General features: G+C 38.9%; 1 protein-coding gene across 6 annotated transcripts; it reads left to right on the top strand.

Moving 5' to 3' along the window:
- Window positions 1-13,353: 13,353 nt before the first annotated feature.
- Window positions 13,354-42,025, top strand: TFAP2B (transcription factor AP-2 beta). Of its 6 annotated transcripts, XM_079147021.1 has the most exons (10): window positions 13,354-13,596; window positions 16,685-16,711; window positions 17,884-18,342; window positions 22,988-23,048; window positions 30,453-30,672; window positions 32,512-32,630; window positions 34,661-34,802; window positions 37,634-37,893; window positions 38,947-39,009; window positions 40,220-42,025. In XM_079147021.1, the coding sequence occupies exons 1-9, from the start codon at window positions 13,516-13,518 to the stop codon at window positions 39,006-39,008; spliced, it is 1,431 nt and encodes a 476-aa protein (XP_079003147.1). In that variant the 5' UTR covers window positions 13,354-13,515; the 3' UTR covers window position 39,009; window positions 40,220-42,025. The 6 variants fall into 6 exon arrangements, with proteins under 6 accessions (XP_079003147.1, XP_079003150.1, XP_079003152.1 ...); XM_079147024.1 differs by lacking the exon at window positions 38,947-39,009; XM_079147026.1 differs by lacking the exons at window positions 16,685-16,711; window positions 38,947-39,009.
- The last annotated feature ends 30,064 nt before the right edge of the window (window positions 42,026-72,089 follow it).

Here is a 72,089-nt window from a genome sequence, read left to right as displayed (position 1 = left end):
TGCTTCTTTTGTAGAATTTCTGATTAAGGCTTGGTAGGTAGTTCATTGATTGAGCACAGACTTAATATGCATGAGGCCCTAAGTTCAATTCCCAGCAACACACACACACACGCACACATACACACACACACACACAATGTGAAGATTAAATTAATCAAGATATAGTACTTACTGTGCTTGGCTTAGGGCACAGGACAAGGTGAAGTCTCAAAAGGTGGTATTAGGTTACTATTAATGGTGTTAGGTTACTATTTAATGGTGTTAGGTTACTGGAGAGAAGGAAGTTATTCATTAATCACAGTGAAGAGATTTTAAGGGTAGAATAAATCATAATAGAAATTAGAACATTGTTATTATTTGTTAAAACAGTCTAAAGAAAATAAACATGAAATAAAAGGAGATAATGCTATTAATACTTTGTGTCTGTTGACCTAATTAATCCACAAATTGATAGTTTACAGAAGTGTCTGTTAACTATTTTACATAGGAGCAAATATATTTTTTCAAGTGTGAATTGGTGGTACGAAAGTGTATTAAAATAAGAATCACTCCAAAAGAAATTACTCCCTTTTTCTTTTGGAGATAATACTACAACTCACCAGGTGATAATAGCTGTATAAAATTATTTTTTTCATTTCAAGTTGCTTGGGAGCAACTTCAGATTGGGGTCAACATCATCAGACTGTCCAAAATTAAGTTTCTTGTTTTCTAGTACTGTCCCCATCTCTGAAATTAAAATAAAAAGTACTTACAAAAATAATATCAAGGTCATTGATCAAAAGACCCATTGTCCAAAGATACAAGGTTAAAAATTAGCCATTGTCAGGCTTTTATTACAGGTTTGTAACAATCAGACAAGTTTCTAGAGTTAAGCTGTAAGTCCTGGGACATCTCCAGTTAGCTAATAGTTTGCTGCCTGACCCAGATCTCTCTGTGAGTTCTATTTCTTCAGAAAGAGGACTTAGAAAAGCTGTCATTCAATGTGAAGAAACACTCAATCTCAGAATCTGGCTAGTAGAATCTAAGAACCAAAGAGGTAAAAAAAAAAAAAAAAAAAATCAGCCAAGGTTAAGATAGTACATTTGAGTCCAGGACAAGGTACGCCTCCTTATCAGTTCACAATCCAATGTCCTTTACATTCCCTGGACCAAAAGCCAAAAGCTAAGAAGGTATTAAGATATGTGGCCCTGGAGATAGGGACCAACCAGCAAGTGGTATCAAGACTCGAAAATGCTCAGAGTGAGAATTCATGGGAGAAAGTCACCACTAGCAGAATATACAACAAGGCAACCTAAAATATAAAGAATCTGGAATCTCTGAATTTATTATGGAACAGGAGGCCCTCCATCTCCCACACATATACATACATATCATTTACTAGTTGCTAATTCTAATTTTTATTAAAAGGAAAAAATTCTAAACAAAATAGTAAAATTTGTGAGAACTAGAGCCTCTAAGCACTAGATAGAATGTGGTAAATTATTTAAGACTTTAAGTTGGAAACTAAAATACCACTTAATGTAGTTTCATGGTCAAAGTCCAAAACACTTCTCATCCTATAATGTTTCATTTCTTGATGAAGACAGCATATTCCTTATGAAAATCTTTCCTTTTCTAATTTATCTTTCTATATGTGTAATAATTGCAGAAAAAGTTAGGCACTTAAGAAATACGCTAAAAGAACGGGGCTAATGTGTGATGTCACATGTCTATAATCCCAGCTACTCTGGCAATTCATGAGTTGGAGGTCAGTCTAAGCAATTTAGTGAGAACCTGTCACAACAATAAAAAGAAGTAGGGATGAAGTTTAAGATAGAGCACTTAGCCTAGCATGACCTAGATCCTGGGCTCCATTCACAGCACCACAAAAAAAAAAAAAAAGGGTGGGGAACAAAGGAAAGAAAAAGAAACAGGAATGGACCCCATGTAGGCATCAGAAGCTGGAAATATGACCTAATTCAAATTTCAATTTCATCTCATTGGAAACTTTCAGAAAGCTTTCATGCTGAAAACTTCATATTTCACATATTGACTCAAATTCTCAAGGCAACCAGTAGGAGAGAACAAAAAATGGACTGCCCATGCTTAGTGAGGTCTTAAAAATGTTTTTTACACTTTGTTTAGGTTGTGATGGTGGGATTAATAAAATATTTTATAATACAGCAGGAAAAGAACATTTTCATAATTTCTTTATATGAATTATTTCTTTAATTTCTTTTTATGAAGAACCTTCACATTCCTCCACAATTAAGGACAGACTTGGAAAGGATTCCTATTCTGTTAGTCATGTGCTTATTTAAATCACTTAAACATTTTTTAATCTCTCTCAAAGAAGTCTGGTTTTGAATGTGATCATTGGATAAATCTTCTGCAAAGGATTTATGTCTCTTTTTTTTGTACTCAGTTTATTTTTTTAATGTAATTATTTATGTATTTTTTAATTTTTTACAGACTGAATTTTGATTCATTGTACGCAAATGGGATACATCATTTCATTTCTATGGGTGTACATGGTATAGATTCACACTATTTGTGTAATCATGCATGTACATAGGGTAATGATGTCTGTCTCATTCTACCATTTTTCATACCCCTCTCCCTCTCATTTCCTTCTACATAATTTAAAGTTCCTCCATTCTTCTCTCACTCCCCACACACCCCACTACCATTATATGTTATTCTCCACTTATCATGGAAAACACTTGGCCTTTGTTTTTTGGGGATTGGCTTATTTCACTTGGCATGATATTCTCCAATTCCATCCATTTATTTGCAAATGCCATAATATTATTATTCTTTATGGCTGAATAATATTCCATTGTGTATATATACCAGTTTCTTTATTCATTCATCTGTTGAAGGGCATCTAGGTTCCACAGTCTAGCTACTGTGAACTGAGCTGCTATAAACATTGATGTGGCTGTGTTACTCTAGTATGCTGATTTTAAGTCCTTTGGGTATAAACTGAGGAGTGGGAAAACTGGGTCAAAAGGTGGGTCCATTGCAAGTTTTCTGAGGATTCTCCACACTGCTTTCCAGAGTGGCTGCACCAATTTTCAACTCCACCAGCAATGTACAAGTGTGATTTTTCCCCACATCCATGCCAACATCTGTTATTGTTTGTGTTCTTGATAATAGCCATTCTAATTGGAGTAAGATGAAATCTTAGAGTTGTTTTAATTTGCATTTATCTAATTACTAGAGATGTTGAGCACTTTTTCATATATTTATTAATTGCATGTATGTCTTCTCCATTTCCTTGGCCCATTTATTGATTGGGTTCTTTGTATTTTTGGTGAAAAGTTTTATGTCTTTCACAGATCAAACAAATGTCCCTCAAGAATCTCCCTTGAAAATGAAAACATTAAAGATCTTTCATCCATGTCCTACCTAAATAAATTTCCTTTCCTTCATTCTATACAGTCATCTACAGGAATATTATTAAATATGGAAAAAAGTGATAATGACAAAAGCAAAACAAACAGAAACTGACAAACCAGCAAAGCTATTGAGTATATTTGTTTCTACAAATAGGAATCAGATAACCTGTCTTACATGGAAACATGGACTCAGTAAATGTGTACAATTCCCCAGTCAGAAGTAGAAATAATGAACTCTTCCACATATATTGCTCAATGCCAGTTTGTACAATAATTAATCTGAGGTATTCACAATGCAATATCAAGCTGAGCACCTCTAGTAGAATCCCAATGTCTTAGTGTGGGAAGGACCACCAGCCCACCCTAGACAGGTAGACTTCCTGCCAGCATTACCCCATCCTTTATGGAGGTTGTCTAGGTTCTGCTTTTATCCTCCATGGTCCTGGCTCTTTACCACAATCAAGTCTGCTTTTCCAATACTTCAAAATTTTATTCTCATACTGAGTTAAATCTGCCTCCTGGTAACATCTCTCTTATCTTGTATCTTTGAAAAAGAGAATTATTTCATCTAAAGACTTTGAGCACATTTAGGTCAGCTATTTCAGTATGTGTTGACAATTTAGTAGTGAACAAGACTGATAACATTTTACTCAGTTTACTCCTCCTTCCTCAAGACACCCCTCAAGTATTAGCAAATAGCATTCACATGCTCAAGTTCCCATTCCAATTTCTTCAGCTCTCTCCCCTGGAATGCCTTTCAGGACTTTGCTTAATCTGGCTACTATCTTCTAAAGACTCGTTTTTATCAATGATAGGCTTAAATTAAAACACCCTGACTAGACAAAATGTCTGAAGTATAGTTTAACTGGCATAGAAAAATGTGGGATTACAACTTCCATGTATCTGACTGAACCAGGTTTACTAATTGAACCTGGAATTTCACTCAATATAAGGGTTTATTGGTCTCAATAATTTATTGTGCATTATGCTATGTGGTTATTATGTTTTAGAAATCATAAGGACAATGATTCATTGAAAACTAGGCGCTTTTTTTGTACCAAGGATTGAACCAAGGGGCGCTTAACCACTGAGTCACACTCACAGCCCCTTTTTATAGTTTAATTTGAGATAGGCTCTCAGTAAGTTGCTCAGGGTCTCACTAAGTTGCCAAGGCTGGCTTTAAATTCATGATCTTCTTGCCTCAGTTTCCTGAGCCATGGGAATTACAGCTGTGCCTCACTGTGCCCAGCAAAACCAGGCATTTTCATGTCTTCCTTTGTCAGTCTATGAGCCACCTTGCTCATATTTTTGTGACTTTTAGTTTTGTTATATTATAGATTTTAGGATTTGTCCTTGAGTGTTAGTTGGTTGGAATATTTTTTTAATCTTCATATTGCAACCCAACATAGAGATAGTTCTCCTTAATGTTCAGCACCTAAAAAGTAATGAACATGTCTTTTAATTCTTTCTCCAAGTCAATAATTTTGTAAGCAATATTAGAGAGAATAAGACCAAGACAAAGTCCTGTGACCAACAAACTATTGAAACTACTGACTCAAATTGGTTTTACTTCATTGTTAAACTCATTGGGAGAGAATTATTCAAATAGTTCCAAATCTGAGATAGAAATAGTATATACAACTGGGCATGGTGACCCTTGCCTGTAATCCAGCAACTTGGAAAGTTGAGGCAGAAGGATCATAAATTAGAGACCAGCCTCAGCAACTTAGTGAGACCCTGTTTCAAATTTTTAAAAAAGATCTGGGGATATAGCTCAGCAGTAAACTGAGCAGTAAACTCAGCAGTATAGGGTTCAATTCCCTATAAAACTCCCCCCCAAAAAATATAAGAAAAAAAGAAAAGATAGTATATACAACATTCTGAGTGCCTCATTTATACTGAAGACAATGTATTCATAAAAGGAATATGCTTCATATAAATAAATTGTGACTCAGGAAATTTAACTATTATCCTGTGACCAAGAGTTAGTAAGTGGCAGATTTGGAATTCACGCACATCTGTCCTCTTCCAAATTTCATGTCCTTCATAAAAAGGAGAATCAAAATACCACAGTACCAAACAAACCTAGATAAGAGGGCCAATAAAAAACCTTCAAAATGTCTCTATGAGTCCAGAGACTTAGCATATAAATAAATTTTAAAAAAGGAAAGGAGAACAAGTGGAATGGTTCCTACAGATCTCTTTTTTTTCTCTGGAAGGGAAAAAACTCCCTTCCAGAGTTAATGATTAGTGACACGTTGACAACCTAAGCTACCATTTTTCTGGGGAAGACCCTATCCAAAATTTCTAATATCTATTATCTATTTCTCCCTTTCTGAAAAATGAAGCATTTTCCTGTCTTTCTAGTCTTAGTGTTGAACATTCCTTATATTCTGCACACTTCATCAAATATTACTGCCCATAATTTCAAGATCATAAGCACAAATTTTTAGTACGCTGATAAAAAAATATTCTAGATTAAGATGTTTGAGTTTTTTTCAAAGTACCTGTGAACTACTATTTTTTTAAATTCATTTTTATTGTAAACAAATGGGATACATCTTGTTTCTCTGTTTGTACATGAAGTAGAGGCATACCATTTGTGTAATCACACATTTACCTAGGGTAATAGTTTTTGATTCATTCTGTTATTTTTCCCTCACCCCCACCCCTCCCACCCCTCTTATCCCGCTATAGAGTCCCTCCTTCCTCCATTCTTGCCCCCTTCCTACCCACTATATGTGTCGTCATCCGTTTATCAGTGAGATCACTCGTCCTTTGGTTTTTTGAGATTGGCTTATCTCACTTAGCATGATATTCTCCAACTGCATCCATTTGCCTGCAAATGCCATAATTTTATTATTCTTTATGGCTGAGTAATATTCCATTGTATATATATACCACAGTTTCTTTATCCATTCATCAATTGAGGGGCATCTAGGTTGGTTCGACAATCTGGCTATTGTGAATTGAGCAACTATGAACATTGTTGTGGCTGTATCTCTGTAGTATGCTGATTTTAAGTCCTTTGGGTATAGGCCAAGGAGCGGGATGCTGGGTCAAATGGTGATTCCATTCCAAGTTTTCTAAGGAATCTCCACACTGCTTTCCAGAGTGGCTGCACTAATTTGCAACCCCACCAGCAATGTATGAGTGTACCTTTTTCCCCACATCCTCGCCAACACCTGTTGTTGCTTGTGTTCTTGATAATCGCCATTCTAATTGGGGTGAGATGGAATCTTAGTGTAGTTTCGATTTTCATTTCTCTTATTACTAAAGATGGTGAACATTTTTTCATGTGTTTGCTGATTGCTTGTAGATATTCTTCTGTGAAGTGTCTGTTCATTTCCTTAGCCCATTTGTTGATTGACTTATTTGTATTCTTGGTGTAGAGTTTTTTGAGTTCTTTATATATTCTGGAAATTAGTGCTCTATCTGAAGTATGAGTGGCAAAGATTTTCTCCCACTCTGTAGGCTCTCTCTTTGCATTGCTGATAGTTTCCTTTGCTGAGAGAAAGCTATTTAGTTTGACTCTATCCCATGAACTACTAACTACTAAAATAATATCTTCTTCCTTCAAGCTATATGCTTTGGTCTGGATGTTTGTGTACTCCCAAAATTCTTATGCTAAAATATAAACCTCAACATATTGGTATTAAGAGGTGAGACTTTTGGGTGGCACCTAGGTCCCAAGGGATTAGAACCCTTAAAAAAGAGACTTAAGGGATCTTATTTGCCCTCTTTGCCTTTCTACCATCTGAGGAAATCTAGAAGGTGCCATCTATGAGGAAGGAGATCTCACCAAGCAGTAAATCTGCTGGCATCATGTTCTTGAACTTTGTAGCACCTGGAACTGTTGTTTATAAATTTAAGGTATTTTTGTGTTGGGGTAGGTTGACTGTGCATAAGAACTTACAGTAACTGCATATTAAAAAAAATAAGTGGGAGAAAAGGGAAAGAGAAAATGGTTCAAAGTTTAACATAAAATTCTTTTTGAATTTGAAGCCCTGGGTTCAATCTCCAGTATCCAAAAACTAAATAAAATTTTAAAAAAACATTTAAAAGTTTCTGACATTCTGCCCTAATAGCAGCATAATTCAAAGGAATTAATGGCCATCTTGCTTCTAACTAAGCTACAAGGTATTTTTTGCAGACCTGTAAGGTATTTGGTTAAAGCAGTACAAACAGAGTGAGACACTATGTTCTTATCATTTCTTTGTTTACTATATTCTAAAGTCATATTTCTAACAACTCTTTTGTGATCAGTATTTATCAAAAGATTGGGGTCAATTCTTTTAAACTCCTACACCGCAGGTTCTCAGAGAGCTGAGATTTTGCTGCCACAACTTCAGAAAGGAACATTTTTATTTAAAACATTCCATTGATTACCAACTGATACTTTTTTTTTTTTTTTTTTTTTTTTTTTTTTTTTTTTTTTTTTGGTGCGATGCTGGGGATTGAACCCAGGGCCTTGTGCTTACCAGGCAGGCACTCTACCAACTGAGCCATATTCCCAGCCCCCAACTGATACTTTCATAAGTGTGGTTTATATTAAAAAATGTCAGTTTTTAAGGATGAGATTTGGTTACCACCGAGTAAATTCTCCTCATTTTATAAACAAGAAAACTGTTATCCAGAAAGGTCAAATGACTTACCCAAGGAAACATAGCTCATAACTGGAAAAAAAAAAAAAAAAAACCTGTTTTACATGAAAACAATAATAAAGTCATCAAATAAGCATTATTCTCTATTGTGTCAAAGTACATAAGAGTGAATTTTAGGAAGTAGTTTCAATGTAATGCTAATTTTTCCCAAATGTCCCTGTACTTATAAGATAAGCTATGATGTTATACATTCTGTAAAGGTGATATTTCTGCTCTGCATCTTTCCAAGACTTTATTTGCAAATTTTTTTTTTACTCACAGATATGCATTGGTCTATTGGTTGCCTTTTGAAACAAAATTGTTTAGTGTTCTCACCCTTCGAGATCACTCCTTCTTAAAGCAATAACATGGAAAATGTCCACAATGATGAAAGCACCTATCCTCTTGCATTAGTCATGGCAGAGGAGACACACCTCTCCCACATTTTGTATGTGAAATATCCTTGATACCAGAACCATTGTTCTATGGCTGTTCGCATCATTTATTCCAGCACTCCATCTTACATTCTTTAACCCCTTTATCTCTAGGAGATAAAAATTGGAAAACTGTCCCATGGGCCACTTCACACTCCCACAATTAATCAGAAAAGTCATTCAAACTATTAACTGAAATTTTAGCTGCACCTCATAAGTTTAAGAGAAAGGAGTTTTCACAATTACAGTTATTTTCATACTTACAGATGATTTCAACTCAATATCACTTTGAAAATTCACAAATATAGCATTGATTAAATATCATGATTAAAATATGAAAATTTTATTTTGGGTGTTTGCCTCAATCTGCATAATCATGAAGAATTAATCTGGAGATAATCTCACCTGTATTTAATTTATAAAACACTGTTATGCAAATATCAACTGCTCCTATATTGTTTCAAAATCACTCAAACCTATTGGTATCAAAGCCCTATAGAGCCGAGGGCAGGGTGCTTGTAGTTTAACCCACTCAACAGCAATTTTTTGAAACTGATGTTAAAATATGTAACAGCCAGGTGTAGTGATGCACACCTGTAATCCCAGCAGCCTGGGAGTCTGAGGCAGGAGAATCACAAATTCAAGGTCAGCCTCAGCAACTTAGGAAGGCCTTAAGTGACCTAGCAAGACCCTGTTTCAAAGTTTAAAAACAAAAAGTTAAAAGGGCTGTGGGTGTGGCTTGGTGGTCAAACACCTCTAGGTTCAACAATCTCTGGTACCAAAGTATATATATTACAAAACTTCCCAAAAAATAGAATCATGAGAAAGTTTCAAGTCAGCATGATGGCCAAATAGGAGTCAGACTGTCACTATAAAAGGTAGAGTAGTAACATCTTATTGACTAACCCCATGAACAATAATGTTCCTGATGGGTAAGGGTAGGACAGTGTTGGAGTTAAGTTGAAATGAATCAGTGCTTTCTTCTCCCTTTTTTCTTTTTACCTATTTATAAATCCAGGGCCAAAATGACCCTGGAAAATCATAATAATCTTAAATTATTTTTTCTAATTTCAGAAGCAAGGAAGGAAGGCAGCGTCATGACACTGTGGGAAAAATACTGAGTACATGTTTAGAAGACCTAAGTTGGGACTCCTACCACCAGTTTCTAACCAGAAACAAATGCAATTTCCTAGCCTAGAAGCTTCCACTTTCCTTACACCCAACTCAGTGTTTTCAGAATATGACAATAAATCACATTGCTTACAAAGCTGTTTACAAAGAAATTGCATTGCGTATTTCTTTCACAAGTGTTATTTAATCACAGTTCTTCCTGTTTCATATATAAGTACACTGAGCTTCAGTGTATTAAGTAACTTTTCCCCCATTACCTAGAATGAAAAGGATCAGGGCCCAAGGTTGGTACAATAATCCTACTTCTAAGTTGTAGCTTTTCTTACTTTGTTATTTTTGCTTTGGGGAAGATGGAAAAGGGAAGCCCAGGAGACTATGCAATAAAGAAAAAGAAAAAGTGGTCCATCAGTATTTACAAAGGGAAATAGCTTTAAACCATAGGTGCCAAGACAAGGAATAGTGATTGGAAGTTAAAGAGATTCAGGTAGTTCATAATTATATTTTTAGAAGAAAGAAGGCGTGAGAGTGCTAAAAATTGACTTGATTTAATGCAATCACATTTTTACTAACATTATAGAAAATCATAAACCGAGTCCGAAAGCTGCCAGCAGAGGGCTCCATGCCAGGTGCATTTGCTTTCGCTTTTTGGCACCTACATTTATTGTACAATATTCCTTCTGAGACTGAAAAAAAAAATTTTTTAAAGGAGGGTATTATTAACTCTCTGCTGTTATTAACGGAAATAAACATGGGCAAAAGGGGTAAATACCTAAGATGTCTCAAGTGCTCTTCTACCCAGGTGAGCGAGCCTTTGCGCGCCCTGAAAAAGAAATAGCATAAGGCAAGAAGAAATGATGGTGAAGATGCATATCGTCGTCTTTAACTTTTTCTGGAAATCCAGAGTTGCTTCGCCTTTGCGTTTGCATTTATTGTGAGCTTGCAGGAATTTTTTCCTATGTGACGTGAATGAGTGTTAAAGAGAAATGTTAATAGAATGCAGAGCAAGAGAGACCTGTTCAAGATAGGAGAAATTACCTCAGTAGAGACGAGCTTTACTTGTAAATTTTTGAGACTTTTGAACTTTTCACATGTTGAAACAATCGTTTCTAAAATTAGTAGGTACAATAGGAAATGAACTTTTTGAAATGCTCGTGGCAATAACGAGTTTTCAAGAACCGGAAAAAAAAAAAAAAAAAAAATCACAGAAAAAGAAATTAGCAATCTTTGCGTCTACAAAATCCCGACAGAGGGCGATGTTGCCCGTTCAATGACTTAGGGAACGCACCCTGGGAACGGTTTTCCTTGAAATTTCTAGGATTTTTCGAATAATGCCCACGTGAAAAAATTATCTAGGACTTGTATTATTGATATTTATTTCATCGAGTAATTCTCTATATATGTGCATTAGTGCATATAATTTTAGGTTTGTGTTTCATTTTTAGTAAAATCGGATTTAGTTTTTAAAATTGCCTAAGATTTAAAATAAATGCTAGTCAAATATTTCAAGACTTTTTGGCATTTTAAAATACTTAATATTAACAAAAAATAAAATACATACTAAATTTTTAAACTATACATATATAAGGCTATAAATAGCCATACTAAGACATTATATTATATTTTTAAAGTTTTTTATATAAAATTATCCCTAGAGGTTGTTTTGTTTTATTAAACTTTACTGTTTATTTCATATTAATCAATGATATATAAAAAGTGATTAAAATGTGTTAAAGGTATTTAGAAAGAAATGAGATTTTTTCAAATACTTTTTATTTGGGTTGAGATGATCTTTAGATAATATAAGAGAATTGTTGGTTTGAAAAGGAGAAGACAATTTTTCCCATTAAGAAGTTTGTGACTGGAGGATTGGAATTTTCAAGTCTATAGACTATCTTTCAAAATATTGATCTGGGACTGACTTCAGTTCTAGAAAGGGATGCGGAACCCATTTTAAGTCTCACCACACAATGAAATTAGGAAGAATGCTTTCCCATCTCCTAACTAGCTTCAAGGCAAAAAGGAAAGTCATTGGCTGATGTTCTTTGTGGAAAACCTGTGCAGATTCTGTGTAGTGTAAGGTGTTAATATTTAATGAAGAGGGAAGGAAGGAAAAAAGGAAAAAAGAGGGAGGGAAAGAAGAAGAAAGGGGCATGAAGGAAAGAAAAGGAGGGAGGGCAGAAGGAAAGAGAAAAAAGAAAAAGAAAGGAAAGAATAGGATGGATGAGGGAAAGGAAGAAGAGAGAAGGAAGAAGGAAAGACAAAACATGAAAATTAGAACTGGAAATAAAGAAAGGGTTTATTAAGTTCCTATTGAGGCACCTTTATGCTCCTCTTCTTTGACTTATGGCAAAAATAATCAAGATCTGAAGAATTGTTCATTTTGCCCTACATGAAGCATCTCCTAGGTTTTTATCGAACCGGTATCCACTGCGGTCGTCAGGAGCCCTCTGTCTGAGAAGCATTGGTCTGTGTTGGACCACAGCAGCGCCTAGCAGGCAGGGATTTAAAGACAATCGCCTTTTGCAGATTCACTCTTATCAGATTTAATAACTTCCACCTCCAATTGCCCCAACACTCTTTCCCTCCTGTCATTTATTTTCTGCCCCAGGGGCAAAAATCTTCCCCAATGCTACCCTTCTGGCTGTAGGGAGTCTTCCTTCCGCACCCTGAAAGGCAGTAGAAAAACAGAGGGGGTGGGAAAAAAGGGGAATAAGTGAGTATCCACTTCCTGATGAAATTCAGAAACCAACTGTCTGAAAGAGCAACTATTTATCAGGTTCGTTTAACTTTGTTCTTGTTGTTATTTATGCTTTCCTTAAAAAAAAAAAAAAAACTGTATGAGTCACTTTATTAAGAAAAATATCTTTAAAAAATAAAAACACTGAAACCTCTTGACAGGCTAAATTGTTTTTTCACTGTTTCTTTGAAAAACATACAGCTTAAATCTTCTCAAAAATTTAGGTGACCATTTCTTAAGTCTTCATGATTAAAAACCATTTACAAGCGATAGAAAAGAGATGTAAATATAAGTGGTCTTACACTTCTGTGAAGAAGGCTCAAAATTAACATTATCTGAGCATGTGGATTTACTTCCAACATCTGAAAAAAAAAAATTCATAAAATGGAGATTCCAGTCATAAGGAATGGTGCATGAAATACATTGAACCCTGAATCAACAAGCAGTATAGACTAAGGTGTCCAGAGAATACTGAAGTTTCCAAATATGTTGGGCAAAATGACCAAAAATACTTGAAATGATCCCTGTGGTAGCTAGCTTTTTTGTTCTACAGTGACAGAGACAAAGTTAAAAAAAAAAAAAAAAAAAAAGTTGTATAATGATCAATACAGAGAGCCTTTTTAAAAATCACCAAATCCAATTTTCAAACACTCTCCTTCTGTACACACACGGATAGGAGATTTGTGTTTAAAAAACTCAGTAGTGGTCCCCTCCTCTTTAAAAATCTACATAGAAAATTAGAGGACTAATGGCCCTGGTTTCTCATTATGAATTGTTGAAGATTTTAGTCAGTGGCTACAATGATTCATCATTTTCAATATAGAGGTTTTAAAATGTATGTATTTATCAATCACCCTGAACAACTATCTCTTTTAAATGCACGTTTAGAGTCTGTAGACTCTGTGTGACCCAGAGGTGCTTATATAACTAAATGTGGGTATCTGAGTGTAAATGCGTGTTTATGATTTTTTATAATATATATGTCTGTGGGTTGCATCTAACTCCTGTGTGTGCAATACTGTTTTTCTTTCTGCTGAGGCTTACTTCTCCAGCCTATTGTTTGAGACAACAGATATAAGTTGCGATGGGAGAGGAGCGTCGGATTTGGTGTGTATCCCCCATTTCCAATTATAGATGGATCATTACAGACAGCGGAGTCCTGAGAAGCCAGACATCTGCTCCTCACATGAATGCACTCACCTCCTAGAGACCAGGCTGCCATCATGCTCTGGAAGCTCGTGGAGAATGTCAAGTACGAGGATATCTATGAGGTGAGCCGACACCCCCAGATGCATTTTAGAGCTTTGCAGATAGAGAATTTGAGCTTCTTGACACCCCAACTGATATATATTTTTAAGCGATTTACTCGTAGATTTCCGGTTGGTTTTCTCAGCTTTCTTTAACTTTGAAAGGCTGACTCCGGGAGACTTCGCTATTCTGAAAAAGGACTTTAAGTTTGAAATCTGGCAACTTTATTTGAGGAACTATTTTTTTTTTTTTTTTCTTTTTCTTTCTCTCTTCTCCTCCTTCCCCTAGGTTATGATGGGGAATGTGGCGCTACTTGATGTGGTAAACTGTCAGAGAAAAATAGATTCAGATAAAGGCAGGAGCTCTTCTCGTTTTCAGTATGGGAGAGAATTGGGTTTTCAAGCCTCTTTCATAACAGATTCGGGCTTTTAATTTTATTTTCAATAAAATTTCTGAAACTGTAACAAGCAGATCCAAGTGGAGGTCTGAAAATTAGAGGGAAGAGGTAAAACAGACAAATATATGGATGGATGAGCACAGTATAAGGAGCTGTATCCGACCATTTATTTTATTTTTATTTTTATTTTTATTTTTGTTTTCTTGTGTTTTGCTCCTTTGCGGGTCAGTAGGTCCAAAGAGAGATCGCAGCCTCACTATGTTCGGGCACTTTTAACGAAATCTCCTGCCCAGGTTCAGTGCACGCGGTTATCTCCTCCGAGGCTAGCGCAGCGCCTCTCGGGCTGGAGAAGTTGCGCGCGGCAGAGCGGGAGCCTGACGCCCCGGCGGGGCCCGACCGCGATAACCCGTGCCCTTTTCCGTCTCCGGCGAGGACTGACGCGGCGGCCGGGAGGCTCCGCGGCTAACCCGAGAGGCGGGCGTCCGGGCGGGGCGCAGGGCTCGAGGCGGGACGGGGAGGGACGACAGGTCGGGCCCGCGGAACCTCGCTCTCCTCTCGGCAGGAATAGCCCGGGAGACCTCCAGTTGGGAGCAAGGGGAAGGGCCTTAGCGAAAGCTCCGAGGAGACGTCGAATGAGGGCAGAAGAAAGGCAGTAAAGCCTCGAAAAGGGCATTTAAAAAACGGCGAACGGGAGTTAGGAAAGGGGGTGGGGGTCGAAGCGGATGGGCAAGGCAGCAGAGTTGTAAAGAGAAAAAGTTGGAGAGAAGAGGGAAGAAGAGAAGCACATTCCCGGGCGACAGGCACAGGCAAAGCCCGGTTGGACCAAGCGTTCGTGTTGGGACGCAAAGGCTCTTCAAAGGGCCGGGCAAGAAACCTGCGGCTCCGGGATGACTTTGGAAAGACCGGCGGGGAGTCGCCTTGCGGATATTAAAAGTGGGCGACTCGCCCAAACGGCCGGCCAGCTTCTTACCGAAGCCGCTGGCCCAGTGCTACAAGACAGAAAAGGGCTCCGACGAGCGTCTCTTAAGCAGCGCCCAGCGCCCGCGCCCAGTGTCCTTCAGCTCCCACCATCCCTAAATCCTAATTTTGATTGTGTTTGTGAGAGAGAGCGAGGGAGAAGAGAGAGAAAGAAAAAGATTCTTCTTTCTGCTGAATAATGATTGGGGTTTCCCTTTCCTCGTTGTGGTTGTGTATTGACTGTAACGAAGAGCCGCGCCTCCGCGCCTGGTGGGGTTTGTTTCGGTTCTGCCTCCTTTTCTTTCCTTAACAGGCGGGATAATAGTAAAGTCGAGGGCATTAGAACTATGAACACCCAAAGTAGACGTGACACTGGCAGGGCTGGGGCCACGGTGTAAATAGCTGTGGGTATAGGCAGAGGGATTAAAGTAATCAGAGTAACACTCGTTCTTTGATTATGAAAAATAAACGGGCTAAATGGGAAAGGAGGGAGGGAGAGAAGAAAAAAGGGAGGGAGAGAGGAAGAGGGAGGGGTGGAGTGGAAGGGGGAAGAGAGGAAAGAGAAAGGGGGAGGGTGAAAAGAGAGGAGGAGAGAAAAAATATCGAAGGTGTTCCTGAGTGCCTAAATTTTATGCTCAAAAACCAGGAGAACCCTCCGTTTGTTGGAAGGAGCCTATTTAAGTCTGGACTAAAGTTGAACTTTAACAGAAATGGCAGTCCGGCCAGTTGAACGGGTTCTTGAAACATCCAAAAAGGTTTTCTGTTGCCCCTGGCTTTGCCTGGAAAGGATAAGTTTAGTATACTTGAAGATTGATCGTGTACATTTAAAGTGGAAGTAAAAATTGCAGTCTATGTGAACACTAAAGAGGAAAATTCTGTACATGGATGAAAAGCCCCCATTCTCACCTCTATTTTTTTTTTTAAATCAGTGTAATCTTTCGAATTCAGTGAGTCTCCAAATGTCACTGTAAATAAGTGTGCCCACCAATTTACTTTTTCTCCCCTCCAAATGATGAGTCGATGCCTTCTTATTTTGGTTTTTAATCTGCTTTACACAAAGAATCCAGGGTGATCACTTCTTCCCATTAGGAAAGTCTCGTACAAGAATACCTACATTCCGTACAAGCCCCCAGTGCTGCTTTCCTTCACTGACTTGTCCAAAGGAGCAGAGGCTGCCTTACGCGTGTCCCGGCTCAGTTAATTGAAGTTCTGCCTCTTTCCTGCTAAACTTTTTCCCCAGTCTGCCTTTGCCAGCCCCCTCGTCTGATTACATCTAGTAATTCTCCACTGAATGAACGTCATTTACAATAGTAGGGGAGCTCTGCGCTCACTGCTGCTTCACGCTCCATTTGTCCTCCATTCTCCCTTTAAAGTACTCGTGTAATATTAATAGTCATGAATATCAATTATTATGAGGCGGTGTAGGCAAGCGGAGGGAGGAAGGGGCGCCCGAGCAGTCTGAGCCCAGCTTCGGGTGGAAGAGGACTGCATCCGGAGCCCCGAAGAACGGCAGAAGAAAAGAGGCCAAAAAGACAGCAAGAGACAGATGAACGATTCTATGTGTGTGTGACAGGCATCGCCAATCTTGTTGGAGGGGGGGTATTTTTTTTTTTTTTTTTTTTTTTTTTTTTTTTGATGGCTTGTCCTGGAAACACCTCAAGCTCAGCTCCTGTGTCCAGTTTGCTTCTCTGCCGGACTCCTTGATTTTTAAAAAATCATTGTTTGATTTTGAGCAGTAACCAGGCTTTTTTTTCCAGATGTTAGTCCACACCTATTCATCCATGGTGAGTTTGGATTCACGTTGTACCAGCATTGCATGCTCTCTCCTCTCCCTGTCTCTCTGTCTCTGCATCTCTGTGTGTGTGTGTCTCACTCTCTATCCCTCTGTCTTCCTTTGAGCGCCTTTGGCTTGGTAATTTAGCACCATAATTGGACGAGGCTGCAGCTGCTTCTCTCTGCATTGTGTGTTCTCCGTCTGAGCTCCATGAGTCAGCTGGGAGGGGGGGAGGCTGAACCAAAAACTTTTTATTTGCCGTTGCAGTTTGAAAATTTAGGTGGCTATTTCTGCAAAAAGAACCATGGGAACTTTACCATGGTATTACCACAAAGAAGAGGGAGAATCTTAGAGTACCCCCAATACACCTCCCCCTTCTCTTTTCACTTGGTTTACACTCCAAAGAGGACCAAGAATAAGTTGTCTGGGTTTTTCCCCCCTCCCAAATTCAGGTCCTTCATTTTAACACCCTGAAGTATAATAGCATTCAATATAGAAAAGCAAGCTTAGAAATAACTCCTGCAAACCACAACTCAACTTAATTTAACATGGGCTTAGGATATGATTTCAAATGAGATCCAATTCAATCAAACACTATTTAAGTTATTTAATTCCTCCTGGGGAGGGAGGGGTGATTGGGAACTCAGATCTGGCAAATTCCTGGGAGCTCCTGGAATTACCAGGTTGTGTAAGGGGCTCCAGATCAGCCAGCTGCATTGCCAGTGAAGGCAGAAGTTGCTTTTTAAACAGGGGAGCAGCAGTCAGTTTGAAGTTCTGTTTTGTTATGCTTTGGATCTCTGGGAGTAAGGAAAAAATAGCTTAAAACATGCTGAAGAGAAAATACCATATATGTAAATCTCCTACTTTTTTAATTAAGACATTTAATTAATGTTCACACAGTTCCTTTACTCTCACCCCACTGCCTGCTTTGCACTCCCAAAAGAAGGCTCAAATGTTGGTTAGCGGGTGATCCTCCTTTTCTTTCCTCCCAAAGCCTCCCATTTGGAATTGCTGAAATCATGTGGCCCAGAGTCAACTTAGGGTCTAAGTTTCAGACTCTTGCTTCCCCTGTCCCAGGAAGGCTTACAGAAGTAGCCAGGCTTCTCCATTTGTCCCTTGTATTTTTTTTTCCCTCCCTTTCTCTCTCTTTCTCTCTCTCTCTCTTCCTCTCTCCGCTCCCAGGACCGGCACGATGGCGTCCCGAGCCACAGCTCGAGGCTCTCTCAGCTGGGCTCGGTGTCCCAAGGACCTTACTCAAGCGCCCCGCCGCTGTCCCACACCCCGTCATCGGACTTCCAGCCCCCCTACTTTCCGCCTCCCTACCAGCCGCTCCCCTACCACCAGAGCCAGGATCCTTACTCCCACGTCAACGACCCCTACTCCCTGAACCCATTGCATCAACCCCAGCAGCACCCCTGGGGGCAACGACAGCGGCAAGAAGTGGGTTCGGAAGCCGGCTCTCTCCTGCCTCAGCCTCGGGCCGCCTTGCCCCAGCTCTCGGGCCTTGACCCTCGGAGGGACTACCACTCGGTCCGCCGGCCGGACGTGCTGCTTCATTCGGCTCACCACGGCCTGGATGCGGGCATGGGTGACAGCCTCTCCTTGCACGGCCTCGGCCATCCCGGCATGGAAGACGTCCAGGTAATTACAAACAAGACAATAAATAACGATGCCCCGGGACGGGGTAAGGACAGGGGAGGGGCAGCTTTGTCTCCTTTGAGGGAAGTTATTCTCATCTTTAGAGCAGGACAAGCTGGACAGGACATACATAACCGTGCACGTGTATGTGTATATATACAGACAGCAGCAATTTCTGGAGGGCTAATTGCCAACGCCAGAACCCCTGGAAATTAAATCATGAAAGAAAAGAAATGTATTTTCATAGTTTAGGATCATTAGAATCAAAACTAATGTTTTTGTCTTGCCTCAGCTACCTAACTCCTGCATATTCTCTTCTTGCTTTGTGTGAACAAGCCTGGCACACTACTCATCCACCCCCATAATGCACAACCCATAGTGGGACAGTCCACTGATTTAGCAGGTGAAGACCTGGCTGCCTAGAAGACATGAGTCTAGCATGAAAGTGCAAGGATCTCTGTAGGTTCCAGAGGTTCCTGCTGAATTTGCAAAGATTTAACTAAGTATGACAATGCACATTGGAAGAAAGTCATGAGCTGTTTGTTTAAACCAGGTCTTGCTTTGAATGTCCCACAAAGTGTAAAGTCTTTCCCAAGATAGGATTCCAGATCCCCATCCAAAGATGGAATATTTGTAGGGGACACAGAAATTCACAAATTTCCATGAGGACAGATACCATTTTGGAGATTCTTTGCACTTCTTGGTCCATTAAATGACTGTGGTGAAATATTATCCACCTTCCTCTTGGGTCTCATTCTCCCATTAATACTCTCCTCTCCCAAATGCCGATATCCCAGTTGAAAGGGCATCACGTGTTTATTTCTTAAAACAAAAGGCTCAAAACACTCCCTCACCCACCCACTATCCCATATGCAACCTACACAATGGAACCTAATTTGGTTGAGAATACTTGTTAAACTAAACAAAGAAACATCAAAGAAATGATTCCTAAAAACTGTGATTCTGAGAAGGTTTCCTTCCCACCCCACAATTTAAATAATCTACAGAAAAGATAAATATAGTTGAAGGGTATTTAATTGACATTTGGATCTCCTTTGGCATCATTGTATTTATTATATATCATTTTATACTTACCTCTGAAGTAAAACAAAATGAAAAGGGAAAAAGAAAAGGGTGCTCCAATCCTTCTTCACCTTGCTGAAAAAAATATATATAAAATGTGACAGCAACAAATGCTGTCTCTTTGTGGTCTATGATGGTTTATTGTTTTAAAAGAAACTCGGTTACTTATTATTTTTTTAAAAAAAGACAAGATTACCTGCTTTGTGATTTGTGGCTGGATTTACCCACTGTAATAAGAGTGATGGTTTGTGGATTTAACCAAGCTTGACTGTCTCTGTTTGGAGATATTGCTCATTTTGGAATATCACATGAGAAAGGAAACATTTCATAGGTTTTTTTTTTTTTTTTTTTTTTTTTTTTTAATGCTTTGGGGTAATGTGTGTCTCAGGGGGAAAAGTTTTTAAATTAACCTTTCTGAGTATGGTTCAAAGTGCTGGATAATGAAAGTGGATCAACTCATCACTGTTACTCTTGGTGGTGCGAACACCAGCCATGTTACTTCCACCCTGCTGGCCAAGGGGCTTGGGCTCAGGCAACTGAGTTGTTTTCTCCAAAGAGGGAACAGATTTCTTTTAGTTTTTTAAAAGCCAGAATTTTGAGGGGTTTTGAGTATTTTTTGAAATGCAAAGAGTGAAGGCAAAACAGGGTCAGATCCATGAGTATTTTGGAGAATATCCTTATGAAAGCATGGGAAAGGATATAGTGTTTGTGTGAACAGATTATTGTTGCTGTCTAGAATGGAGACTGCAGAGATGGAGAGAGCTTAGAAATGAGCCCTCTCCTGACTCCCTACCTTTTCCTTCTCCAGCTTCATCCTAGCCCATGGCCTGCAAGGTACCTGCAGGACCTTCTCAGGACAGCCTTCAGTGCAATCTGCAGGGAATATACCCAGTGCTTCTTCTAGCATATAAATAGTCTGTGCAGGGACAGTCCCTATCTCATTCTCCATGACAGACCTTCTGGTGCCAGAGTTAGATTGACAGGACACAGGAAAGGTGACAAAGACAGGGGAAGATGGGTACCTAGGATCAGATACCCAAATCTTAAGACTGCAATTTGTCTACTCCACTTCCAAGTTAGGGATCTGGAGTTCTGGTGCTAAAGTTCCACAGTCCTATCTGGATTTCAATATTCCTTGAAGCTGCCTTCAGAATGGGTTGACTGCACCAGACTGGTCTGTACTACTTAGTACTTAAAAGGGGCAAGAGAGTTGCTTGGCCTGAATCTCAGTCACTTGTTCTATCTCAAAAGCCTGATGTGTATGTGCTTGCATGCCTGTGTGTGTGTGTGTGTGTGTGTGTGTGTGTGTGTGTGTGTGTGTGTTTGTTTCTGGATACTTCCAGCCACAGACCAGACAGACCCCAAGGGTATTGCCCAGGCCTGTGGGTCGAGGGTTGGGGGATGTTGCGCGACCCAGAGGCACACACGCAGGGCCACCGCCCTGTGAGAGAAGAGAAGGAGAGCTAATTAACCAAATGCTTCTAATATTTTTTTAAATGAAACTATAAAACCCTGTCAATTTCTATTTCAATTTACTCACTGGGGCTATTAAACTAGCAAATCACTGTTTGGGTTCTGGGTATGCTACATTTCACCCATTGTGTGTGGGGAGGGTAGTGTTAAAAACTAAAGAAAAATGGCTACAGAAAGACTGAAAAGGGAAACTAGATGACACTTAGTTTTTGATTTGTTCGGTTGCCATGTACACCCCTTCATCTTCACATCTTTGCTCTCTAACTTTCCATCACCTCTACCACCCATGAATATAAACATAAAAAGATGTTAAGTCAATCCCCCCAAACACACACACACACACACACACACACACACACACACACACACACACACACACACACCCTTGTGTCTTAAAGCAACCCCTGGTATCACTTTTAACTAAAGAAGTCTAGTAATTACGAGTCTGAGTTGTTTTTCTGCGCTTCCGCATGCAGTCCTAATTAAATCTTTACGATCCTCCCTGTGACGATTAAGCGCCAGCATGCTGCGTGAATATCCTGTACAAAAACCCAGCAGGCGGCCGTAATTAGATAGAAAATCAGACAAGAGCCTTCTCATTAACTACCACAACTACCCCACGTCGCTGATGAGGCGTATATACATATTTACGTACTAACGTGAGGGTGAGGTGTGGGGCTCACGGGTCCAGGCCCGTGAAAGCGAGGGTCTGATCCTGTGTGATCTCATCCATAGTGTAGACACTGCGCGTAGAAAGCGGTGAAACGGGTGTGGGTGCGTGTCTGCGTGGCCAGGTCGCCTGCGGAGCTATGAACAAGTTATGCTAAAATTTTAAACAGTATTCTATTTCTTAAGTTGCACATGGCATATTGCAACACGGAAAACAATTCTTATGGAAAAATAACAATTTTTCTCACCTTCCTGAGAGCAGAAGGGTGACCATTAAAAATGGAAAGAAACAAATTAAACATGACCCCCCGATGATGAGATCATCCCAGTTCCCAAGTGCTGCTTGTTTGGGGTAGACAGTCTTTCTTATGATGAACACACACCCTGTCTGGGGATGCAGCATGGGTGGGTGGGAAGTGCTTTGTAAACAACACCTCACTCCCAAGCCCTTTTCTTTATACTTCTCTATTGAGCGGGTGACAAATTGGTCCAAACTTAGTTGAACATTTCAGAAAGATCAAGCATTTATTTTCATTGGTATGGGGGTTGAGAGGAAATGTACTTTTGGACACTGGGATGCACAGCCAGACTCAGTTGCTCCAGTAAGAAACTTGCTCCAACAACTATTTTCCCTCAGAAGTGCTGCCAATCCTCAGAGTTGAAACTTTCCTTTTCTGGGCACAGAAGATGAATGTTCCTTGTGATTACTTAGGTACTGACTGGGAGGATCCTGAACTTTATGTGTGTCTGTACTGTCTTCCTACCAGGTGTGCTTCTTGCTGGGAAGCAGCATCAGCAGAGCTGGTAGGGGCAGTACATTGTGCAGGTTCCTCCAGGGATTGTCATTGTGAAGCAAGAATCTCACAGCTCACAGGAACATGTATGGACTGCCGTGGGTGTGCGGTCCTGGAGACTTGCAAACGTGTTCTTATGTGTTACTGTTTGCATTCCATTCCAAATTGCTCAGACTTTAATTAAAATCCCATAATGTAAACTATTATGTATTTGTAAAATAGCTATGGGGTTAAGATGCACTGGGATAGAATGGAAAACAGAAATTGCTTTTAACTAATATTGGTGAAAATCTTTCAGCTGTTGCCAAATTTTCACACTTCATAAGAGCAAATAATATAAAGGTTTACATATCTGTGTAATATCTATGTTTTATATAATAACTTAACCAATGTTGCATCCCAGATGTCTCCCTTAGTTTCCCTTTTCCTTTTCTTCCATTGGAAGAATTTATAATTTGGGTGAATTTCATTTCTATGTCGATTTGGAGGTAATAATGATAATAATAAAACCTCCCTTTGTGTATTAATATAAATGGAAATATAAAAATTCCAGTTTAGAGTGACATGATTTATGTGTGCAATTCTTTAATATCCAGTCAATTTGAATAGTGATGTTTTTATATTCACAGTCAGTTGAAGATGCCAATAACAGCGGCATGAATCTATTGGACCAGTCTGTCATTAAAAAAGGTATGGAATATTCCTCCCAAAAGTAAGCAAAGTTTTCCTATGCTTTAATGTCTTTATGATGAGCTTTCACTTTGGAGGAACTCAATATTTTATAAAATACAAACGTCTGTTCAGGATTATAGTACAATTTCAGGGAATCTTCTTCCCTGAAATGTGGTGAGGAGTGAAAACCACAGACACAAACCCCGATGACAGAAACAGAGGGACATACAATTGCCATTTTTCTCTTAATATATATGGTAGCCATTCTAGATTTATCTTAAATAATTGAACTATCATAATGTCTGGAACTGGCTAGGAAACACTGGTTTCAAGAATGTTCTATAATTATTTCATCAATAACTAGAGTTTGCTGAGCTAAACTCTATCATTGAGGCAGCTTCTTTTTTCCTTCTTTTTGTTTTGATTTTTTGGTGGTAATTTTGTTCCCAGTTCTCTGTGTTTTATGAGTTGTTTCTTATTATTCTTAATTGTGCCAAATGTGTTGCTAAATATGCACATCCTGAAAAGCTAAGACAGCCTATGCATGTATCTAAATCTTCCTACATATGCACTCGTGATTTAGTGTGACTGTGGAATCACCCCATACTGTTAAAGGGCATGTGATATTAACAAATGTTTGCAGTCTCTTGTACAGCTGTAAGCAAAATAATTAACTAATTAAACTAATTAAATGTAATTACAATAACTCATTTCAGGCGTATTGCAGCTGCTTAATTTTTTCCCCTCTTCTCTGACAGTCACTGAGAGAATGCTTGGCGATTAGTGTGGGTGCCGAAAGGCCTGAATGTCACTCATGCCACAAATTTAGGAACTTGAATGTGTAAACAGTGCAATCTTTAATTATCACAGGAACTGGTATTTGAAAACACAATTTTAACTACTGTAACCCTTTCTTATCGATGCTCCAGAAAGCCTGCCTTATGTTTGGTGTTAACAGTCCCCAGTTTTAGTCATTCATGATTTACTGGAGTCATTTGACATTCACAAAAATAGTTAAAAGAGGAGATGCTCTGCAAATCCATTCATCCAAACTGGGAAAGTAGAAAGATTGTGGACTAAGGATTACAAACAGGGTGAGGTATTCTAAATTATATTCCTTTACAAAGGTAAGAACTATAAGAGGTAGGCAGAGGAAGCAGTACTTGATATGATGCCATTTGGCTTGGGAATAGATATCCTAAAGAATAGTAAGGTTTGTGTGTGTGAAGGGGGCCGATTTCAGTATTGCTCCAAACACCTCTTTCTTTCTTGTTTAGATAATATCATTTCAGTCTTTAAAGTCAGCTTTTGGATTTGCTAAGATATTCAGCACTGGTGCTTAGACTTGCAGCTGTGCTGACAGCTCACTTTCACCATTTCCTCTTGGGTCTTCTCTTTTGGTTAATTGTTGGTTGATTGGAGTGGGTTGAGGGAGGAGTTTCTCCATTGCCTCTTTTTAAAATTTTTCCATTTTGCTTTCTTTTATTTTCCCCTCCCTTTTCATGGAAAGTTAGAACCACTTAGCACGGGGTTCTGTATCCTAGCAACATCATTTGAACTGGCAGTGGGACATGCCTAACAGATGACCAATCAGAAATGTTATTAATAGTCAGGCCAATAAAAATATTTGAAACATAGCTTGCCTAGCAAAATGGAGCTGAAAATATTCTTAGATGTATGATGCTTTGGTTGCACAGCCTGTATATGTTTGTTAGGGAAATATGAATATTTATGTATAAGATCATCTTCAAGAATAAGAAAAGGAAAATATTGACTAAAGTTGCTGGTTGTTTTTGGAAACACTGGAGTACTTTATTTGTCTCCAAAAGCTTTTAACAACAACAAAAACAACAACAGAAAAGGTACAGCTTAAAACATCTAAGTAGCACCCAGTCACTTTAATTGATTTAGGGGAGTGTTATGAGTATGAATGTTAGGTCAATTCCATTATTTGATATTTGAGATATTTGCTTTATTACTTGAAGAAAATATCCTAATAACATTTTTATCTTTGAAGAGCCATAGGCAAAATAGGAATAAGTGGTTGTTTATTTTTGTAACTCACCACGAACCACTTAAAATAAACTTGTGGATTCATTAGCCCCTTCCCTGCCCTCTGGTCTCCCAATATTGCCTACCCTTCCCCCACCCACATGAGGGATGTCTCTATAAGATTAATTTTATAAAAAAGGTGAGGAAGTTTTCTCAACTGAATATTCTAAATTTCAACAACTGGCAAGGGACTTAGTTGTTTATTTACTAATGGGCTTTTAGATATATTTTTTAGATCTACCTCATTAATAAAAGACCAGCAACTGATCTGCGTTTGAGTGTTTCTGCCTCTGTTTATGTCATAGACTTGCGCATAAAGGATATATTTCTATTTTTATGTCTCTCTCTCTCCAATTATGGCAAAGCTCCTACTAAAATTTAAACAGTCTACTTTTTTTTTTTTTTTTTTTTTTTTTTTTTTTACCTGTGTTGATATCACCCGGTAGATTATAGGCTCCCTCTCTTGTTATGTTTGCTATCTGGGCTTAGCTGACATTTCTGAAGTAATTTAGTTAAGAGGAAATGAGTTGTTCCCAGTAGAGAGAGCAAACGAGTGGAGTGAAGGTAGCCAGCGTGATAAATGGCTCTTTCATTTGAAGATCTCCAGAGCTCGTTTACGGCTAATTTTCTGTATTGGCCCCCTTTGAGCTATTAATGCAATCGGCAGGGACCGTGGCCCCTCTCCTCTTAGCTGCCCCATTAGAGCTCCCATTAAGCTGCCTAGTCTCAACTCCATGGCAGGAGTGGGGGGGGGGGGGGGGGGGAATGAAAGGTGCTTTTTAAACTCTCCTAATCTAAACCGGCAGAGGGTGGTTAATACGATTTGAAGGGGGCTGGTCAATGAGCAATCAATAAAGTAATAATGAGAAGGATTCGCTACATTAACAGTCTAAAAATCCAACGAGACATTAAAAAATCATTCTTAACTCTCAGTTCCATTAAGATTAGGAATAGGTGGGGATACCCAGCTAATATAAATGATCATTATCACCATAATATAACCTACCTAAAAAAGGCTTACCTACACTTTAAGAAAAAGTTTTTGGTAGAGAAACAGATTGCCAATATGCAATCTGTTTGACACCTTAGACAGCAGAAAATATGCTGGGATTTCTTGGAAAGGCTCGTGTGGCTGGAGTCCAAGGTTCAAATGCTGTGACTGTGGGGCATTTTTATTGGTCTTAGGGATATCCTGTTTGGTTAGTTTCAGTTCAACCTCCATTCTCTACCATTTTTCCCCGTTAGTTCTGGCCCCTTCCCCACATAAACACTTTTATTTGTGTGGATTTTCTTAGGGAAGAGGGACAAAAAAATTGCCAAATCTGAATTCCAACGGGATATTTAGAGATTATTCCTTCTTGCCTAGAAGGTAAAAAGCACAAAAGTCTGTCAGAGTCCCTTAAAGATTAAAATTTCCCCTCAAATAAAGGGGTTTGCATTTCCAGGGCTGACTTTGGATCCCAATAGCTATGTATCAAATAGAGACCCTGAGATACAGTTCAGTTACCCAGGGAATGATTGAAGTTCCTAGAATTTCAAAACTGAAAAGGTTAGACATTCTTCTGCACTCCTCCAATTGTGGAAGCCCCACAAATGCAGAGAAAGAAAGAAGAAAAATTACTTTCTAAAGGTCCTACACACCAAGTAAGTAATGAGACCCAACTCATTTTTCAGCTTCACAGATTGTCCCAAATGTTGCCAGCACTGGATATTTGAGGTTTTTATATTACAGCTTTCTTTGGGAGAATTATTTTCTTTCTCTTTCCATGATTTCAGTGCTCACATTTATACAAGTGCTATACATGTGGAGTAAAATTTAGTGCTCAGGTGATAGGTAGGGAGGTAAATGTGAAGAAAGGATTCTCTGCTGGTGTGAAGTTATTATTTCACTTTTAGGGACCATTATAAATCAATGCTAAACCTCTTGGTTGCTTTCTAATGTAGTTTACATATTTAAGTCAGAGCACCTTTCAAAGCAAATTACCCTTTCAATCTGTAAAACATGTTCATTTCTTCCCTTCTTCCCATCAATGGATCCTGCGAAACAAAGTTTTCAAAGTCATAACTTCATATTTCTTTAAAAAGTAGAGATTAAGAGCTAGCCTATTAATGCTTTAGCTCTGTATAGTCCACCAATGAAGAATATTTTCTCCAATTTTACCTTCCTCTATCTTAAAACTATAATGAAGCACTGAGCTGTTTTTAACCTTTTTTTTTCTTCGTGCCAGCATAATTCAGAGGAAGAGGGAGGGGAATGAGTTTTGAATTTGTAGAATCCAGAAGTTGGCCTTGCCATCCAACTGAGAACTGAAGAGAGGAAAAACTCACTTTTAATGTATGCACAGAAAATTGTAAACATGTAAAGAACCTAAAGCTTCATGCTGGGTTTTGCTATGCTCCATTTCCTTACCATTTCCTGCTGTCGCTTTAAACCTATCTTAGTCATCGCTAGGTTCTGTGAGCAGGAACAGTGTGCTCATAATTACTAACAAATCAACCGGGCCCTGTTGCTCTCTGGGTTTATTGATAAGTTGGAGAAAAGCAGCAGGGAAAAACCCCACAAAAATAATAAAATATTGGGTTAATCAGCTGAGGTACACAAGTGTGAGAGTGGAGAAAGTAGACAATCACAGAACTTTATGGACCTAAATGAAAAACTGGGACAAAAATGTGTAGAATCTAGCCTAGGGGACCAATAGGAGGCCAGGATAGGAGAGAGATTTAGAACCTGAGGATACAGAGTAGAGTGTAGGAACATGATTTGGGTACTTAAATCAGAAAATGGAAATACAATCTGAATCACATTTGCTCACATTGTAATTTGGGGTGGGGGCGGAAAGCTCCTCTAAGACTGTAGTGTGCTGATAGAAGCTGACTGGATTGGGGTATTTACCTGAAAATATATATGCTGAGAAGTACAGCCCAAGGGAGGGACCAATGTACAGTCCCCAAAGAAAACTGCTCTTGTCAGGTTAGTCAGGCAATTAACAATAGTGAAATTAGAGGGCAGGTTATAAAGTGTCTCTAAAGGTCTGTTTTTTTTTTTTAAGAAATCTGGCATCTGGGATTTCAAGAAGTAGGTACAATTCCAGTGTTCAGGAGATATTTGGCTATTCAGTGAAGAAACTGAAACTGAACTTTGTGTTTTCCGTTTAGTGACGATTTCTTCGTTGTTAAAATATCCTAGGTAATAATTAGGGATAAAAGTGTTCCTGAGTATCAGAGATGACTTTTTATACAATTATTTCTATAGTTATCATCATGTTAAAACCACAAAGAACCATGTATATTTGGGGGTAAATTTTTCCCAAGTTTACCTAATGCTAGTTCCAATACTTGCAATTTTTTTGTAATACCTTAAATATGAATCTGAAATAAAGAAATCAGCAGTGCTATGAAAAATAAGATACATTAAAATAGATGTGGATATTATATACAAGAATTAAATGGCAGGTGTTCCCAGCTCAAACACCCATCCATTAAATGACTGTAATTTCATATTTTACTCAAATCTAATAAATATACTTCGAGTTTTTGTTGCTTCACTCTCTACCAAGAAGCACATTCACTAATGAGAACATATAGAAAATCACAAAGGAGAAAGTTCCCTTTGTAGTGTTCCCAATACTCCATGACAGGACAGAAGATCCACCCTGGTACCTAACATCATTCATCCATCTGGAGAAAGGGTTTGGGTACTGTGGACAGACCCAGAGATCCTAAATGATTATCAAGAAGTAGCAATTTGGAGCTTCTATCCACTCATCATAGGAAACCTCTTTTCCACAAGGTATTTGTAAAGAGCCAAATGCAGTTCATAGTGTATGAGATGTAGGACCTACCTTTTTGTAGGAGTCTCCAAACAATCATGGAGGTATGTTGGAATCTGTAGTAGAAAGATCTGTGTAATAACAACAATGTCTTTGTTAGTCTATTCCATACAAGGGAAGTTATACATCTTGTTTGCCATATAGAGTTCTAGACCCCAGCTGGTAGAAAGAATATATCTTTACCCTGTCAAGGGGGTTATAGAGTGAGACAGAGTCTCTATCAAAAAGCTAGGGTGGAAACTTATTTTTTTTCATACTAACAAGATGCATGTTTCAAAACATTGCTGAAACTAGTGATCCACAAATACTATGAAGATTTGGGGGTTTCATATCCTAATGGAAGAAGCTAAGGTGTAGGGCAGATCATAAGACCCTTGTCCAGTGACTTCTAAGGCTCCTAAAAGAAAATGGGCCAAAGTAATGTAGAAGTCCAAGGGGCAAACTTTCAGGAAACCAGGAGGTTGACTATTCACTGCTCCTCATTTCCCACTTTCTAGTCCCACTGAGCTCAGCCTCTTCCTGACGTGCAGATGACAATGAAACACAATTAAACAGAAATACAGGCTGGAGAGGCTGAATGCACCAGCGTAGCAGTGGCAACCAGCTGTCAGCTCTTATTAACTTCTGCATAAAACATACCTTGAGTGCGGTTTGTTATCAATTACTTGCCGAAATGAAACAACTGGGGCAAGGCAAGACCGCTGCTCATATGAATTAGAGTGATTGGTTGATTGATCAGGGCACCTGTTGTAAATCATAAGTGCCTCAAACAATCACCAGCCGGTGCTTTAATTTGTAAACAAAATTCATGTCACTTTGGAATTGCTTTCACTGGGTATGAGCATTTGGGTTCACTTCTAAATGAATCTGTTGCTGTTATTATGTAGGAAAGAATGGGGCCCACTTTAAAGAGATGAGTAGCTCCTTGGGGCCCAACTCCCCAGCTCAGTGAAATCACTTGTCTTTTCTTGGGCATAGCATCTGACAGAACCCATTCTCCTGATTCTATTTGGTTATTACCATAGATTTAGGTCCTATTAGAGAGGAGGAAGGAGTTTCCATAAAGACCATTGGTATTACTACTTTATATCATTGAATGGTCATAATAACCTTCAGCTCCAGCGCCAAATGAACTAGGCATTATTATCCTCAGGTGACAGGAAGCCGAGCGAAGTTCAGTGAGGTGTCTAAGGCCACACCGCTAGCACGGGATAGAATGAGGTTTGCCTCATTTCACAGCACAATCCAAGCACTGAATTGAATGTTTTCTCTGATACTTACCATAGCAAGAGGGGCTAGGGTAAGCGACAGTCAGGTTTCTACACACTTGAGGTAAGTTTATAAGGGAACTAAGAAGTTTACAAGGGAGTGATGGCTTGTTTGTTTCCAGTGCCCTGAAATGCACCCTGGCCCCACTGGAACAAACATTTCCTCCACCAGTGTTTCACCTGGCATCTGTCCTGTGTTCTTATGCAATGACACCGGTCACCAGGATTGAAACCCGGTCACCTTTATGGCATTTTTTTTTCTTTCTTTTTAGTTCCGGTTCCTCCCAAATCTGTAACTTCTCTAATGATGAATAAAGATGGCTTCTTGGGAGGCATGTCTGTCAACACCGGCGAGGTGTTTTGCTCCGTCCCGGGTCGCTTGTCTCTCCTCAGTTCAACTTCAAAGTACAAAGTAACTGTGGGAGAAGTTCAGAGACGGCTCTCCCCTCCTGAATGCCTCAATGCATCTCTCCTGGGCGGCGTCCTCAGAAGGTAAAAAAAACAAAACAAAAAAATAGTGTCTTATTGGGGTGTGGGAGAGAAGACGCCTGTGAAACCGCTGGGCAGGCCAACGCGGTTGCCTAGCAACTGGGCGGTCAGAGCGCAGTCCCTGCGTGGAGCGTGCGGAGAACTGTGGCCGCCACGTGCTACGTACCAGCCGCGCGGCAACGCCTCCGCTCTCCCCGCCACGCTGCCCCCACCCTCGGGGCGCGGCGCGCACGCGCAGCGTCGCTCTCCCACGGATTTTTCCGCCCTGGGAACCTTCCGCTTTAGCGTCCTGAGTCTATCTCCTCTCGCCCTTGCTACCGGAAAGGACCTGCAGAGCGCTCTCTAGCCGGAGAATGAAACCTGCACAAACACACTCACGTAAAATAGACGTTCCATAAACGCTCTTCACACCTTACGCTTGATATTTCTGTTTTGTTTTTAAATACAGTTAGCGACTAGCTACTTTTCGTTTCACACACCACTAATGCGTTGTGCTCCGCAGATGGAAAAAAACTTCCAGATTCTGGACTCCTTCCTTTAATAACATCACCGTCAACAATAACCACTTTCGAAGTATTAGTAACTATAACTTGGGCCACTTAGGCACTGCCCAATATTCCAACCCGCAAACTGACTCCTCCTTGTAGAAATGAAAGAGAGATGGTTTAAAGATTTAAATGCATCCCCCAAAGTCTTTGCCAGTACCTAAACCCTTTGGCACTGTCACAGACTTGAAAGTGACGTGGTATTACACAAAACTTTCTTTGTACTGGGGATTGAACCCATGGGCACTTAATTAAACTAGATCCCCACGCCTTTTATTTTTATTTTTTTTTTTGAGACAGGAGCTTGCTTAATTGTTTAAGGCCTCACCAAATTGATGAAGCTGGCCTCTAATTTACCATCCTCCTTCTTCAGCCTCCGAAGTTACTGGGATTATAGGCATGGGCCACCAAGCCTGCCTGGCGAGACAAAACTTTCTAAGTGAGCCCATATTAGGAGTTGACAGTTCCTTACTTTTCTAAAAGTGACTGTGTGAGTAGTGCATCAAAAGGCGGTCATGGTAACTGGGGTTTTCCTCTTATTTTTGCCCAGTCTTTAGCACATGCAGTGGAGAGCCTCTGGAGAAATTAAGGGTGTGTATGTGTGTGAGACCCAAGAACTTTTCTTCTTTTGAATCCTCTTGCTCTGTCCTATCTTGGTTCCCTTTTCAAAAATGAGCCCTTTGAGCTTCAGAGTGGGGAAGTTTTCATCAAACGTGTGTATGAAATATAGGAGCTTAAAGAGATAATATAAAGTGCTTATTATATAACCAAACTCTATGTGTTAGTTTTTCTGTTGTCATGATGATCATCAACATTAGTTACATACTTCAGTCTTCCTTCTTATTAAACAACTCTGTTGCATTGCAATTTTTGACCCCTTCCTCAGAAAGCCCACTTGTGCCTTCACTTCCTGAACCACCTGACACTTCTCAGCAAGGTTGTTCTTACTCCTTATCTGTTCCCCTACCTGACACCTTGAGAAGAAATGAACCTGTGTGTGCATGTGCAGTTTTTAGCTTCTCTGGAACCTACATCTTAATTATTCCCATCTGGTATTATTTTTTTTCCTCACAAGATAAAAAAAAAAAAAAGACTCAATTTTTTTTAATGCTCTGTATTGCAGAAATTAAGCAAACCTCAGCAAACTATCAGCAAATAACCAAAAGGAAGAGGAGGGGGGAGTGCTAACCTCAAGTTAAAACCTCTTCAAGCTCCACTGGGCTTTAGATTGCTAAGTCTAAACTTTGTTTCAGGAACACTCTGAGGTTAATCAGAATGTTAATTCTTGCAATTTCAGAGCCAAATCGAAAAATGGGGGTAGATCTTTGCGAGAAAGGCTAGAAAAAATCGGTTTGAATTTACCAGCCGGCAGGCGTAAAGCAGCAAATGTCACGTTACTCACCTCCCTGGTGGAAGGTAAGCAAGATGTGTGGCCATTTCACGAAGTGGCTGAGCTTAACTGTCGGCTGGAGGTTGACATTTTACATGTTTCATGATTAACTGGAAATCATTGCGATCGTTGTACCCTTATGAGTTGGATGTCAAGCGACTGCTTGAGAGAAGTTCAAAGGCCCTTTTATTTAGAGGGCACAAACAATTGCAGAGCCGACAAGGGACATATACAAAGGTCCCTGTGCTCTGAAGAGTGATCAGGTCCAGCCTCCAAGCCAGGGCAAGAATCTCCTCTGTTGCCATTGGTGTCTGAAACACCTCCTATATGAACTCTTGCAAGAGTAACTCTGAATGCAGCAATCCATAGCACTTCTTCTTTCCAGATTTACCTCTGAATTGTCACTGCTAGAAAACACTTTGTATATATGATCCCTAATGGTTACTTTAAAATTCATGTCACTCCCAGGATTCTACCTCTTGCTTACTGCCTGGGACTTATTGAAGTATTAATAGCTTAATAAGGCCAATGATGCCTAAGAGAAAATTAGGAAGGGGCTTTGAGAAAACATAGAGGAAAAGTCAGTGTGATCTTCTATGTAGATGTGTTAATTGAGAAGTAAACAGCCACAAGTGTAGAAAACACCTTTTTATTTGCTCATAGGTTTACTTTGGGGGTGGTATTTATGGTATGTAATGAATATGATCTTCAACATAGTCTAGAACAAGGCTATCAGCAGTTGAATTTTGAAAGCAGAAAGGAAATACAGCCAGATGGTCATAATGGAGGAAGAAGCAGACTTTTCTCTAGAGTCTAGCATTTTGGTCACTTTTTTTCCCTCCATTTTTTATTGATAAAATATTGTGACACTCCTACAGTAAGTTGATTTTTGGAGAAGAGCATCTTAGTGTATTTAAACAGCACCTGAAAGTCATCAGGGCTATAGGCCTTGCACTTTGCCATCTTTCAGGCAAAGTAACTTAGCCCAGACTTACCCTCCAGAGGCAGCAGTCACCAAATTTCCAGACCACACTTATTAGCAGTTGACTCTCAGCCCCGGGGGGGTTTCACATTTTGCCCTTCAGGGAAATGCTGATATCACAATCTTCATTTTGAAAAACAGTCAAAATACTCTTAGTCCAAGACAGATTTTCAAGGAGAAGGGAGGAAACTGGAAATCCCACTGAAATTTCAATATTTGGTTGGCAGTTTTCAGTTTTTGTAACCTTGTATGTACCATGCCTGAAGTCCTTTGTTGTTATTATGATAATGATGATTAAAAGTAAGTCATGCTCCTTAAAAATAATGTAGCTAGGGGATAATGTTTGTGATCTTTCCTGCTCGAACCCCTAAGGCTGTGCTTTAAAGGGTAATAATGCCTTATTCGAAAAAGACTTTCTTATAAGCTCTGGAATACTTTAGATGCCCTGGTTTTCTCTATCTGCATCTTTGTGCAATAGAAAATCTTTAAGTAGGAATATATGATGACGGAAACCTCTAAAGGCAGGAAACCTGAAGGCTATATTCTTTAATATTTGTGAACATTTACACACATGGATTTGTTTATACATATTATTTATTAATAGGAAATTTTCCTAATACAATTATAGGAGATGGTGGTAACTTGTAAGTTTTTTTTTTTTTTTTTTTTTTTTTAAGTAGGTGTTACTGATGCTTTAAAAAGAAGGCAGAGCAGGGGGATCTGGCTTGTATATTCAACCAATTGTCTAGATTGAGTTGTAAGGTGTACCTTGAATTTATTGACCCCACCTTTCTCTTAAGACTTAGTGAGTAGGAGACCCCATAGCTATTCAGGGAATGTCTAGCTAGAATTTGACTAGGGAAAGCAGGAAAGATTGGCAAGAGTAAAGTTCATACTCTCAACTTTGATTACAACTGGAGAATCCTCTTTGCTTTGGGCATTTGTCTCACGATTGCCTTTGCCCCTAACACTTCCACTGGTCATACTGGCCATACTAACAGTTGACTAGGATGTGGTTCCTACCTTTGATATGTTTAGGGACTGAGTGCTAATTCTCTACTGCTATCTTTTCAGGAGAAGCTGTTCACTTAGCTCGGGATTTTGGGTACATTTGCGAAACAGAATTTCCTGCTAAAGCTGTCTCTGAGTATTTGAACCGGCAGCACACGGACCCCAGTGACCTGCACTCCCGAAAGAATATGCTGCTGGCCACCAAGTGAGTGTCCCAAGCCTTGGATCCCTGACTTCCACCCTTCTGACTTCCACCTGCTTGAGAAGAGGCATTAGGGAGCTGCAGTGCAGACCCTTCTCTGTGGGGCAATAAAGGAGCTCCCTGTGTCTTGTAGCAGTAGTTTTTGCAGCCTCTGGTGTGCTAGAGCTGGCTAGGAAGCAGTCCCAGCCTCCATCAGGTGGACAGAGTTGATGAGCTCTCTCTCCTCAGTCCTCTTCTCTATATCCGAGTTTGGCTTTTTAACAGTTCTCTTCTACATGCCTGGGGATGTCAGGCAGACCTTTTCCAGGTGGGTCTTTTTTCAGTGCTTCCCTGAATCCCTGGGTGCATATTTCTGCCTGAGTTTCACATCTATTTCCTTGTCATATCCATACAGCCATGTGTGCTCGCTCAGGGTGTCTCGATGTCACCCACGTGTACTCATCTCTACCCACAGCTCTAATTACTACGTTTCCAACGTTGCTGTTTGTCATCTTCCACAGACTTGTAAAATTTACTGCAACTCCAGAGGGGAAAATAGTAAATCTCTGGCTAAATTTAGGTCTAGAGCTCATTTGAACTTTTACAGTGGGTTTTCTATTTATTTGATTTACTCCTGTCTTTGGCTTCGGTGTCATATTGTCGGTGTTTTATGGCCAGCTCAGGCCTGCAGTGGGCGGCGCTGCGTGCGCCCGCACGTTTCTCTCGCAGGCGCGGCCTAAACAGCGGCGCTCATTTATTTAGTGCTCGAGGACGCGGTTTGTTCCGTTGACAGCGTAATTTAAAGAAATATATGGAAGGCTGAAAAATCATTTGCTCAAATTTGTCCAGATGTTTTTGAGACGTGATTGGAATTTGATTGCCCCTTTCCGCAGGGTCAAAAAATATTAATGTCCCAGAACTTTAATTGCTTACAGACCCTGGTTTTGGGCTTTGAAGATTTAAAATGTTTGACTCTAAGCATTTGTTCTCCCCAGTACAGAATTTCCTTTTTGGCACTTTGGTAATGAGTACAAACTTAAGGAAAGACTTTAACCATCTCTCCCAAGAATCAAAACCTGGCACCCACCCTCTTTTTAGAAGATTTTCCTCTGATGCACCAACTAACAACATATAGATATTTGTCAGTAGATTGTTCTGCTACCCCTTGCCTGGTGTCTAGTGTGTGTTTGTAGGGAGTTGTTCTTTATTTTTTGTTTTAAAGGAAGGGTACTTTAGGAGAAAATAAAAATCAAACCAAAGTGTATAACTCAGATAATGGGATTCTACAAATGACTATTTCCCTAAGGGATGTTTGTCACTACGTCCCTCTTGAAGCCTTGTGGCTTTCTCTTAGGCCGGTGCTTTTTAACCTGGGATGAGTATCAGATTCACCTGGGGGTCGTTTCCAAGATATGTATGCATGGACCTATTCCCAAACCCTCTGAATTGGAATCAATGGATGGGGGCCTAGGAGCATGCATTTGAACCCCACAGGTGATTCCAAGGAATCTCTGGCTTAGGAACTGCTCCACTTAGGAAGGAGGAATTACCTAGTTTTGAGGAGTTATAGGTACTTTTCCCATGGAGACATCAGAGGGTGTTCTCTATCCACCAGCCTTTAAACAAGTGTTTCAGCTCTTTCAGTGGACGAGAGAGGAGGTCTTCTGCATTTGGTTAACCACCACACCTGCCAAAGTGGCAACACCTTGGGGAATAGGACACCCCAGGATCCTTCAAACCCAATAACTGCCCTGTTTACCTGCTGTTTAGGTCATGTGTTGCCAAGTATCTCTCAGGCCATCCCAGAAGGGGTCTAGGAGTAGATTTGCTGTAGATTTGCTTCTCTTGAGACCCCACAGACCCACAGGCTGGGTGGAGGCAAGTTGCCAAGAGAAGTCAACCAATCTGTGAAGAGCTGTGGCCTGTAGGATGCTGTGCTTCTGCCTGCCAGCGGAGCCAAGCCATTTGACTTCAGGGCTAAAACTCTGCCTTCCACCTCCTATATTAAAAATTTCTCAAATAAGCACAATCTATAGTTAAGCACGCAGGATTTCTAAGACTAGGAGATTTCTCAAAATTGTAGGTGCCTTGAGGAAATAAAAACCTTCAACAAATAAAAATCTATTCTCCCTAGTGTCTTAGTCTACCTTTAGGTTTTATTTAAACTATGTTGGAATTCTTTTATATTGACAACAATCCTGTTATACAAAGATTTTTAGTAGCCCACACTTCCAAAAAAGAAAAGGGAACAAACAATTTTTAAAAAGAGGGAAGAAAATATTTCCCTCCTTGAATTGTGCAGGTGAACAAGTTTGTGCTTTGAATGGAATCAGCATTCTCTCCTAGAATAAACAGTTTCTTGCCCTGGGCCATGCAAGGCTCTAGCAATCTGCTTCAGTGCCAGGGACAGGCTTGTGGCCAGGGGCCTAAATCTTTCAGGGCTTTTTGTGCCTGATCACCAAGAGGTTGGAGAGGCAGGAGAGAGGAGGGGGAAGTGGCTTAAAAGAAATACCAGGTAAGAGCTCAAATGTATTGAATATTCAAAATCAAAAGCTGAAGCTTACGAATTTCCCAAAGCAGAATCTGTATGGTCTTGGAGTGAAGAGGGAAAGACTGAAAGGGGAAAAAAGGCAAAGCTTGGTGGTGGAAGGGGTACATTACCTCCCCACCCCCACTTTCCTTCCAGTCCCAGCTGCTCGACCAGGGAGTGCGCTGGGAAAGGAAACAGAGCGGAATCGCACACATTAGCCTCGCTCTTCGGTGATCGGCGCCTCTGGGCTTGTGTGAACGTCTCCTTTTTAATGCCAGTGACAACTCTGAGGGTGATTTTCTGTTCCTACTCCACCCCTCTGCAGGCAACTTTGTAAAGAATTTACGGATCTGCTGGCGCAGGACCGGACACCGATCGGGAATAGCCGGCCCAGTCCCATCCTGGAACCGGGCATCCAGAGCTGCCTCACGCACTTCAGCCTCATCACGCATGGCTTCGGCGCCCCGGCCATTTGCGCGGCGCTCACGGCCCTTCAGAACTATCTCACCGAGGCGCTCAAAGGCATGGACAAGATGTTCTTGAACAACACCACAACTAACAGGCACACGTCTGGGGAAGGCCCAGGTAGTAAAACTGGCGACAAGGAGGAGAAACACAGGAAATGAAAAAAAAAGAAAAAAAAAAAAAATTAAAAGAAGGAAAAATGTTTTAAATACAAAAGAAAAACAAAAATAATTTTAGCTTTAAAATATTGGATTGGCTTTGGAAGAATTATATTAGGTAGAATACACATAACAATCACAAATTTAAAAAAAGAAAGCTAAATAACTTAAAAAAAAAAAAAAAACTGAGGCGTACAACGGAGCAACAATATCGGTTCTCAGTGTCAATTTCAAGATACACTTGGAGACAACCGTCCGGATTTTCCACTTCGGTTCTTTCGAGCTTAGTAATACTGATAATAAAAGAAAACTATGATTCCCCCCCCCCCCTTTGGAAAATAAACATAAGACTAAACACGAGAAACGCTAACTTATTGGAAGAAAATCGGAGAAACGTTGGTGTCAGAGCTTTGAGAGCTGGTTGACTGAGACGCACGAACTTTTTAATTTTTAATATTTTTTTTAGGAAACTTGCAGTCCCCGCCCTCCATCTCACCTGACACCTCTCCCAGCCACCCTTTTTCTACGTTGCCCTCCCTTCCTCACACTGTTACGGGAATCTTCGGGGATGGAAATGAGTGTTATTAACCCTTTTGCGTTGTTTCAGTCCCTTTAGTACCCCAGCCCCACCCCGCGTTCTTAACTCACCGGTGCCCAACTCCCTGGTGGTTTGCATAACTAGGGAGGGCAAGGGCGGGCAGGGCGGGCGGGCGGGCGGCCTGCGGAGATGCAGGCGGAGGCCGCAGCTTTTGGTGCCGGCCGGCGGAGCAGATTTTCCGCGGCTGAGGAAAATCCGGACCAAAAAGTTGATTCAGACGCATCATCAGTTCCTTTCAGAAATGTTACTAGTTCCCAGCCTTGCCAGCATCTGCATACAGAGAATCTTGCATTTGTTATAATATTTGTGTCATCTACCAATTTTAAGAACGATAGTAAAAAAAATATGAATGCGTTGATTAGTATGTAATTCCTTCGGAGGGGTATGTACCATTTCATTCTCTTCTGTTTTCCAAAGCTTTGCCCGCATGGTTTATGAGCTTCTTCAAAGAGGACTTGGGCTTCCTACACAATCTATAAGGTACTGAGAAAAAAAAAAATCCGATCCCTTTTTAATCAAAGCCTGTATGTCAGAATTCTGCAGGTGCACTTCTTTAAAGAAGCTCAAAGGGAATAATTTAGAAAGTGGCCAATATGATGGAAGCAGCTTTGAATCTACTAACATACCTCAACACTAGAATTCCGGTGGTGTGGGGGGGGGGGGGGGCAAAACGAATTTTAAGGGAAAAGAGTAAGGGTTCTTGCAAACCCCTATATTCTAACAGTATTAACCTCATTTAAAATGGATTCGATCTCCCTGGGCTCTTTGGTGATTGATATTTTAGTGGGGAGAGAAATAGCTTTGCAAGCAGAGGTGGGAAAGAGGGTGGTACAAGCTCCCGTGTTACTGCAACAATTGCTTTCTTACAAGATGCTTTATGAATGAGGCATTTTCTCTCCCAGACGTGCACTTGTTTTGGCATATGATGATACAATAATGCAGAATGAAAGGAGATGTATTTCAGCTTCGAATTTTACCGTCTGGATACACTGTGACTACTCCCAGTGGATAAAGTTTCATGCATTTAATGTTTCTCACTTCTAGCAGTCCCTCTCCGTTCTCCAGCTCTATCTTAGTATTATCATGAAATAAAATCTGGAATCCATTGTTGCATCTTCCTAAAAGCAGTGAAAAATCCCCTGAGGGTAGTGGTGAATGAGATAGGTCTCTAAATTTAGTGAAGGGACAAGCTCTTTCTTTAAACAAAGTAGGCAGGACCTTTGCAACAGTCCTCGAAGATAAAGATCCAGATGTTGTTCCGCAAGACTTACAGATAGGATCCATTCAAATCCCTTGGCCTCTCAGTTTTGCAACTCCGTACACTGCCTTGGGGCCAGAGGTAAGGGTTGGGATTTTAGGAACCTGCCGAGAGCGTTGCTCAGAGTCGGGTGGGGATTAGGGAACTGGTTTCAGGTCAGCAGGAGGGCCCAAGCCACGGGTAAGGACCTACCCCAGCTCCTATCCCTTGCTCCTTTTCGGGTCTGTAGGTCTTCAGTACCCAGTCCTAGACTGAGATGAAAGGAGCACAAAGGCCGGGAACAAGACCTTAGGGAAAGTGTAGACACTCCTCTTTGTCCCATTCAGAAGCCCGTGCCTTTGACCGAGAACCTGGACACTTGCATTAGATGTGTTCTGATTGCACAAGGCCGGGAGAAATCACACTGAAAACCATCGTCTCCTTTCCTTGCAGGGCAACGCGCCCCACGCGTGTGACGTTCGAGAGACGCGATGGATGCGCCTTGCTCTTACTGTGCATGTCCTGAGAGCATGTGGGCCACTCGCGCCCAGTCGTGTTGAGGACATAGAATCAGCCGCTGCAGGGGCCGCCGGCAGCACCGGCCCATCTCGCTCTCGGTCTCACCCTAAGGGCTAAGGCGACCGAGAAAGCCCCGTTCTCCAGTAGGTAAAGGGGCGGCGCCCCATGGGCTGCAGGCGGGGTGGGGGCCCGGCGCTGCGTAAGCCCTTTGCTACCAGCGGCCACCCCGGGTCCCTGCTCCCAGAAGGAAGTGGCCTAGAAATGTCCAAGGAACGGAAGCTTTCCTCTCTTCTCCTCTGCCAGGACGGAAACTCTCCCCACCCTCTTGCTCCTAGAGGGGGGAGGTGGAATGAGTCCACTACCCCCGCTCCTTCCCTCACTTCTTTCATGTAGGACCCCCGCCCCCATGCTTTCGTTAGGCAGGCCTGCTACGTTTATCTGATAATTGAGTTATTAAAAGATTTGGTTTCCTTGGGCTTATAAATCAATAAACAGTAGGATTAACGCAAGAGTTTTCCTTTTAAGTCAAGGAAAACGTTTAAGGCAAGACCCTTTGAGCTTTGTTTTTTAAAAAAACAGGTGAGTTGCAGCTCTCGGCCCACCCCGGCATCCTTAGACATTTTAGCAACGCTCGCATGCCCCCTTCTAAATGCTTGATCCCTAAATCAAAATAGCTAAAATAGATAGGAGTCAGGATGTGGCAGCCGAGCCCTCTCACTTCCACTCTGCAAGTTCTTTTAGAGGCTCTAAACATATCCAGGCCATTGTCTGCCCAGTCCTGCCTCCTTCCTACATGTAGGGAGTCTCTGGGGAGCATCGAAAAGGCTGTTCTGGGTGAGGATTTCATCATGAAGGGCATCTTTTAACTTTGGCCCCCAATGAGAAGTGAATGTCTTTCCTCCCCTCCCCACCCCCGAATTAACTTGCCTTTTCTTTCCTTTTTTCTGGCCTCCACATCCTTAGCTTTCTCCACTCCCACATAAAGAACCGAAGAGGCTTTCAAAGGCCCGATTTGTTTTCTTTGGCCAAGGAAAGCACTTTCTCTCAAGCATTATATCATAACTTATGAAAACTTGGGTAGAATGGAAAACCCGAAACCCAGAACTCATCACACAGTTCTACTGGTCCAACGCATTCCTAGTTAGACTGTTTATAGAAAATTTGTCATCACATCTGATATCCTGTACTTGTAATACATTATGTGGAAAGGAAATAATAATCTTAAACCATCTGATGTTGCCTCAAGAGCCCAGTGTTTCCCCTCCTTTGCTGATGTATATTAAATTATTGGCATAGAGAAATATTGAAATTTGTTCATTTTTTAAAAAATGGAGTGAATACTATCCTTTAAATGCCCAAATGGACTCCTCTTTTGAGTTGGTCTTATTTCGCTAACACTGTTTTTTGCCACACAATCAAGAAATATCAATCTATTGACTCTTCATGAGAAGAGCTCTGGAGGGTATCCATGTTAAGTTTGTATATATTTATTTATGCTTAATTTAATGGGAATGTGTAAATATGGCGAGCAAGTAGTTTGGGATTATTTATCTGTGAATCTATACCTCTGTGAATGGGTGGTTAAAAAAAAAAAAAAACACCGCTTGACCCTAGGTAGAATCTTATCTGACTTTTTCTGTTCTTTATAGACAAGCTGTTATGGTATTGGGTAGAAATTGATTTATTGTCCAGTGTTGATCTGATTTACATAAATAAAAAGATTGTTGTGTTTTTGTTGTGTTTTCATCTTCGGTTTCTTAAATTATGGATATTGTTTAATTCTACAGACAGAAAAGACATATTGCAAGAAGCTTTTTTCTTTTTGTTCTCCCCTTAAGTACATAAAGCATTTTGTTATAACAGAATACAATAAATTTTGCTTATCAGAAAAACGAACACTTTTGTTTTTACTAGGTGTTTTTGATTTTTTATAATTCCAAATTGACACTTCTTTCCCATTCTCAACCAGATTTGTAATAAAAGCTCATGTTAACTGTAACTTTTGGTTTGTTTTGCCCTTTGACAATGAGAAGCCAAATTTACATTCCAAGTAACTGAAGGATTTTGGGTTCAAGTCAAAGATGATCTACCTTCTTCGCCTGCTACTGGGGTGGCAGATTAACATGGTATTCCCAGAAGATGGTGCAGGAAAGAAGTCTCCTAGGTGTGATGTGGACTCCTGGTATCTGGAAGAGTCAATTGGCCCATTTCAGGACTCAATTTAACCCTGATTTCATCAGCAATACAAGGCCCTCCAAAAATAAATGTAAAAGCTCCCTTCACCAGGAAAAGAGTGTACATGTCTTAGGAGGTTGTCTCTTACCTTAGACCCAGAGGCTACCTTGAGAAGTCAGCTTTTCTCATTTGAGTTAATGGACTTCAGCCCAGTTCCAATAAGCCACATGACTGAACATCTCAATCTGTACTTTATCATAAGGCTGGGGTATCTTTCCTGAAGCCAGGAAAGCAGACTCATCCAAGATGTTATGCTGTTTGGGCAAGTTCTTGTTGCTTTTAAGGTCTTGTGGTCTTTAACTGAAAAATTTGGACCTCTTAAGGTTCTTTCCTTCAACATTGCCTAGTTTAATTATAAAAAAGCAAAAACAGCAACATGTATGTACACTTAAGGAGAATCAGAAACGTTAGATCATGATTTCAAGCTATATGACAGTGCTCAGCATATAGCTGGCACTCAATAGTGTATATTCTATACAAATTTTCTGCTTTTCCAAGTTGTTCTTTTCCATTTGGACTTCCCTATAGCAAAACCAGAAGGAAAATGGAATCTGTTATGTGAGATTTTCCTCTTGTCTTCTTAATTTAAAAAGGGGGATTATTATGGCTAAAACTATAAACAATGGAATAAAAGAAAACATAAAAAAGGAAGGAAAATGGAAAGTAGCAAGGAAGCAAAGAAAATCAAGGGAGTTTGATTAGAAGAGTGCATGCTGTTAATTTAGCTTACTAGAAAATATGTATATGCCTTAGTCTCAGGCTCAATTGTGTTACATCGAGTTTCCTTTTCATTTGCTTTGCAGAGTGTGGGGTTGGATACCACTGGGATTATGGAAAGGAAATTGTGGGTAATTTTCATATCCTATGACAGAAGAGTAACACTAGTCCTAGATAAACAGACAAGTAGTTTATTATCCCACAAGTAAACTCCAGACCACCACTCCACTCCCACCACCATTTAGCACTGAGGATGATCCAAGGTCCTGAGGAGGCCAAACTGTGAGAAAAGAACTGGATGAAAAACGTAGAAGGAAAAGTTGGAAAGGGAATAGTAAGGGGTTGGAAGTTGAAGACATCCTTGTCTAACAGAAAGGCCCTGGGCTGCTTGTCCGAGCTCCCTAATCATTATCTTATGAGGTTATGGAAACAGTAAGGAAAGAGATGTAGGTAGAAAAGTCAGGCCCCTGACTAGTCCTTCGAGGGAACCCTAGGTGACCATGCAGGAGCTGTCACTGTAGCCCCTCCCGGCCAGGAGCTTGCCAGCCCAGGTGAGCGGCTTTCAGCGACCCTAAAACCCACTCGACGGTTTCAGAGCTTTATTAAAAATAATGCTAAGAAGATCCGACCCACATTATTTTCCTCATTTGTGAACAGCTTCATGAGTTCTTCCAGGGACCCTGGGCACAAGAGGTAGGAACCATTAGAGAGTTGCTGGCCCTGCGGAGGTGCCCCTTCTTGAGGACTCTCACTGCTTCCCAGCGCAGGCTGTCTTCCATGCTTGGACTTTAAGGGGCGGTTGGTTGTCTGTCATGTTGAAACCTCAGAAATTAAACGTGCAGCTCACAAGTCCATTAATTTTAGATTCTCATTAATCTATTTATAAGTGAGCCAGCACTGGCTCTATAAATACAGTCCTATAAAACTGAACTTTTTCTCATAAATCTTCCATGTTGTTTATTTACATATATTCCCTGGTCCTCTAAAGATCTCCTACAAACTTGGGGAAGACTGGGGCAATCTCGACCTGCGATGGGGGTGCGCTTATCCCGTCCCTCCCTCCCCACTAAAATCATGGCCTCTAAGGAAAGAATTGCACGCAGTCAGAGGAGGATGGGATAGAAAAGGGAGGGTGCAAACCCATCTTTCCTTCTTGACTCCGTTTCTTGTTTTTATCCTAAACTTGCACTCTCCATATTCCCCATCACAACTTTCACGTTGATTTATATAATCATAAATAGCATTCTTGCGACTGTAGCTCCTCTCATAGCTTGGGGTGAGCTCCTTTCTCACTTTCCTGGCAGCCTTGTACTTTAAAATCAGGCCTCATAAATACCCCCCTGGGCTTCCTCCAGATGAGATCAAATGTCTTTCCCCGTTCACTTTCCTAGTTTGGGACCCTTCACGCCTCTCCCCGAAGTCGCAGGTTAGTGCACTCTCACTGGCTTTCTCCCAGATTTCCAGAAGCAACCGCCAAAGGCAATTTAGGTGCTTGGTAGGAGAGTAGTGACATACCCGCGGCTGCGTCTGCGGGTGCGCGTACCTGGTGCGCACCGCCTCTACCTCAGTGGAGCCCACGCACGCCGCGCCCGCTGCCGCCTCTATGCAGGCGCTGGGGCTTGTCCGGCAGGTTCTCGACAATCGCGCACGCGCGGACGCCCACGCACGCGCACTTACGCACGCGCCGCGGCGCCCCGGGGCGTAACCCCAGCTACCGCTACAGCTCCTAGCGCTGCCCGAGCGCCAGCGTTTCTGTTGCGCGCCCTCGGGAGCAAGGCCAGCGGTTTGCAAACCGCTGTAGCGTGAGCAGCATTCCCCGCCCCTCCTTTTCCAAGCTGCTTGTGCTCAGATTGAGGGAGCAGTTTTGCCACACAAGTTCAACGCTTTTCATGCTGGGCATAAGCCAGTAAGGTCAGGCGGCGATTTTTCGCCCACTTGTTGAAAACCTATTGGTTCCTGCCCACCTTGTTTTTCGCTTTTTATCTTTTCTCCGAGAGGCTGCAACCTTCTGGAGTGGACTCAGGCAAGAGGCGTCCAGGCCTAAATAGGGGTCACACCTGCTGCCGAGAGAGGCCTTTGCATAAAAATGCTCTTTAAATTTTTAAAAAAGCAGCATAATGGCCTGTGGACTTACCAAAGCGTGACTAGCCCAGACCGCACGGAAGGCAGCTCTGGCAGTCATCTGTAACTCGACCAGTTAGCGTCCCGGACATGTCTGTTCGCAAAAATATCAGCAAACGTTTCAAGGATGTGACTGTCAATGCATGTTCACCGAACCATTTGCTTAATTGTGAGAGCGCATGGCCATTATGCGTGGAATATTTTTGGGGGCGTGTGTCAGGGTTTGTCTCCTAAGGCCAGTGTCCCAAGTTGTACAGACACTTATCAGCGAAAAGAAGCTGACACACGAGTCGCAGGGTACGGAGACGTGGGAAGAGGAGTGTCTCTGGGTCTGAAACTGGACATGCAAGTCATGTTAGTCTTCCTTGGGATGGAAATTCCTCAGTTCTTAGGGTTCTACTATGGTGACTAGTATGGCGATCTAGAGGAGCCAATAAGCCTCTGGGCTCACTGGGTGAACCCTGGGATTCAGAGCTCTGGAATCCAGTAGAGGACTGGCATACGTGATTGGGCGGAAGGACTGATGGCTGTACGTTCAGTTCGGGAAAGAGCGAGATCTGTAATTCGAGGTTCTGAGGAAATGGGATTTTAATTTCTGCACAGTGATGGATTTACTTCTAAACCGTCGACTGCTTAGTCTAGATTTGGAAAGGGGCAAAAAAGGGGTTGTATGAAGTGGCTAGAAAAATCCAAGCCAATACCAAAAAACAAGCATAAAACCAAACCAAAATTATCGCTCCTTTGGATAGCCCTCATTAAACAAACAAAAAACAAACACATACAAAAAATGCCAGTGTTAATTTTGAGATGAAAGCATCTCTGTTTTGGACCAAGATGAGTTCTGTTTAAATGTAACTACCTTTGAGAAATGATTTTGTCAAGAGAGACCTTTTTGGGTGATTGTAGTTAAGATAGTTCACTGCCCGAAACACACAAACACACACACACACACACACACACACACACACACAAATTACAATATAGGAACTCACCACTATCCAGACTAAAAAACCAGCCACAGCAAAGCAGTGTTTACCAATGTGAACATTTTTTTGACTGGGGAGTCCCTTGTGTTAAGAAATTTTTGTTTTCATTTCTTAGATTTTAAGACTTTTCCTTTCCCTATAAAATTCTTTTGTCTAAAGGGAGTCTTAAAATAGGGAATTACCAAAATTTGACACAAAACTTAACACTTTCTTGTAGGTTGTTACACATGTTCCCTTATGCTGATTTTAGGAACTCAGGAGATGGGTCCTGCATGAAACCTGTCAACCAAATGGGTCCACTTAGTGAGTCATTCACTTTATGTTCAATCTGAGTATTCTTTTCTTCTTCAATGATAAGAGCCAGTCAAGACAATGGGGCCAAATAATCCAGAGAAGGATCAAATTGATCTGGGTCCCTGTGACCTTTTACCCTTCCTTTAATTCTCAATAGTGAACATCTGTGTTTGGTGGCCAATGTCTGAAAGTAATAAAGACAATTAGAGCATTTTATTTTTTCTTGAAGGGGGTTGGGTATCAGTGCAGAGAGGTTAACTCTCTGTTGATGATACTGTTTTGCAAGATGAAACTAGAGGAATAACTTCCACTAAGCCTTGTCTTTCACAAGGAATGGAGTATAGTAAGTGTGTACACTGAAGCTATAGGTAATTCATATTGCTCCTTTCTTCCTTATCTGTATTTGTCTGTGGACATTTTTTTTTTTCATTTGTCACCTCTACACTAGGAAAAAGAGGGTTATGTCCACTTCTCTTTAGACTTATTCTGGGTTTTCTTCTAGCTGTAAGGACTGCTGAGTTAGGTTCTTCAGTATGTTCTCACTGGCCCATCAGTTTTGTGAAGATACGTCTCTCTCTTCCATCAAAAACAAACCCCAAACCAAACCCAAACAAATGCACAAAATACAAACATCCACAACATGTTAACTTATTGAAAAGTATTTCAGCTTTCAGTGTATAAAACTACAAAATCAACTAATCTTGAGGCCATTTGAAAGGGTCAAAGATATGAAAGAATAAGATATTCCAGTGATAACCAACTAGAGAAATTTATGTCCAAAACAAATGTCAGAAGAGGAGTGAAATGACACTTTTTCTCAGTATGTGTTGTCCCTCTGGCCTCTGCTGAGGGTTTTTGATGATCCAATGTTCGTTTCTTATAAAGGACAGACCTCTAATTCTAAAGGAGCAAAGGTATTACATATACTTGCATGAAACTATGTTACAATTTGGAACTCTTGACTGAAATTAAGGTTGAAAAGTGAGAAAATATCTCTAGCTTTGTGTCTGTCTCTATTGTTATCTCATAGAACCTCTGTTTCAGTGAGTGTACTTTTTTCCCAGTGGAGGTTATTTGGGAAAGCCATCTTATTTTTAACGTTCTAGAACTTGTAGATGGGGCTGGGTCTAAGAAGCAGAGCTTGAAGCTTTAAAAATGAGGGTAGAGTTTTTCCGTCACTTGGATACCGATGGCTTCCCTGTTATGTCATCACTCTAACGTGTACAAGGAAACATGAGTTTGCAGCTGAATGATTCTACATTTAATCACATATGTGCATAAGCTCATGCAGAAGACTGTTTTCACTCATCATTTCTCCCTGATGTTAAACATGTGTTGGGAATTTTGGAACTCTGACTTCTCCAGATCATATTTGTGACTTTGTTCTTACACATGCAGTTTAGAAACCTACAAGGTGATAACTAGGTTATTCTCCCCCCCTGCTTTTTTGTGCTGTTAATAACTCTGTACTTCTTTCCTCTTCCCCACTGACACCCCCCTCCCCAGCATTCTGTCAAGCAATAGGCTGTAAAATAGTTATCCAGACCAGCAGCCAGGCAAGTGCCGTTTGAGAGTAATTTCTGCCCCAAGCATTTAGCCCAGGGCAAAGCAAGCGTGCTCTCTAACTGATCAACCTGGATATTTCATTATTCATTAATTTACTGTTTAACCAAATCCCACTCATTATCAGAGGCAACGCTTGGCAGAGCCCAGCGAACAGTAGCAGTTGGTGTCAGGCGTGGAGAATTGGCCCATTTGATCCTGGGCTGTTTTATTATTCAACACCACTGACTGAGAAAAAGGTCCATGAATAATAAAGAGCCAAAGCGTGTTTGAACTGAGAAGCATGACACAGCCTTACAAAACAGCAGTTAGAAAATTAAAGGCAAGGTGGCCCAGACTTTGCATTTTTTATCTTGGCTGTGGGCACAGACATTTATATCCCTACATTGTTTTCAATGATTTTTTTTTAAGTCCTTAAGACAGAGGCATTTGTTTCAGTGGCACTCTTTCAAAAACAGGCCATTGAAGAACTCAGGAGCAAACTTACACAGCAAGAAACAAACATGCCTCCAGATGGGAACTTGAAAACATAATTTCTAACCTTATAATCAGTTAGGTCCTTTGTGGCCCTTCTCAGCTAAAGGGAAGATGTGGGTGATTTTAATTCTCCTTTGGACCTGCCATCATCCATACTCTGGACTGGTTTAATAATATAATTCATGATGCCAATCAAACACGTTATATTCCTTTTCTGCTTCTTGACAAGTCTTTGGGTCCAAAAGCACCTGGCCATAAAGGGCATAAACATGAGTCTATAGACCATGTAGATAATATTTTAAATCTCATTAACACCAGAGAAGGAATTATGAAATATATATGGATGAAGGGAACAGTTTACACTACTTCAGTAACAACTTTTCTGAGTTTACACAGGCAAGAGTGGTCATAAGTTCTTTCATGCTTTGGTTAAATCTGTAAGTGTGCAATTGAATCAAATATACCTGTTAGATCCCTTGCTTCAAAGTATGCTGTTATGTCAATTTGCTCATGTATCATTTTTAATCTCCTGATTTATAGTGCTTGGATAAGTATGATAGGACCCATAACAGAAATAATACCATATTTTTTGTATGTTACTTTCTTTTGCTAGTAATCTGTTTCTTTTATGCATATGCAGTTTTACTTAGATAGAGATACAGTATGAGCTGTGGCTCTCTAATTCAAATAAAAAATACCTATATAGGAAAGAAATTCAGGGATCAATAAGTCTATGTGGACTGCCTATACTCATCAAAATTTTGTATATATATATATATCTATTATGTATAGAAAACTAACATATATATATATATATAAATATATATATAAAACTTTTTCCAGGATTCTTTGTAACTTATTCAAGTAGAACTTCCTTATTGCTAAGATAGTTGGAGTGACATGTGAAAGCCTCCATCCAAAGGTGGTATGGTAAGATTGAACTTGAAGTGATTTTTATGTATTAATTTTTTTGTGGTACTGAGGATCAAATTCAGGTCCTGGTATATACTAGGCATTAACTATATTACTGATCTACATACCCAGTCTTACCTCAAGTGATTTTTAATGTTGGCATTTGTGAACATAGTTTGGAAATACTAAGGAGATGCTTAGTGTTGTCTTACCTCAGGACATTCTCTGGCTTGTTTTGGATGCCTTTGGAAACTATTATTAATATGCTGAACTCACCATCAGCATTGAAAGCATTCTTTTAACATTACTATTCCAACCTCTTCTTCTTACAGGAAGTTAGAGAATGGCACATCCAACTTCATTCCTGTAACTCCTGGCAGAACTGCGATTAGAACTCTGATTCTGAAGTGCTCTTTCCTGTTAGGGCTTCAGGCTTTTAGATATCAGTGTCATTTTTCTACATAAATTTCAGTAGTTTTGAAGGAAGAGAGCTTAAAAATATTTGGATCTCCTAGGACTGAAATACAGTATTTTAAAAACATTGGTATTACAAATTTTGGCATGTTAAAGAAAGGATGAAAATTGTTTTTCTAACTTGGTTGGGATTGTGAGGTCAGGGTAATAAAATGATAATCCCATGATTTCCCTTTCCAATATGGTAGATCAGGTTGTTTACTTATTATTATAAATTAAAGTAAGTATAAGTTAGTATAACTATGAATATGGTTGAAACTTATGATTGATAAAGATAATGTCCTCACTTTCAGGATCATGCTAGCCCTCATAAATCATGAGACCTCCACTTTTAGGTATGGCCATATATGCACAATTGCCAAAGTGAAGAATATTGAATAATATTGAGCAATCCATTCACTTGAGAATCACATGGTCCCCTTTCTCCCACTCCTAGCCTAGCTTCAGACTGAGATATTGCATCTTTTTCCCAAGTGCAGTGTGGTCTAGGACTCTCAAATTATTTGATGCCACTTTGAGTTCTTGGCATTTAGAACTTCAAATGGTTGGGAAAAGCAGTACATGAGAAGAACTGGTCTTCATAGCCCCTGGATAATAGACACAGTTGGAAATGTGGATGGGAAAAATAGCATTTTTCTGGACTTGGTGACTCAAAGAGACAAATAGACCCAGTGTAAATGTCACCTCATCTGACAAAACTTTCCTTTCTAACTTCTTTACTTCCTGTTATTATTATTTATTTTTAATTTCTGGCCCATGGTTCTCCACTCTGACTTTGTATTAGAATCATCTAGGGAGAGTTTATAAAAACACTGATGTTGAGGTCCCAGCCTCTGATTTATTTGATCTGAGATATGGGTATTACTTCAAAAGATTCCCAGGTGATTCTGATGTGCAACAGAGATAGAAAAACAAGTTATCATGTTCCTACAATTTATTGCATGACATGACACTTATGACACTTATTTAATTGTTCTGTAGTTTTATAATGTCTTGTTTTCTGACCGCTTCATATTATAAATTTTAAGTTTAAAGGTTACAACTTAATCAACTTACATAAAACATGACATATAGTAGTTGCTTATTCATTCAACAGATTCTTCTGTCTCCCCACCATATTTTTACCTAGTAATCACTAAATTCTAGAATCTAGGGATACATCTGTAAACAATATGGACCTAGTTCTTTACCTTGTAAAATTTACAGTATTTTTGTCCTTAAGGGCAAGGATGTTTGTGCATTTCCAAGTCTACCTAGTATTAGCTGACTGCTCACTAAGAAGTATAATAACACATCAAATAATGCTGAGTGCCTCCTGTGTACCACCAGTCAACAGGTTAGACTTCAGTTCATCTAGGGAAATGAACCAGGTAGCAGAGGTGTTAATTTGGGCATATTGTTTTATCTGTTCTTAGGACTGGCCCATTTTGTGTTTCCCAAACCCTGTGCAGTTGTGAAAGTTTTGGGTAAGCTTCACTTACTGATACACACACATACTACAAAGATTTGTGAATCTAAAAGGTTCCTACAGATTTCTAAAACATGGTTTCAATTCCTAACTCTGAATTCTTGACAGTAAATAAATGAGCAGGCATTTATAAATTGCTTTAATTTTACTTAGCCTACTTTCCTAGGACACAGTATATTTTTCAGGTAATGATTATTCGAGTTGATTAACTTGAAACCTGGATGTTTTATATGGTATACCTCATTAACATTTCCTTCCAAATCAAAGGTAAGTATCCAACATATAGAGAACATAATTATAACAAATTTGCATTCCATTTTATGAAGTACTTCCTTTAGCTTAAAAAACATCATCTGATTTGATTCTTGTAACAAGTCTGAGATGTAAAATCACCTCTCTTGATTTTACAGAGGAAAAAGTCTAGGCTCAAGTTGAAAGCCAAGCTCAACTTGTAGGATATGGCAGAGATAATAAGTTCATTCGTTTTTCTATCATTTCAAATTTCCATACTTACAACCTAAGTGTGGGTATGTGCCTATACACTTCACATGAATATGCAAACACTAAGTTTTTTTCAAAGTACTTGAAAGGCAAAAACAACAGAGAGCATATTAGTGTTTTATAACATGATAAACATTTTAACAGCTTATTAATTTACCTTATCTAAACAAAGATGTGCATACACTTGTGAGAAATTTGAACTATAGAATATTAAAAAATGATGGAGACTTTCCTTTTTCAAGTACAAAAATAAGTGGTCCTGCAATAATTAAAGCCTCACAGGATTTTAAAGTGCCTACTTTGATTAATACATAAGAATGCTGTGTAATCATACAACTATCTGTGTATAAAGCGGTGCTTCTCAAGTGCTGAGGACACTAAAAATAGTATATTCTCTTAAACAGTTTATGTCTTCTCCCTGCAATCTTTACTTACACTACTGATTTTTTCAGTAAGTTTTTTCTATATTGCTATGATAAAGGCAAACTTCTGCTTGGCCAGACTTTTAGTAGATCAGAAATTCCAGTGTGAGTGAGTAAATTAATGAGGTTTTATATTATTTGCAACTTAATAGATTTTACACCATATGTCTGCCCTTACATACATGTATGACCTTCTTAATATATATGTTTTATACATTTAAAAGTATTCCGTAGAGCTACTGACTTGATTTATCAGTGAACCTAAGATGTTTCAAATTATTTTATAACTTCTTAGCATAGATTTGCCTTAGTCCATCTGTAGCAGGGGAAGAAAAATTCTGTTTCCTTAAGTCCTTTTATGAGGGTGCCAAAAGGTATAAAAATATGAAGCCATTTTAATAGCCAGGCTCTTTGAAACTATCAAGCACACACAGTGTGCATGCTAAGTTCAATCACACTGATGGATTTACATGTAATGTCTCAATTCCAGACTCCCTCATTAGTGCAGTCAATCTTGAAGTTCTCCCCGGTGAGAAGGGTGAAGGTGACTTCAACACCCGTGAGAGGATAGCTGGATATTACCAACACCCAGAAAAAGACAGTGGGAAAAAGCTCTACCATATGAGGCTATAATCCTAGCTGTGGTCAATGTGTTGAAAGCTTTATATTTCCTGACCACAGGATCTTTCTATAAAATGAACAGGGAGGAGGGATATTCCCAGGATTAGCCAGCTGGCTATTTCTATATGCTTATTAAAATTTCTGGAAGAAATAGTGGGGCCTTTAATACCCTTTTAAAATAAGATGACTATATCCATTTAAGAAATCACAAGTTTCCTCCTTTCCCAAACTATTTGTCACAAAAAGGCAGAATAAAATATTTTCAAACTTAAATTTTGACGTTGCAGTAAAGAAATGGGAATATAGAAAACAGTGGTAAAAACAGCAGCAGTGGCAGAAGCAAGGAGAGAATCCAGATGTCACCTTCACAGGAAATCTTTTTCTCCTCTGAGGACCCGCAGGTCAGGCTTTTTAATTTTGGACAAAACACAGTTTCATTCCATCCCATGCAGTGTGGAGACAGCCTTGTCTTTCAGAGGCTGCATTTGGAAACTGCTGCCTCTTTGTGTTCAGTACCCACATGCTATTCCCCTAGCTTGCTGAGTGAATCCATGCACAATAGTGGCATTAAAGAAAACAAAGCATAGGCGTTGCATTCGTGCTCTTTGTTTATGGAAGAAAAAAAGCGCATCTAAACACCTAATGTTGGCCAAAAGACACTGGGTCACTGGAAATACTGAAAAAGTAGCATTACAGTTGGTCCCTCTGGATGAAAAATCTTCAGAGTGCTTGGTTAGATCTATCAGACCTAAGAATATTTCTGGCTTTTCATAGTTCTCCTCTTTCTTCTTCATACAGAGACCTAAGTGAAAATCTCTCTCTCTCTCTCTTCTCATTCTCTCTCCAAGTTCTCTCTCCCCCCTTCAAATAGATCCCTGAGCCAACCAAATCTTCATTTGCAGATTAGAACTCCCAGAAAACACATAGAGGAAATCTAATATGCTTTCAGTATCTCGAAATTTGGTCATTCCAGTTTAGACATTGTCTTTTTCTTCTCATTGGTATTTTCAGAATTAGTGCATAAGTGAACTTGAAGAATTTTTTTTTGTTAAAAATTATAATGAATGAGGGGAGAAGGAATGATGGGAAAGGGGAGGGATGAAATTGACCAAATTATACTATGCACATGTTCGAATAAACAACAGTGAATTCTACCTTTCTGCTTTTCTATAAAGCAGAAATTTAAAAATAATAGAAGGAAGTCCAGTAGAGTAGAGGAAGGAAAGCAGGGGATAAGAAGAGAGGAGAGAAAGTGGAAGTACTGGGGATTGAAATGGAGCAAATTATATTACATGAATGTATGAATATGTCAAAATGAACCAGGCTATTTATATAAATATAATTCACTAATAAAGCATTAAAAAGTATAATGAAAACAATGGTTTGTAGTTGTTCAGCTTTTGATAGCTTATAGTGTGCCTTCACATATTTTGTTTCATTAATTCCCTAAAACAGTTCTGTGGACTGTTATTAATTGCATAGGGTCAATTGAGCAAAAGGAGATAGAGGAAAGTACCGTGATAAACAATTAAAAAGAGACTTTTAAATAGACTCTTTGGAAGTCTTTTAATTGCTTGTGAACATTCTGCCACACCAAAGTCTTCTAAATTATAATAGAATTATTTTATCATAGTTATAAAATGTGCTTACCAATTTGGCTCCAATAATTCAGATAGATAATGAGAGAAAGAATTAGATCATTTTAAAAGTGTGTGTGTGTGTGTGTGGTACTTAAGCAGCAATGCATATCCAGATTCAGGGTGAAAGTACAGAAGGAAGAGAGGGCACTGAACTTTAAGAGAAAAATCTCTGCTTTCTAATATTTAACATCAACATAGGAAGATAGAGATGTTAAATTATTGTGCAAAAATGATATGAATGAAGAAAATATAAAGATTGAAAGGACAGCAAGATTGAAGAGCAGAATGAGGAAATAGAGAAGAGTGATCTAAAGAGTTGGTAATTAAGTAAAATAACTAGTCATATCTCTTTCTGATTGAAAACCTGATATTTGGGAACCTAAACATTATATTTAAATTGAATCATCCAGAAATTTTAAAAGATTTTAAGGGAAAGACAGATGACTTTCTCCTAGGATATCTCTTCTACTTGATTTTCTTGACATAAAACAAAGTTTTTCAAGTCTCTATTAAGATTTAAATGTTTTCTTAAAACCGGAATTTATAGGCAAAATAGCATATTAGTATTAATGATTTTCAGTTGTATAAATGATAATTGCAGCTTATTTTCTGTTTAGATATAAGGGTAGTATTCACAATAAAATATTCTTTGTGCTTTGGATGAGATTTGGAGTTACTTATAAAGTGAAAGTGGGTGTAGAAAATCACTGGGGTTTAAAGATACCATTTACTGATTTCACAATTCACATCAGGTTACATACCTATAATTACATATGGGCAGGCAGGATACTCTTAGATCTTGGAGAATGTGATATATGACAAAGTCTACTTTCAAGTAGTCTTTCTGATCTTCTCTCAGAGGTATAAATGAGTTAAGCAGGCAATAGTTTCCTGAAACAAAATGAATTCCAAAGCCTGGAGAAAGATTCAGAAAACTTAATGTCTAGCTGATGAATATTTTTATTAGCCTGAGGAAATTACTCAATTAATTTCAACATAGTTAGGAAACTCTGTTATACAGTGGACAATGTACTACCTGCTGGAGAGGATATCAAAGTGAAAGGTTATGCCTTCTACATCCAGAGGAACATAGAGGTGAACTAAGGAAAGTGATACCATTTCTTAAGTTGGATGATTTAATGAAAAATAAAAATAACAGAATAATAAAAATAACAGAATAATAAAAAAACTATTACCCTATGTAAATGTATGATTACACAAATGGTATGCCTCTACTTCATGTACAGAGAAACAAGATGTATCCCATTTGTTTACAATAAAAATAAATTAAAAAAAAGAAAAAGAAAATACAATGATTATTTAATATGAGGTTGAATTCCCTTCTTTTCCTCTTTCCTTCCCTTTCCATTCATTCATCTTTTTGTTCTTCTTGTATATTTATTTCTCTGGGTATCAGTTTTGTTTCTACTCCAAAGCAAGTCAGTAAGTGTGGCAAAAGTCAGTTTAACAGAGCTGATACTTAGTTCCAGAAACTGGTCAAATCAAGAAAACAAAGGCCTCAATGGCAGGTTAATGCATTTGTCAATATACCCAAGTAGAACAGGGCAAAGGCATAAATCTTGAAGTACAAAGGACTAGGTAATAAGAGACAAGTGATTTGGCTTTAAATCCAATTACTAGCTATTTTTTTGCTTTAAGCAACTGTATATTTACTCATTTATAAAATGGACATATCATTTTATACTTGCCTCCTAGAATTGCAATGAATGTCAATATCAATAAAAAATAGAAAAGTGTTCAGTGGTAGTACTATCAATGCTAGAGTACTAGGAACCTGCATTTTTTTCACTTATTAACATAACAAGCACTTCCTGTGAGATGAAAAATAATAGGAAGAAATTTTATACTTTATATATGAAAGAAGAGCAATATAAATCGAATTGGTTAAGATTATACATAAAGCCAAAGACAGGAAGACAAACGACTTTTCATGTTTTATTGTCCTGGCTGGAGTTGGTTGAATTGTGTACCCCCAAAAATGTGTTTAAATACTAAACTCTGGTACTTGTAAATGTAATTCAATATGGAGAAAAGGTTGTTGCAGATGTAGTTCAGGTAAGGATCTCGAGATGAGATTATCCTGAAGTAGGGTGGATCCTAAATTCATTGATGGGGACCTGGAATTGTAGCTCATTTGCAGTACATCCCTAGTACACACACACACACACACACACACACACACACACACACACACAATGACAGAAGACAATGCACAGAGACACAGATAGAGTAGTAATCCATGTGAGACAGAGGCAGGGATCAAACCAGTTGTATTCAATCCAAGATATGCCAGGAATTGATGAACAGAATCAAGGAGGAAGACATAGAATGGTTTCTCCACCAGAACTTCCAGAAAGATGAACCCTGTCAACATCTCATTTTCAGACTTCTAAACTCTAGCATTGTGACAGAATAAATTTCTGTTGTTTTAAACCACTCAATTTTTGGTCATTTGTTATTGCAACTCTAGAAAACTAATACACCTGACTAGGTGGCAGAATATTGAAAAAATAAAAAAAGCAGGGAATGTTGCTCAGTGGTTAAGTGCCCTGGGCTCAATTCCTGGTACCAAAAATAAATAAACAAACACGCAAACAAACAAATAAATAAATAAATAAAAATAAAAAAGTTGTTTTTTAATGGGTGGCTAAGAACCACCTGAGTTAGAATCAACTGATTCATACTGAAGGTTCGACTCACTGCTCCAGCATGAAGGGAACTAAATTTACCAAACTAGAGTTTATTGTTCCTACTTAATATCTAGATGAAAAAAATCTCATTTTACCTGTAGGCATGAGTGATGTCAACTCAGCTTAGGATAATGCTAAGAAAACTTTAATGACATAAAGTTGTCTTTTCTGAGATACTAGCTGTAGAAATCAGAAAATTTTATTTATAAAGTAAGAAGTAGATCCAAAAAGTAGTTTCTGGGCTGAGACTGCCAAACAAAATATGTTCAATTTAGGCTAAAATTCATTAGTTTTCACTTCTTTCAGAACTTAAGTTGGAAATAAGGCATTCTTTTCAGATCCACTGAACTTATCATGAATAAAAAGTGTTTTGAAAATCTGTACCTCCAGATGCACTGTTAAAAAAACCTACTAGCTACTATATCAGAAGATATAGTGTGAAACCACTAATGGGGTGTTCTTCTCTTAGATGTTCAGAATGCATATTAGCATGTGAAGTACTCTGAAAAATCCTTCCATTAAGAAGCCTATTTATCTCTGTTTAACCAAGAATTACTCAAACTTATTAGAAAACAGAAACATTTCCCCTTCTCACATATGACAATGACAGCTAATACACAAAATTATTGTCCCCCAGAACAATGCATTTTTTTAAAAAACATATCTTTAGATTTTTGCCTAGTTAGGAATGGGTCTTCGAAGGGACAGGTTGAAGTGATCCTATTGACCAAATTTGAGATAACTTTCTTATCAAAATGTATCAGGAGTATAATGGTTATAACCCATGGGGAATACAAGAATTGATGAATTTATACTAATAATCAATTGATAAATATCAGGGAGAGAGCAGAAAGCTCTTCCATCTAGTAGGATGCCAATTAATAAATGTAGGAGGAATGATAGAGTTTTAAAAATATTACCATTTTGCAAATATTATTGTAATAATTATTTGGATAAGGGTCATCAATGAATCCTAAAATTAATGGGTACAATTTGAGGAATGCCAAGCTATTTACATAGACTTAATATATGACTCCACTAATTCCTTATTAACTACAAAGGACAATTCTTATGAATGTAAAAAGACATGTATCTTCTGATATAGTAGCTAGAGAGTAAAACAATGCTACTTTATCACTATGCTGTTTGGCATTTTGCAAAAAAATGCATAAGCTGAATTTGATTACATGAAAACATTGGATAAATCCAAATTTAAGTACATTGTACAAACAAGTGGTATGAACTCTTCAAAAATATCAATGCCATGAAAAATAAAGAATGACCAATGAATTATTTCAGATTGAAGAAGATTAAGGAGACATGAAATTAAATGCAACTCATGGCCAAAGAAGAAATGATTGCCAAACATGGTGCACATGTCTGTAATTCCAGCAGCTGGGGAGGCTGAGACAGGAGGATCATGAGTTCAAAGACAGCCTCAGCAATTTAGTGATGCCCTAAGTAACTTAGAGAGACCCTGTGTCAAAATAAATATAAAAAGGGCTAAGGATGTGGCTCAGTGGTTAAGTGTCTCTGGGTTCAAACCCCACTAATTGGGGGGAAAAAAAGAAATTGTTTAAAGGATTTTTGGGGGGTAAATTGCTGAAGTTCAAATGTGGTCAATATATTAGAAAATAATATTGCATCAATGTTAAGCTTTGATTTTAATAATTTTACAATGATGAAAAAGGCGCATGATGTGTTCAACTTATTCTTTGGATTCATATTACTTTTGATTGACAAATCAAAATTGTGCTCATTTGTGGGGTTCAATGTGCTATTTTAATACATGAATAAAATGTGGAGCTTATTAAACATTTTAGGAAAGAATGAAAGAAGGAAAGAGATAAAGGAAGGAAGGTAACAAAAGAGGTAAAATGGTGAACCTGGTTAATACCAGAGTTCCTTGCTCTCTTCTTGGAATACTTGTGTAAGTTTGTAATATCTGAACATAAAAGTTTTCTTAAAACTGGAAGAAGCATTTTTTCCAGAGAGAAATGTTTCCTACTGAAGAGAATAAAATTGGATTATGCATTTCATCTGTGTTTCTCTAACTAATAAATTTCCAGCTTTAACTGGTGAATAAGAGTAGCAGATGCACATAATGTCATATCTGTTTACTTTAAATGCATGATCAAGCCAGTTGTAAGGTTCAGTTTGGTCATAAAGAAGAACTCACATGGTTGTAATATATGAGAAAATGTAATTCTTTGTATAAAATATGAAGCGCTAGGCTTTGATTGGGCAAAATTTTGTTTAATATGCCACGTAGAAACTAAAGTCTTGATTGAAAAACATCATTTGGGAAGTTTTGGTAGAGTCTCCTCTTTTGTGAGGAGGGTAACACCAGGTATTGGACCCAGGGGTGCTTAACTACTGAGGTACATCTCCAGCCCCCCTTTTTTTTAAATTTTATTTTTTATTTTGAGACAGGGTCTTTCTAAGTTGTTAAGGCCTTTGCTAAGGTGATGAGACTGACTTTGAACCTGCAATCTTCCTGCCTGTCTCTGGAGTTTGCTCTTAGTAAAAATAATTAAATGGAATTATTTAAAATATTTCTGTAGACTCCTTATAAAAATGTGAAAAAATAAGAACAGTGAGGTGAAATAGATTCTTTTCCTAAAAGTGAAATTAAACATAACTGTAGACCAACTCTAACTAATACTTGGAAAAGGTGTTAATATAGTTTTGTGTTATTCCTTAGTTTCTTCTCACCAAATCCAGCAGAAGCAGTAAGTGTGACTAGGAGAACGTCGCCACCATAGGTTAGGTCCAGACATTTATGTTCTGTTACCATCTGGTATCTACACCAGCTTGTGCCCATGCTCTGCATTCTGTCCTCCATTGGCTCATAAGGGCCTCATTGCTTCTGTCTGTCATACTTACATGTGAATTAAGTGGAATTCTTTGTCTACCTGTCACAATGAAGTTCAGCATTTGAAGTGTAAAATCCGTAACCTACTGGTCTTCATTTCAGCCATTTGTTTCACATTTCGTACTATAGGGATTCATTCATGGAAATGGGCTAGATTTCCATTTTGGACTTGTTTATTCTATAGTTGCCTAGAAATAATTGTCTCCTTTTTGGTAGCAATGGAGAGGTTTGGAAGATTTTCCTGGATTTTAGGCGTGGGAAACAGCACGTTTCAGGCTGAGCACTAGTTAAAAAAATGCCTCCCCCACTAGTCAAAAGTAATTTACTTTATTGTTACTTCCTGTGTTTTGCTATCAACAACCCCCCATGACATCAGCAGCCCTTGGTTAAAAGCTGCTCACTGGATGCCTTGACAGCATTTTGCTCGTTTAACTGTTTCACGCCCCCAGAAATTTATCTTATTTACACACCTCTCATGATTTCAGTGAGCTTTCCCATGACAAAGATTCAATATCCAAATTTCAATCTTTAAATACACACTTTGTTCTTAAAATTGGCAAGTTTAGAACTGAACTAAAGGCAAATGATGGCAAAGGCCCAGAATCCACAGGGTTCTCTCAATATTCATTAACGTCAAACTTCCATCATCACAGGACACTGCTGGAGTATAATAGTAGTGAGAAATCTGGCATTCAGAAGAAGGAAAGGGGGTTTTCCTGCCTATTTATAAACATTCTGTTCCCTACTTAATTCCCTGACAACTACGAGTTGCACAACTGGTCAAGTCTCCACCAAAGTAGGATTCCTGCTGTATCTGAATTAGCTGTGTACCAGAATTAGGCAGAAAACAGCCATTCACAGGAGCTGTCACAAATGTGAGGACACAAACACAATCAGGGGGATGCTCCCTTCAGCAGCATCAGTTCCTTGGGGTCTCTATGAACATAGCGTTCTATCTGGTTGGCTTACAGATGGCCAGAGTGTTTGCAGATTGTCCTGAAAATGAGATGTCATGTGAGGGGGATCCTGAGGTACAGTTTTTGGAATGAATTTAAAATGAAAAATTAAACTGATGTGGGATCATAGTACAACTAAAAAACCTATGCAGAATCGCAGATGAAAGAAAGTACTGTAAATTATGTTATCAAAGATGGGGAACGTTTATATCAATCATTAGGACTGGAGGATGAATTTATATAGAGGTAATTGATGAAACACATTAAAAATAGCTAATGTAGATAATAGATGAGTACAGAATAATACCCCTGGTGGTTAGGCCTGTAGCTATCCTCTTGGTCACAATAGCAAATAGTTAGGAAATTATTTTTAACTGTGTATGTAAGAAAATGCTGATACCTTTTTCTCTAGACATTCCTGAACATCCTAAGTCATTACAGGTGCTACAGCCATGTATGCATTTTAAAGCACTACTTACAGACTCCAGAAGAGAAGACCTGTGTGGTCTGTTTTACTGCAAGCACAGTAAAAATTAGAAGGCCCTATTTATTCATTACTAATGTGGTGGCAAAGATGTATCTTAACTCCTGATTGGTTTTACATGCCCTGCTATTATTTGTTGGGAAATTTTTCCTTTTTTTCCTATTAAATATTTATCCCAGGAGTTGTGTTTATTTGGCACTAAGTTAAAAGGAAAGGATGTTGTTAAAAGAAGGGACTACTTTACTGTTCCTATTAACACAGCATCTCAGTACCTACTGCTACTAAAATCCAATTGATTCAGTCTCTGAAGTCTGTCATCAAAGGGTAATTCAGAAACTATTGGAACTCACAGACATAATGTTTTTAATCTAAAAATGTATATCAGGGTAAAATGACTAAAATTTCGTACAATACATTTACTTTCTCTAAGTTTTGGTAATATAATATTTGGTAATACCATATTGTAATTTTATTATTTTTCTGTGGTATTCATAGAATTCTTCAGACTTTTTTTCCTAGAGGCATAAATGCATTTTAAAAAGGAAAGATTTATAGAAATAATGGGTCTTTGTACAATGACATGTACAAATAAGAACATTTTAAATTGGAGCAGATGATGGATAATGTCTGAAACATTAGAAGACTGAACTGGTTAATGTATCTGTCCATGCTTTAAAACTGAAATGTGGAAAATAAACAGAAATTTGATGAAATCCAAAGAGATACTAAATAGTATGTTCTCTTTCTTAAGAGTGATAATTTAGGTCCTAAAATTTCCTCTTTTCCACAATGAACTCAAGGAACTAATATGGTAAAATTTGTTTGAAGTGTCTGTACACTTCATACTGTATAGGCATAATCAAGTGAATGTTCCCCAAGGTAGTCCCCTTTCCTTTTAACCTGGATCTCACATAGACATTTCCTTCTAGGGCAAAAGTGCCCTAGGACATCATGTGCTCTCACCAACTCCCCTGTTCCTTCAGAGAGCTCACAAAGACTGTTTCTGGTATTTGACCTATTTTGATCTCAGGCTAAGTTTTAGAAGTCCTAAGAATGTTGGGATATAAAACTGGAACTATTTTTAAGAGTATCTGGAGTAGTCAAGAAAATACTAAGGTGGGCTGGCTTCCTCTTTTTGTTGTAAGCATTCTGGAAGACGGGAGCAATGACCACTGAATATTTCCTGGGCAATTCTGGATAATTGACTAGGGGTTTTTCTTCTGTTCTAGCCTTCATTTTGGTTTTGTTCCTGGTTTGTCTAAAATGCAGTCTCCAAATGTGATTCGATAAAGGGACTGCTGACCTCACAGCTACTTTAAAGATTGTGGACTTGAATTTACCTCTTCCCATCTATTCTGATTCTCCAATATTCCAAAATGTTCAAATGTTCTTGGATGCAAGGCTTTTGTTGCCCGCTAGGGAGTTCTTGTATAATAATTTCATCTATTTCAACAGAAAAGAATGACTGTTGCAGGTCAAAGACCATGCCTGTAAGTGAGACCTGGTCAAAGGGGAGGAGGAACATACTATATCCCATGATAAACCAGAGAATACTGTGAAGCAGTGTACACCAGGTGCCATTACTGTCTAGTATGAAGTCTCATTTCATAATGTGAGAATTTTTTAAGACAGTAAAATATCTGAGATCTTCTGATTATGTTGTCAACATTTCCTCATCAAGAAAATGGACCACAGATTTTATATTTTAGTGACTTTAGAGTTGCTTTCATAGATATTTTTTAAAAAACAATGCTATGTGATGATGAAGTACAATTAAGCATTTAAGAAAAATAAAACAATGTACTGTTAAATTTCCAATCTAATACTCAAGTGATCAGAGGTTAGTATTTGAGATTATTCTTTCAGCATGAAAAGTATCCTAATTCAGTGGTCCAGAATCTTGTATTCTAGCGTAGGCTCTGGAACTAAGTAGTCATATGACTCAGAGTTATTTAGCTTTCCTAGCTTCCTTGGTTCTTCCTTCTTTTTGTCACCAGTAAAATGAGGGAGCTGGGGTACACCAATGGAATTAGTAGACCCTTACAGCAAGCTCTGTAACTTCATGTCTGAAGGCATTTTAAGAAATAATAATCTAGCCTTCTTTATTGTTTTTTATTCTCCTGTTGGAATTTGTACTCAGGTGACAGATGGGGGCTCTGTTCAGTCAACATATTAATGAAAATATTTCTGAGTTTGTTCAGAAGATCTACAGATATGCTAATTGGCAGCTGCTTCATTATTCTCAGGGAGCAATTCCAAGTGAAATATTTGGAATTGGGTTTGAAATACTTCTTCCTTATTCCTGCCTGGAGGATTTATGTAAAAGAATAAAAATCCTACCCTAAGTCACATTTTCTGGTCTGATCCTCCTCTTGTAGGACTTTATGAGCAGAAAGGAAAGTTATGGCAGTTTTTCATTTTCTATGAGAATGTCAGAGCTTGGAACAATAATGGAGTCTGGAATTGCTCTTCATAAAAGTGTATGAAATTATCAGCAGAATGGAAGGGAAATGCAGCAGGTGAGATCAGAGATATAAAAATAATTTTCCTATTACAAAGTAGTTTTCTTTCTTTAAATGACATGCAGGGCTAATCCACCCTGATATCCATGCTGGGTATTTATCTTGTAATATATTTCTTTGCAAATAATTTCATACTATATTATCAGTGTGATAAATTCTCCTCTATCTGGAGCTTTCCTGAGTGGTGTGACACCTTAAGCAAAGCTGCTGCTACTGGCAATACAGATGGCCATACACAGTTTTTGAAAGAAGAGACCAAGGATGAGGCACTCCATGAAACATGACATCCAAAAGGATAGTAGAAACCATGAGCTTTAAAAGTCTTGAATAAGTGTGCAAGAGAAATAGGGATAAGGCATCTCAAGTGTCCTAGGACAAGCCAACCACAGTGGTTCTAAGAAACTGGCACTCATATAACCCTAAGAATGTAAATTGAATAATAATTTGGTAGACTTTAAAGCCACAGAAGATGCCTGAGGTCAATATTAAATGCAGGGGGGAAAAAGATACTATGCTCAAAATTCTGTTATAGAAACCTGAAGACTTTATCAGATTTCCAAGGTTTTCTTTATGTGGAAAAAACATAGTCTGTTGAGCACATGCGTGATGCATTATACATGCAGACATTTTAGGGGCTGATGGGTGGTGGTGAAGGGAGTAATTATGGACTGCAGTTCAGAGGAAAGGCAAGAGGAAAGGCACAATTGCATTTTAATGTTACAAATATTTCAAAGACAAGCTGAGGCATTTTTAGAAAGGGAAGGGGCTGAGTAGGAAGGAAGATGCAGAGGCATCTCCAAAGAGATTTGCTCAGAGCAGAGAGCCCTCCAGATCATTCTCGGGAGAATTGTCTTAAAGTTAGAAAGAATCATTGAAGACGGGGAGCTTAAATTTCATTCTCTGCTCAGTCTGTGTGGAAATGTCACTTCTCTTTTCTGTGTTTGCTTTTTCTCTGTTTTCAAGGAGAGATATTAGCCCCAGCTATTTATTCCATCACAAAGTTTCCTTAATTTGTAATGTTTACTAAAAGTATTTGTTTTCAAAAATTGTAAATAAAGCCTATTTTAGTCCATATTTATGTAATCAGTTCTCCTCAGAAACAGTCTACATTTCTAAAAGCAGGTGTCAATACTGGAATATGTAAGAATTGCTCTTGTTATTAAGAGAGGTAGATACTTGTAACACTCTAACATCTTTGTAGAGAAAGCACCTTACTTTTCCATAGATGAGAGCTGTGATATTAATAGTTTGGTAAAAATTTGCCCTGATTCAAACAAAGAGAAATATGAATAGCTTAGTGTAAGAAAGATGAGCAGCATCCTTAGAGTTAGACAAATCTGTCTGGCTTTATCTCTTATTAATTCTTGGGGCTTGGAAAAGTTGCTTAAAATCTATGCTTCAGTTTTTCATCAGCAAAATGGGTTCATATTATTTATTTTATAGAAATGTTCAAAATGTTTACATGAATAGGAAATGTAAATTACCTAGTGCAAAGCCTAATAAATTACAGAATTCAAATCAATATCATACTAGCAAATACCCCTTGCTTCACCTTCCACCCCCCACCAATAAAAAGGATATTCATAATAAAGGAAATATATTCCAGGAGTTTGGTACCTCAGCAATTGTTGAATCAGACAGTTATGCAATACAGATCTACTGGGCCCCAAAGTTTGGTGTTCTTATCTTGTAGGGGTCAAGACTCCAAATATCTCCTACTCTTTTATTTCTTATCAACACCTGCTTCTTCTACTTCTTGTACATCAGGACCAGAGATCGCTTCCTGAATAGTGATAAAATAGTTCTATTGCACTTGTTTGTGGCCTATAAAGGGCCATGAGCTATTCTTTCCAGGTGACTTTCAATTAGTGATTCAAAGGAGAAACTTTAGAAACTGCTACCTGCTTAACCGTAACCATCATCTCTTCACGCTTTTACTTTGTTTTGTTTTGAACATTATTTTTTAAGTTCTTATTTTTAATTAGAGCTTTATGGTTACACATAATAGTTGGGCTCATCCTGACAAACTCATACTCTTCATACTTTATCTGTATTTAAAATTTAATTTAATGACCCACTCTGTGTTGTCTAAATCACAGAAATAGACATTTTATTAGTCTTTTATACACTTTAGGGAATTACAAATTATACAACTATATATAAGCTCTAATATCTATAGAATTACCTTGGTAATAATTCTTTTTCATAGTTATGTATCTTACTTCCTTTGTTTAAACATAGGACCCTGGTTAGGGATTTGGTTTGGTAATGGGTTTGTGGCATATCATCTCAGTGAGGTTGGAGGTCTTCTGAACTAACATCACCTTCACAACCTATTTTATTTAGATTCATAGATTGCCCCGAAAATAGAAGATTCGAGGTCTTCAATATAAATCTGGCTGAGATAATTTCATTATACCTGATCACAGCAGTTTGAGTTTGGTGTCAACATGGTATTTGAAATGTGTATATTAAGTGTAGTGATTTTTTTTTTTTTTTTGGTTTTGTTTTGCTTTCTATGGGTAGTACTGTAGTACTGAGGATTGAATTCAAGGCTTCATGCATGAAAGGCAAGTGCTCTACCACTGAGCTACAACCCCAGTCCTTTTAATTTTTATTTTGAGACAGGGCCTCGCTAAGTTGCCCAGGTTTTCCTTGAACTTTTGCTCCTCCTGCTTCAGCCTCCTAAAGGTGAGATTGCAGGTATGCTCCACCATTCTCTGCTATGTGATGGGTGTTTTGCTATATTTTAAAAAGATAGTGACATTTTGTGAGCCTGGCCAGCTCAGGCCTGGGGAATTTGGTAATTTTTGAGAATTAGGACTCCATCCAACTGACCATCAGGCCAAATCTTGGGACAGCTTGACCAAAACTTGCTCCCAGGGTGTGTTTGTTGCACTCTCTAATCTGCTGTCAGACATTTTCTTAACCTAGGTCCCCTTAAAGGAAGAGGTTGAGAGAAGGACTTGATGTGGGGTAGGTATTTGTTTTGGGAAGTGAACCCCATGAACAGGAGGCAAGGACCAAGAAAAGCAAAACCAAGAAGGCAAAATCAATCAAAATGTTTTTTATACAAGTGATGGAGACCCCACACAATCTGGATCAAAGAAACACAGATGTATTGTCCAACTCCCAACTTTGTTGATTAATAATTGCTTGTGGAGCATTTTCTTATAGCTCTTTACTTCCAGGTGTGTTCATGTGTGGAGCTGGCTGTGTGCTTTCATGGCATCTTTGTGTGAACCAGGCGAGAAGAGCCAATGGAAAGTGGCACAGCTGGGAGAGCTTCTCCTGGCTGCCTCTACAACATCTGGAGGAAATGAAATGTCCCCAAAAGCATAAGAAATCTATTTAATACAGAAGTGCTCATTCCTTTCTAGTCAGTTGAAGGGCTCAGTTTCCTTGGAGAACTTTGACTCTCCTCCCTAATGTCCCCAAGCCTCAACTACTTTAGACTGTTGTGCTGTCTTAGACATGTTCCCCTGAGAGCAAAACCTAGGAAAAGAATTTGGATGGAGATTGTTTATTTGGGTATGTCTATCCTAGAGAGGTGGAGTTCAGGAGAGGGGTTTGATATAAGGACCAAAGGAGAGGGATGCAATGGGATACAGTATTGATCGGGTCACCCAAAGGGCAACTGGGGCTTGATCCTGTCGGGACTTCTGAGGAGCCTTATGAAATGTGCTTCTTTCATTGTCATCCTTGAAGTTATCTCTAGGTCATAGGGCTAACAAGTGGAAGAGCACAGGTTTTTAAATCTGGGCCTGTGTAACTCCCGGAGCCGTCTGTTTAGCTGCCAGGCTATAACGTTTGCCTCTATTGCACATTTGCTCGATAGTGATCTCATGTGTATTCAAAACCCATCAATCTAAGGAGAGAAGGCAAAAAGAGAAAAATTATCACAATTCTTAGTGACTAGGCATAATTTGATCTCCAGTGGACTCTGTTGTAAAGATGGTCATATCATTATGTCGTTCAATTCTATGTCCATCATTAGACTGTTACCCGAATTTGAGACAATAACAAATAGATTTACCCACTACTGTTTAATTCTTTGACTAGTAGACATCAAATATATCAGTTTAGGTCTCTTGAAGGACAACTTTGTCATTGTTTTTGTTTGGTTGTTGACATGGCAAAACACAGGGAACTTAATATATATGGTTATGTGCCACTATAATGATTTTAAAATGGAAGAGGTTTATACACTATGGACAAATTTTCTGTGATGAAAATGTATAGAGATATCAAGACAATATCATGATTAATCATAATATTGATAATTTTTTGAAATTGGGAGTGTGTGGCTTCATTGCTTATGTTGGAGGTAGGCTTAATCATGTGTGGATGGTGTCTTTTGAGTTTAGTGGGGAAATTGTTTATCTGTCTCTGCAACTGCTTAGGACCCACTTAACCAAAATTACAAAGGAGCAATGCTTTTCTTCAGCATCATAAACTTCTGTTTGGTCCTGGTTTTCCCTTCCACATTTTTGGATGCTAAGTAAATCTTCTCTATCAAGAGAGGTCTTGCTGTCACTCATATTTATAGGTCATATGCACTTAAACCAGTGCATTTGTATTTAGTGTCCCTTGCCCCTCCTTGCCTCAGTCCTTATGCTATAGCAACCCTCCCCTATCTAGACGAGTCTAAACCTGGCATGACTCTGCTTTTCCCTCTTTCCAGGTACTCCCCTCTGTCTGCTGGACTCTCTTCCCTCTTCTTTGCTTGGTTGTCTCCTTCTCATCTTTTGAGACTCAGCTCAGGGATGACCATTCCAGAAGCTGCCCTCACAATCTATTTCCTGAACTCAGGAGACTCTCCTTTCTGGACTCAAAGTGCTGTGTGTGGATCTCTGTTATTACATTCACCACACTGTATCATAGCTGTTGTTGCCATTACAGTGATCATCTCGAGGGCAACAAATCTGTTTTATTCACTTTTGTTAACTCAGCACCTAATAAAGAATAGGCATGTCATATACGTCTGCCAAATTGAATTTGAACTAAATTTAGTATTTTGGGGACAGGAATTCTTTCTTTAGCTTCTAACATATAATAAAAAGGCTGTTTCTTCCGCTTGCTCTAGTGGAATATCAATATTTCCATTCTATAACATCTTGCATTTAAGGGTAATAACTGGGTGAAAAGTTGAGCTTGATCTACATAGTTTCATTTGGTCAAAATAATTTACAGAATAGTTGAGGGGGTGAGAAGGATGTTGGCATTGAATAGAAAATATTTTTCTGAAACCAGTTTTTAAACCCAAACCATATCTTTTGGTGTTAGTCACTTTATGTGCCAATTCTGAGTCATTGCATAACTAACTAGACATTTCAGAATATTTTAAAATATGCATGCTGTATGGATAGTAGAATGTCCAGAAAGTTGTAACCTTGAACTCCTGTACTCACTGCTCCTTTCCTTGCTCTTTGCAATTCCTTCATATTTGGAATGATTATCATATATATGTAATCGTTTATATTTGAACGTTCGAATCCAGTGCTTAGGCAACCTACATAATTCTAAATTTTAAAGACTGCATAAATACATGCTCATGGATATTAAGGGAATTTTCAATTCCCATTTCATACATAATCATGTCATGCATTCTAAAAGCAGTGTTGGGGGAAAATAGCAAATCAAAGTCATTTATATCTAATGCCATTAGTGAGAAAACTTTAATATTAAAATGGTAAACATCAATTATTGCTACCACTATGATACATTGGTAGGATATGCTAAAACATTGAGAACTAGACAGTAAGAATACATGTTTTGTCACATTTTAATTATTTGGAAAATTCTATCTTGACAAAACTATTCAAGCAAATACAGAGCTATACATATGATGGACTATTTGTACTGCCCTTCTTTCAGAACAATTTTTATCATGGTTTCTCTATCAATCTACATTCAAACTTGGTTGATGATTTAATTTCATTTTCTTAGAAGAATACTATGATTTATAGTTGCCTACTCTAATATTTTTTCCTATTATCCACCATTTGCCTCTTCTTATTCTACATATTTTACTTGGAAATTTTTTTCCGTTGCATAACACTTTGTCAAAATTATAATGTCTTAAGTTTATTTAAAGGTGCCCAATTATGAGTTTGTGTATGTGTGTGTGTATCTTATGTATAGTGGTAATTTAAACAATAAGAGATTATTTTTTCCATTTGTGGTACCTGTCAGCAGGGTTCAACTAAAGAAACTTGTAGGATGGACATACAGTTTTTTCTCTGTATCTTTAGGTTCTACATCCTTGGTTTCAACCACCATTGAGAAGAAAATATTTGAGGAAAAAAGTTCCATCTCTGTACTGGACACAGAAGCAGTCTTGTCCTTATCATTATTGTCATAATTACCTAAACAATGTAGTAAAACAATGATTGACATAGCATGCTCATTATATTAGGTTATATTGCATAGGTTATCACTCCTCCAAAGATACTGAGTGATCACTTTGTGTGTGTGTGTGTGTGTGTGTGTGTGTGTGTGTGTGTGAGATGGGGCAGGGAGGGGGCAGAGAAAGAAAGAAAGTGGCTAATCCAATTGTAAGGGCTTGCAAAACAAGTTCAAAATCCACAGGCCAAGCCATCAGAAAGGACAAACTACGGGCAGGATAGCATGCCAGGGGCACAGGCAGAAGCTTTAGTCACAGCAGAGGCCATCTATTTCTGTCCTTACATTGGTCCCCTCATCCTTTCTCTGATGTCTCAGGTTTCCAGCTGGTTAAATCTGGCCCACTCAGATTATCCAGGATTCCTTCCTTCTCTTAAACTCAACTAATTAGCATATCCAAACAGCCACAAAATACCTTTTGATTGAATATTTGGGGACTATGGCCTAGCAAAGGGACACATCAACGTACCATCATGCTCTGACTAAAAGATGGGGAGATTTTCTGAGCTCCAAGATGAACCCCTAAAACTTATTCCTGTTGCTAAATCTGTCAATATTTCCACAGATTTCTTGGAAATGTATACTTTGGCTGCATGATCTCATGTTAGGCTAAGAAAATCTTAACAAAAAGCCAACAGACACGCAATAAATAAATAAATGTGTGTTGATGAAGCAACTGAGAAAGAGAATAATCCAAAACTATAAAAATGCTGTTGAAATTCAAGGGATTTGAAAGTTTATTAGGTACTGAGGTTAATTTGGGGTGAAATTTGGGGGTAGTATCAGGGAAACTGGAGTCAAGATGAGGAAAAATAGGATTTTAAGCAATGTATTTAGATTGTTAAGCTAAATCTGAATTCAAAAAATTGCAACAAGTCTTTTGTGATCACAAACATACTGTTATGAATACTGCTGCAAGGAACATGGGAGTACAGATATTTCCTCAAGACACGGATTTCATTTCCTCTGGATATCTAACCAAAAGTGGACTTGCCATCTCATAAGACTGTTCTGTTTTTAGATTTTTGAGTAACATCCCTGGTGTTTTATTCAAAATCATTCTTTTAAAAAATATGCATATGTTTCAGTTGTTGATGGACCTTTATTTTATTTACTTTTTGGGAACACTGAGAATTGAACCCAGTGCCTCACACATGCTAGGCAAGTGCTCTATCACTGAGCTATAACCTCAGCCCTCCAAATCATTCTTAATTCATTAATCATTATACTATTGCTGGACACTCACAATGACTACTTGTATCTTTACATTCACTTGTAAATTGGTCATCTGCTAAAGTTGGCACAGTTATTCATGGCTATAATCCCAGCAATTCAGGAGGCTGAGGCAGGAGGATTGCAAGTTCAAGGCCCGCCTCAACAATTTGGCAAGGCCCTAAGCAATTTAGCAAGACCCTGCCTC

This window comes from Sciurus vulgaris, assembly GCF_902686455.1.
Source record: "Sciurus vulgaris genome assembly, chromosome: 7".
NCBI classification, from domain to species: Eukaryota; Metazoa; Chordata; class Mammalia; order Rodentia; family Sciuridae; genus Sciurus; species Sciurus vulgaris.
The sequence above is the reverse complement of the archived record's forward strand: the minus strand, read 5'-3'. Positions and strand labels throughout refer to the sequence as shown.

Coding starts and splice junctions, on each gene's coding strand:
- TFAP2B (XM_079147021.1), top strand. CDS start 13,516: ATGCACTCACCTCCTAGAGACCAGGCTGCCATCATGCTCTGGAAGCTC. Junction 18,343..22,987: donor CCGGCATGGAAGACGTCCAG/GTAATTACAAAC, acceptor TTATATTCACAG/TCAGTTGAAGATGCCAATAA. Junction 34,803..37,633: donor AATATGCTGCTGGCCACCAA/GTGAGTGTCCCA, acceptor ACCCCTCTGCAG/GCAACTTTGTAAAGAATTTA.